The sequence below is a fragment of the Vicia villosa genome, linkage group LG5, assembly GCF_029867415.1.
Source record: "Vicia villosa cultivar HV-30 ecotype Madison, WI linkage group LG5, Vvil1.0, whole genome shotgun sequence".
NCBI lineage: Eukaryota > Viridiplantae > Streptophyta > Magnoliopsida > Fabales > Fabaceae > Vicia > Vicia villosa.
The window spans coordinates 173,507,534-173,560,521 of record NC_081184.1 but is presented as its reverse complement, the minus strand read 5'-3'; the positions used below and the strand labels follow the sequence as shown (position 1 = coordinate 173,560,521).

The following is a 52,988-nucleotide window of genomic DNA, read 5'->3' as shown; positions in this document are numbered from 1 at the left end:
AACAGGAAAACTACCAAGTTAAACTCCATTATGATCACGAAATAAACCACCACAAGTTGCCAGATTTGCCTACGAGACCATGTCAGAGTTACCTTTAAACCAAAGTCTAAATGGAGGACTCCAAATGACCTTTTTAACCACCCTCGATCTAGGAGGCACAATATTGTGACGAAGACCCTTAAGCAACTAGAAATCCTCCATACTATTAACCGAATAGTACTTGAGAGCATTACTGGTAAGCACCACTTGAGAAAACACTCTAGAAGCCGAGAGCTCCCATCTAATCCATGATGTCATTAAATATGAAATTATTCCTAGCCTTCCAAATGACAACTAATTAACATATTAGAGATCCAGTTAATCCATAATTTAATTTTCTTTGCATAAACATGGCAGAGTAGTTGCATCTAATATTTTTTAAAGAGCTTGGCAATTATGGTATATTTTATTGGGGTACACATGAGAATTATTAGAAAAAGGTGAGATGTTATTATTAATACTTATCATATGCAAAAACATTGAAAAATTAATTAATTAATTAAAAGCAGCTATATACAGTGCATCACTATTATTATCACTCTCTAGCTGATAGAATAGAGTAGGAGCTGAGCCTGAGAGGGTATGGATATGTATAATGTATGTATGTGGACACAACAACGTACGTGTTCTTTCGGAGTGAAGCCGTGTCGACTAATACTTTGTTACTACCTCAACCTCATCATCATAAACCATAGTTAATTACTGTAGTTTTAATTATTTAATTTAATCTTGACTATAGTCTTTTATTTTAATTATTATATTATACATATTATATTCCGTGTGAAGAAACGCGACAATAACGCGGTTGATATGTATTAAGTTTTCTGTATATATCTCTTCTATCCTTTGTATCCACTCTTCATTCTTAATCATATATATCTTCATTCTTTTCCTTCTTATATATCAACGTAACGTATCCTCTTCGGTACTAAAAACACACTTCATCATCTTTTTGAAACATGGTTTGTTTAATATCTCGAACGGGAAGGGAGTTGCAGAGATACAACAATATGGGTGGCAGACAAGTTGTAGGGTGAGTATATATATTCATTTCATTTTATCACGTTTCAGTAAAATTTGGTAGGTGAAATATATATAATATTCATTCAAAATAATTATATTTTTTTTAGACTAATTATAGTAATGTTTTTGCAGATGCATACCTTATAGATATAAACAAGACATAAATGGTAACAGAAGCAACGAATTGGAAGTACTAATGGTTAGTTCACAGAAAACTCAAAGACTAATGTTTCCTAAGGGAGGATGGGAACTTGATGAATCTCTACAAGAAGCAGCTTCTAGGGAATCTCTTGAAGAAGCAGGTGTTATAGGATTAGTTGAGGTATATTAATTGATTGAATATATTTAATTAAGAAAATATTTGGTTAATTAATTTATAATAAAACTGAAATTAATAAAATTTTCTTTTTATATGACAGTGTGAATTGGGACAGTGGAATTTCATTAGCAAAAGATATGGAATATACTATGAAGGGTACATGTTCCCTTTGTTTGTGAAAGAGCAACTTGATTATTGGCCTGAGAAAAATCTTAGGAGAAGAGTATGGGTATGTTTATACTCAATGATTTATTAAATTTGCATGTTATATAACTAACTTATTTTAAAATATGCACATGTGAAAATATAACTAATTTTTTCTTTATTTTTTGTCTTAATTAGATGACTGTTGGTCAAGCTAGAGAAGTTTGTCAACATTGGTGGATGAAGGAAGCATTGGATATATTGCTCCAAAGACTCATTTCTTCAAAGCAACAACAATAAAAGATGTAGCATTGATGATTGTTTATTTTTTGAAAAATAATATGAAATTTACAATTTCAATCTGAAATCAAGAATCAGTCAATATTTTATTTTTTTAGTTGAAGATTATAGAAAGGAGGGAGAGAAACAAAATTGTAGAGAAAAAGTTCACATTCTTTTATACACAATCAAAAATTTAAATAATAAAAAAATATCGATTTTATGAAGATTGTAATTGAACATTTTGACTTGAATAAAACAAAATAATTTATGAGATAAAGTTTGAGTTTAGCGTTAAGTGGAGGAGTTGGATTAGAGCTTGTGTGTTATTTGGTAATCTTGCGGTCTTAGTTAATGGTTGCCCGACCCAATAGATTAGTATTCAGAGGGGTTTGAAACAAGATGACCCCCTGCCTCTTTGAGCTCTATCCTGGGTGGGAGAGTCGGCCACCTTAGATCGACCTCGTCTTAGCTGAGAGGAGTTTCCGTTCTAGTATCTAGAGTTGATGATTCTACAGACCGGTTCTGGGATGGTCTCTCTTTGAAGTCGGTTCTAGTCTTCTTACTTCCTTCTAGGAGGATATCTAGGTAGGGGACTTCACCCTTCTCCATAAGTTCCCTAACCTTTTTCTTATTTCTGATCAAATCTCTAATTCTATTGGGGAGGTCGATAGATGGGAAATGGATAGTTAGATATGGAATCTCAAGTGGAGGCGACATTTTCTTTTTAATTATAAGTTGAATTATTTTCGCGATCTTCAGTCTTTAATTAGAGGTTTCACCCCATCAGTTGAGAGTAATTAGTGTAGGTGGTGTGACTCGAGTGACGGTGTTCATTCTGTGTGTTCTTCCCACTCTTATCTTTTGGCCGAAATTTCCCCCCAGGTCGTCATCCCTCTCTTGTTGAGTTAGTTCTTTCAGAAATTTATAGTTGGGCCCCCTCTAAAGTTATAGTTTTCTCTTGGAAACTTCTTCAGAATCATATCCCAACTAGAGAAAACTTACTTAAGAGGGGAGTCCCCTTGACCTCTTTGACTCTCTCTTGTCCTTTCTGCTTGCTGCACCTTGAGTTCTCCTCCCATCTCTTTGTGATCAGTGAGGTTGTATCCTTTGTTTGGTATAGGATCTTTAGGTGGTTAGGGTGGGTTTGTTGTTTTGCATAGTGATACTTTAGCCCCTTTTCAGATATTTCTCCCTTCACCTAGGAATGCTAGATCTAAGGGGGGATGGGGATGATTTGACATGCCGTTGTTTGGTCAATTTGGAAAAGTCGTATGATTTAGTTTTTTGTGGGTTTTCAGTAACACCAAAAGATGTGGAAGACATGAGCATCTTTTTGGCTTGGAAATGGTATCTTGGTAGGTTCTTCAATAACTCTTGTGGTTACGCGGCCTGGCGAGAAAATCCTATCCTGTTTCTAAGCCAATATAGGGGTGCGTATCTTCGACCCCCATCAGGTGTGTTCTTGTTTTCGTCTTTTGAGGTTTTGTTGCTCCTTTATGGTGTTCTCAGAGGGGAAATCTCTAGCTTCACCTGATGCTGGTTTTTTCTTATTATTTTCGTGGTTGTTTTTGTTGGTTGTTTTTTCTTCTTGGTGGCTGGTCTTGTTGTATTTGATAGTTGGTTTTTGTTTTTTTTTACTTTGATCCTGAGATTGTTACTTCTTGGCCTTTCCCTAGGTTTTTTGTCCAGTGTCGTAAAAATATTGAAGCTAGAAAACTAAGCTTTTAAAAACATGGTTTTCTGTCGTGATTTGACTAACACGATGCTTTTCAAAACATATATTAAACCTTGTGGTGTTTGTTAACAACATGGAAATATGTAATAAGTAACTAAATTTTTTATGTCTAAGCATCAAGTAGTATCATTATATTTCAAGTATTAAGTTTCCTTATCTGTATCCTCTACTTACCATTCTCTTTTGGCTTCTTCAAATCCCTCCATTCCTAGTTATTTTCCTCTTCCCCACCTTTGGAGTAGCTGGAATCCCTCTAAGGTGATTGTGTTCTTTAGGCAGCTTCTCCTGTATATGTTCCATTATTGAGAGAATTTATTCAATAGAAAGGTGATTGTGGATTCAGTCTTACTTCATGTACTTTCTGCGACGGTTATATCCAATTGGCTTCTCATTTGTCTGTCACGTATGACTTAGCTAATTTCTTTTCCTTCTCAACGATAAAAAAGTAGTTTATGAACTACTCATCAGATAAACCATCAGTAGAACAACGATAAGAAGTTGATCTTTTCCAAGCTTATTACTTCAGATCAAAAGTACATCATTTGAAGATAAGATCAAGAAACTTTCTCAAGAAGATTCCAGTAGAACGTTATACTTGAACAAATTCACTGTTACCAAGACGTTCATACTATTTAAAAGTTGTCTTCCATGTTAAAGCTGCAGGCTACAGGAAAAGGAAGTAACATGTTGTACTATCCAACATCTACATTTGACACTATCCGTTGGAAAGTAACTATTATCTTTTAGAAAGGACTATATCCTCACAACGTCTCTTTCTATGAAGACTATAAAAGAAGATCAAGACTTCATAAGAAAAGTTGCTGGTTGCTGCTACAATAGCCAAAGTCGAAGCTCAAGTATTCAAAGCAAGCACAAGATAATACAAGAAGCTGAAGCCAAGCCAAATAAAAAGAGAAAAAGGAAATATGAAAAGAGGATAAATCATGAAGAAAAAGAAAAGAAAGAAGAGAAAGAAGATTACTACAACATGCTACCCAAACACTTATCAAATACATCTTTGTAGAATAATGTAAAAGCAAGAAGATGTTCATATCTTGTGTAACACTTTTGTGTTATCTTTGTACTTAAACATTTGTGTAATCAGTTTGATAGAAACAATCTTGTAAACACAAACATTAAGCAACTATTAGTTGTTTATTCCTTGAGTGACTAGTCTTAGCCTGTATACTCAAAAAGACTTTGACAGTTTGTCATCATGGAGAAATCTCCTTTAGGAAACCAGTTGGGTCAAAATTTTTAAAGGAGTCATTGATCGTATATATCTTAGGAGACCAATTGGGTCAGAATTCTTAAGAGATCACTAACAATTTGATCAATGCTTTGGTTGTTAGTCACCCGCGCGCAGTTGGCCTGTGCAATTGTTATCATTTTGATGATTAGTGGATTAAGTCCCTTTCTAAGGAAAAATCACATTGACGGGTGGACAGGACTAACCTTTTCTAAGGGGAACCTGGATAACTGAATGTGTCATTTTTATCTTAATTGCACTCTAAATTGTTTATCATTTTGAATGCATAGTATGTCAAAGAGAAAAGTTTTGAAAACCCAATTCAAATTCCTCTTTCTTGTGTTTTTCTTAATCTTCAATTTGTATCAGAGCTCGAATTTGTTATTGATTTTTTAATTGAACAATTAATCATACAGAGAGATCCAGTTTGAGAAAAAACTTTGGCTGTTATAAACTCAAAAGACAGAAATGATTCCTGTTCTAAATCATTAGATCTTCACTAGAAAAAGAATTCAAGTCAAGAACTAGAACTTGAAATATGAAGATAATGCTTGTCATGCAAAAGGAGTTTTTAGGAAGCAAGGAATCTTGTTTGCAGAAAGTTAATTCTTTATGAGTATGGGATGTTTTCAATAAACAGACTCTGTTTACCGTTGACTTTCTCAATATTTCACAATAGGAACTCTTTCGTGTAAAGAAGAATAAATACTCATTTCCTAAGGCCATGCATGAATGGTTTGGAGTCAATCAAAAGAAAAGATCTTAGTTCAGAACGTTCAAACATTGAAATATTTACTGTGTGAATAGATCTTTAAGTAGTCAAAGATATATACACTATTCAGCTAGATTCAGAAGTCAGAATCCGAGAAGATGTCATCCAAAAAAAGGAATGCATAATTAGAACTAGAATCAACATACAAGATTTTCTGATCCCTTCTCTCAAGCTCATTGGAATTTTACAATATGTTGTATGCTGAAATACTTTGGGAAAATTCTCAACGCCTCTTAAGACCAGATGATGTATTTTGGACTTCCATGGGAAGATCCTTGTCGCCTCTTAAGACAATATGATGTATTTTGGACTTTCTTGGGAAGATCTTTGTCGTCTCTTAAGGTAATATGTTGTATGTTTGACTTCCTCGGAAAGATCCTTGTCGTCTCTTAAGGAAATATGATGTTTAATGGTCTTCCTTGGGAAGATACTTATCGCCTCTTAAGAAAATATGATGTATGCTTGACTTCTTTGGGAAGATTCTTATCGCTTCTTAAGGAAATATGTTTAACATTCACATATATTGTCAAATCTTAAGGTTATCGTATTGGTTAACCAGCTAAGAAACTGTCTATTATATATTACGATTGATTTTACGTTGTTGTTTAAACATAAGCAACAAACACACAACGATGGATGATAATATTAATCGACGGCTAAGAATATACATAATTAATCAAGAAAATACATGAGGTTATGATAATGATTCTAACCCCAACAATCTCAATTCTATTTGTTAAACTCTTATTTTTATTTGTCGTTACTTTTAATTTAGTTACCAAACCAATCTAACTTTTCAAACGTTTGTACTTAGAATTATAGAAATTATTGAACGATTTTCGATATTCATAACAATCCTTGTGGAGAAGATACAAACAATACTTACTTTTGTTGCTGCAATAATGATCTCACGATTTGCAAAGCAAGTTGGAAGAATGAAACAAGCATTCATTACTTCAAGAGTATCGAAAAAACTCAAGAAAACCCTATAAAATAATTGGAGGTGGAGTTAACAATACAACAACTTCTTTTCACGATGGGTCGAGTCCAGCTTATAAAAAAATGACAAATAAAAATCTCAAAAGATATTATATTTAGTGACGATCGAATGGTAGTACTCTTTTCTGTTGGATTTTGCACTTGACTCTTGGCCAATAATCATACACCATGTCGTCTAGATTATGAGGAGCAGCATTGACACACGTACTGTTGTTATAATCTTCAGCATTATAACATGTGTTGATTGGAATGCGACAAATAACGCGTTTGGTGTGTGTTAAGTTTTCTCTATATATATCTTCTCACTTGGCCACTCTTTATATCCACCTTTCATTCCTAATCATATTCTAAATATATATATATTTCTATATTCTTAACTCTTTTGAAAGATGATTTGTTTGGTATCTCGAACCGGAAGAGAGTTGCAGAGATATAACAACATGGGTGGCAGACAAGTTGTAGGGTGAGTACTATATATATTCACTTCATTTTATCACGTTTCAATAAAAGTTGGTAGGTCAAATATATATGAGAAATGATATGTGTACACCTCTTTTGTACACCAACACCGTATAACTATACACACAATGCATAAATTTTTCTTTTAAAATAATATTTCCTGTCTTGATATCTGTGCAATAGTATTTTGCTTTGTAAATATTGATGGTGTAAGATACGGTGTATAAAAAGCAGTGTATAAATAGCATACCTCAATATATATACAATATTAATTCAAAATAAGTATATTTATTATTGACTAACTATTATAATAATGTTTTTGCAGATGCATACCTTATAGATATAAACAAGACATAGATGGTAATAGAAGCAACGAATTGGAAGTACTAATGGTTAGTTCACAGAAAACTCAAAGACTAATGTTTCCAAAGGGAGGATGGGAACTTGATGAATCTCTACAAGAAGCTGCTTCTAGGGAATCCCTTGAAGAAGCAGGAGTCATAGGATTAGTTGAGGTATAATAATTAATTGGATATTAATTTACTTGTTAATTGTGAAAATATTTGGTTGATTAATTTATAATGAAACTGAGATAGAATTTTCATTTTATATGACAGTGTGAATTGGGACAGTGGAATTTCATTAGCAAAAGATATGGAATATACTATGAAGGCTATATGTTCCCTTTGTTTGTCAAGGAGCAACTTGATCAATGGCCTGAGAAAAATCTTAGGACAAGAGTATGGGTATGTTTATTCTCAATTATTTGATTTTGCATTTTATATAAAAAAATATTTTTAAAATATGTATTTTTGAAAAAAAATTCTAATAGGTTTTTTTTTTGTGTTAATTAGATGAGTGTTGGTGAAGCTAGAGAAGTTTGTCAACATTGGTGGATGAAGGAAGCATTAGATATATTGCTTCAAAGGCTCATTTCTTCAAAGCAACAAAAGCATTAGACATAAGTGAATTTCTTTCTGTTGGAGTAATTTGAGATTAATGGCATAAGGCAAAAGGAAGAATTGAATTTCTTGTACATTAATTTAGTGCTTTTAATAAATAAAGAATGAACAAAGATGGAGAATATCCGTATTGTTGTCAAAGTGGAATGTCATTTCATGATTAACGTTATTGTATACAAATCACTTCTTAACCAATCTGATACTCACATAACATAACCTAAATTATGTAACTAATATTTAATTGAACAGAGGAATATGATGAAGGCAAAACCATGCGTTTTTAAAGCAAAACCATGCGTTTTTACTCACTGAGTAAATATTTTTTTAAATTAAACAATTTAATTAATCAAATATTTTTAAATATTTTTTAGATTAAACAATTTAATTAATCAAATATTTTTAAATATTTTTTAGATTAAACAATTTAATTAATCAAATATTTTTAAATATTATTTTTGTCTGTAAAATGATTAAAAATCACATATAAATGAAAAATTTTCTTGGACCAAAACCCTAAATCACTATGATCATCACATATTATTTATTTTTGAAAAAATCGACGATTGACAAGGAGAAAGCTGAAATAATGTCTATTCAAGATTATTTGCTTCAAATTCGCACGATTGTTGATGCTCTTGCTTCGATTGGGGATCATATTCCTGTTTCACATCACATTGATGTTATTTTTGAAGGCTTACCTGCTGAGTATGCGCCAGTTGTTTCTGTTGTTGAGAGCAAGTTTGGTATCATGGATCTTGATGAAGTGGAGATACTTCTTGTTGCTCATGAATTACGCCTCAACAAGTTCAAGAAAACTCCTGTGCGTGAAGTTGTGTCTCTCAACCTTACAAGCCCACATATTTAAATATTATTTTTGTTTGTAAAATGATTAAAAATCATATAATGCTTTACTTAGAAGTTACGGCATTACCCTCAATTTTGGAGGCAAAATTGTGAAGTGACTTAACAACTTTAATATATAAGATAGGAGTATGCTTTACTTTAGAAATATGACCATTAATTAAATAAGTGAATCGACCAATCTATGAAAGATATAAACATTTCAAAACCTATACATCAGTCAATACGATATGTACAAAATTTTATAGCACTAAAGACGAAATCTAATTACAATTACAATGTGACAAAAGTTTGCGCCTATCACATATTTAAAAAAGAATTTTTTTAATATATATATATATATATATATATATATATATATATATATATATATATATATATATATATATATATATATATATATATATATATAGTCCGGGCACCCATGCTATGCACGGGTTTATTTGAGTAAATAATACTAATATCATATAAATCATATTAGAAACATAAAAATGATGAAATAATACTAATATATTCTTAATATAATTTTAAAACTTAAAAGTATAATATAATAAATTCTGTAAAGTTTTTAATTGGATATCTTGAAAATGTAAGTTTTTTTAAATAAATAAAATTAGTCATAAAAATTTGAAAAATAAGAAAATCACTACTGAGGTCCAAATTTAAAAAATGAGTACTTCAGTAGGGATTCTAGAAACCTTACATTAACTATATTGTCAGGACATGCATTCAATTTTTGCTCATACGGTGTAATATTAAAATTCACTTTTCCACTGAAAGTCTCCCGTTAACATTAGTTATTGTAATATCTTGTTTATTACCACCTATTTTTCCTCTGCAGTCACGTTTAATATACCATCACCATCTATAAGAAAGAAGAGGGTGAAGTTTGGTTTTAAAGGAACATCATTAGGATCTTTTTTCTTTTTTGCACTTAGAGTTAAGTATATTAGTAATACTGCACTTAGAGCATCAATATCGGTGTTTTTTCACAGTTTCTACACTGGTCCTAAAGTTTCAATGTCAGGGTTTTATGGGTAATTCAAACTTAAAGCACGTTATCAAATTCGCAACCGTTCTTTACTGCAACAACGATTCCTTTCAATAGAGTTGGATTAAAAATATAAACATAGCTAACTTGTGAGGAAAAGTAAGTTTAATGGTACTCATTTTAAAGTTTTTGATAGATTATATGGATATTTTGAAAATGTAGATTAGTTGTTTAAATAATTGTAAAGTGTAAAATAATATAAAAAATTAAATGAGACCCTTTTAAAGAATTCAAATGGGCTTGATGGATAATGATGCTCTTAGGATCTTTTTTAATTCTTAGAGTGTTGATACACTACTTTTTATATCAGTCTTCCAATCTCTCAAACGATACACCTTTTCTTCTCAGAAAGCTCATCCTTCGTCCTCTCTTGTTCTTCCCTCACAATCCACAAAAACCTCCTCCTCCGTTCTTCTGTCTCTCTCTGGTCGGAATCTCCACTCCTCCTCTCTCTTCATCATAGATGCTCTTATGGTATGTTACATTTTTATATCTCCAACTTTTCAATCAATTTACTTTATGTTAAACTGGTTCTCTACTTATTACTACTTATTACTGTTTCATTATTTTTCTAGATGGATGCCTTTATGGTGGAAATCATCTTGGGGGCATGTCTCAGTCTATGTCACATGCTAAAGGCTTGCAGGGAGATCCTTCCACCCCCACCGGCCACCACTGCATTATTCGAGCAGCAGCCTCCGTTCTCGGTGGACATACAGCTGCCGCCTCCAACACCTCCACCGGACACCACTTTATTAGCATTATTCAAGAAGTAATCTCCATTCTCAGTGGAGATACAGCTGCCGCCTCCACCACCCCCACCTATATCTTCATCACCTAATAACGACTTGGTGGAAGAGCTGCCATCACCACCCTTGTCGGCTTATGAAAAGCTGCCACCACCTCCCACGCTGTTATCACCACCCACACTGCCATAACCATCCACGTCGGTTCCATGGCGCCGACAACTATCTCGTGTTGGTGGTCTATTTCCTCCTGTTGGTTGGTACACCCAGAAGCAATTGGAAAAAAATTTAGGTATTAACCTGCCAATGCATTAGATATTTTTTTAATGTTTTTGTTTAATATTTTGTTGGTGTTCAATTTTGATGCATAGACTTGGAACTTTGACATCAAATTGACCATCATTTTTTTTGTATGTTGTGTAAATTTGTTAAGTGGCCTGTGATATAGGGTGAAAGACTTGCCTTATCAAACAATGCATAAACATCATTGGACCAATATTTTGTAGTTTGTTTCAAACAATGCTTGTGTGACAAATCTTATTTTGAAGCCATTTTTGTAATGTTATTTTGAACATCTTATTTTGAACTTTGAAGTGTAATGTTATGTACTTATTTTTAACATCTTATTTTGAACATTTAAATGCAACATTATTATATTAAAAGTGAATGTAATTTAAGAAATATTGGAATTCTGATTTTTTTTTTAAATTCAATTATTTCGGGTGGACCGGGTATCCATCCGATTTAAATCGGTCCGGTCTCGGTTTCACATAACTTTATTCCAATAATTCGGTCCGGTTTAGGTTTACCCGATCCGACCGGTCCGATTTTGGTTCTCTTTTTTGGACCATCACTGTTATGGTCCGGTCCCGGTCCACCCTATAACGAATTCGGCCTGTCTCTCGGGACTATGAATATCCGAACGGGTCCAGACCGATAACAGCCCTAATTATACCATTTCAGAAATATATATTTTAGGCTTACCTTATTATTTATACTTATTTATTATTATCCTAATACACACATGTTTAATAAATATTCAAATAAAATATAATAGAAAAACAAAAAGAAACAGAAGAAGCTATAGGGGATGGCTATGTATTGTTTTTTTATTTTTCAATAACCACGTTTCTTTTTCATTTATAGTTTTTTTAATCTTTTTATTTTTATCCTAATAACAATAGGTGAGGCATGTGGAAGCTTGTGGTGGTGATGGCAGCTCTTCATAAGCCGATAAGGGTGGTGATGACAGCTCTTCCACCAAGTCGTTATCAAGTGATGAAGATAGATGTGGAGGTGGTGGAGGCGGCAGCTGTATCTCCACTAAGAATGTAAACTGCTGCTTGAATAATGCTAATAAAGTGGTGTCCGGTGGAGGTGGCAGCTGTATGTCCACCGAGAGCAGAGGCTGCTTCTCGAATAATGCAGTGGTGGCCGATAGGGGTGAAAGGATCTTCCTGCAGGCCTTTAGCATGTGACATAAACTGAGACATGCCCCCAAGATGATTCCCACCATAAAGGCAGCCATCTAGAAAAATAATGAAATAGTAATAAGTAGTAATAAGTAGTAATAAGTAGAGAACCCGTTTAACATAAAGTAAATTGATTGAGAAGTTGGAGATATAAAAATGTAACATACCATAAGAGCATCCATGATGAAGAGAGAAAAAAAACAAAGAAGTTAAGAGGGAAAAAGGAGAGAAAATAAAGAAGTTAGAAGTTATGAGAGAAAAAAATAAAAAATGAAGAATATATAAGGGGAGAGAAAAAAATTATTTAAAAAGGAAAAACAATATGGGAATACGTGAGAGGGCGAGGGTGAGGCTGTAACAGAGGGTGGTGAGGGTGTAGCAGTAGCAGTAGGTTCAAAAAGTCTAAGTCTTAAAAGGTCAAATCAAGTCAATCAACAGTTTAAAAGTATAAATATAATGAAAAAGTAAGAAGATTTTAATCTAGAAAATGGTGGACAAATTCGATAGTTTAATATTTTAATTAGGGTGTGATTGTTTGTAAAGAGAAAGTAAAAAGAGAGAACTAAGTAAGGGAGAGTGTGATAAAGAGAGATATTTGAGAAATAAAGAAAATTTGAGGTATTGTTTGGTATATGAGATAAAGAAAAGAAATGGGGAAGTGAGAAATATTGATTATTTTTTAGAAGGGGCACAAATGAAAATTTAGTAAACAAATAGCATTTCTCCTCTCTTTCTTCCCTATTTCGAAGAGATTGTAAAATATGGTGTCTCTTTCTCACACACTCTTGGTTTTGAGAACAAAATTCACAATATAGATTCACCACATATACCACAGAAAGTTGGTAAAATCTTAAACCCTCCTAACAACTTTTTAAAAACTTCATTAGTAAAAGACCATATCTTCTGAATGACAGAATACAAACATAACACACCTGGAGAGTTTTGCGCTCCATTATGAGAAACACCAGCTTTTTCTGAGTCGCTATTTTTTTTAAACTTTTGCCGTCGATCCAATTGTATCGTTTCATTTCTTTCCTGGTAGGGAGAAAAAGTATGCTCATAATAAGATAAAAGTGTGAGTAACTCAAAAGAGGTAAAATAGCCTATGTTTTCCACAACTTAAAAATTATTCGGGCATAATTGGATTTTGAGCAAATAAAAACCCATGATTATATAGCCTGTGGGAAGAAGAAAGGAATTATTGCATACTGCATGATTCGTAAAACTTTCAGAATAGGTCAACAAATCACACACTAAAAGAATGAGGACCCTATAACTTTCTGCTATTATTAATTTTTGTACTGCGGTAGATAGGTAGGAATGGCAGATAAATTCCCAGGAATCCCTACCAAAAAAATTATGATTTGAGAAATCAACCAAATAAGTGATAAATAAATACCCCAGGCATAATAGTTCAACTCAATTTGAATATTGTACCCTCTCAGCTGCCATCATGTTTGTCAACAGGACATAGCGTTCTTGCACTGACGGCACAAAAAGATGCAACAATTAAAATCGGCATAGGGCCATATAGATCCAATTGAAGTTACATATTAGTTGCACACATATTTGGAAGGCTCATCTAAAGATAGAGCCTAGTAATTCAACTTAATAAAATTTCATTTTTGAACTTGTTTTGAAAGAACCAAACAGAAATCAAGACATTTCGTAAGATTTAAAAGATTCACATAATATAAGGAGGAGGATCTAACCATCTACAAGAGAACACTTTATACTTTTGAATTCATTAAAGGGTGGTGATGGCGGCTCTTCCACCAAGTCGGTATCAGGTGATGAAGATAAAGGTGGAGGCGGCAGCTGTATCTCCACTGAGAATGGAGACTGCTGCTTGAATAATGCTAATAAAGTGGTGTCCGGTGGAGGTGGTGGAGGCGAAAGCTGTATGTCCACCGAGAACAGAGGTTGCTGCTCGAATAATGCAATGGTGGCCGGTGGGGGTGGAATGATCTTCCTGCAGGCCTTTAGCATGTGACATAGACTGAGACATGCCCCCAAGATGATTCCCACCATAAAGGCAGCCATCTAGAAAAATAATGAAACAGTAATAAGTAGTAATAAGTAGAGAAGCAGTTTAACATAAAGTAAATTGATTGAAAAGTTGGAGATATAAAAATGTAACATACCATAAGAGCATCCATGATGAAGAGAGAAAAAAAAAAGAAGTTAAGAGGGATAACGGAGAGAAAACAAAGAAGTTAGAAGTTATGAGAGAAAAAAATAAGAAAGGAAGAATATATAAGGGGAGAGAGAAAAATTATTTAAAAAGGAAAAACAATATGTGAATACGTGAGAGGGTGAGGGTGAGGCTGTAACAGAGGGTGGTGAGGGTGTAGCAGTAGCAGTAGGTTCAAAAAGTCTAAGTCTTAACAGGTCAAATCAAGTCAATCAACAGTTTAAAAGTATAAATATAATGAAAAAGTAAGAATATTTTATTCTAGAAAATGGTGGACAAATTCGATAGTTTAATATTTTAATTAGGGTGTGATTGTTTGTAAAGAGAAAGTAAAAAGAGAGAACTAAGTAAGGGAGAGTGTGATAAAAAGAGAGATTTGAGAAATAAAGAAAATTTGAGGCATTGTTTGGTATTGCATTGAAAGCATTAACTCATATGGTAATGGAGTAATGTGTTTAAAACGTGTGATCAGATGATGCTTTAACATACTTTCTATAATATAGGTTACTTAGAATTTCAATAGCTTTTCTAAACATGTAACATGCAATAGAGAGTACAATTATTCTCCTACATCTAATTTTCATTAAAATTAAAATTAAAAGTCATTGTTCTTCAAACTAATTTTGGTTCAACAATCTCTTCATTTTTTATGATGACTATGTACTTTAATTAAATAAAAAATTTACTTTTAAACAATAATGAATCACATACAATCATGCTAAGAAATTCTCCCGATACTATACCAAAATTTAATGTATAAATCATATGTGTAAATAACATTTTTCAATAAGAATAAAAGATAATATCCTAATATAGACTAGTTAAAATATTTTAACATTGTTAACTATTACCACGGTAAAGTATTTCCCTTTAAATCAAATATTTTTCTTCTTTAGTCATTAAACAAAAATAATGGTAAAAATATTTTAAAATTTTAAGTTAATAAATTGTTAAAACACAGAAAAAGAAAAAAAAAACACGTAGTGAATGAAAAAATTATGTCAAGAACATACATGGTTTTGAGCTAAAAGGCCAAGAAGAAAATGTGTTAGAATTTTAAAAGGATTTATATGGATTGAAGCTTATCCCTAGAGTCCGAAACAAAATAATTGACACATTCTACATTAAGTTAGGCTTCATAAAATGTACAAAACATGGATTTCGGATAAGAAAAGCAAGTAACAATGAGTTGTTGATATTGTGCCTATACGTTGATGATCTGACAATCACTAGAGAAAAAGAAAATAAGCCATAAGCTTTCAAGATAGATATAATGTATGATTTTTTGACGCCTCGTCTTGGAAATATATCATATTTTTTTGGCATGTATTATATGAAAACAAGTAGAGGTAAAAACAAGTAGAGAATGTAATGCATTTGAATCAACTATGGCAAGAGATAAGATCAAGATGCTAGAGGAAAATACTCTACACCATAGTACACATGCTTGTCTACCTACTGCGAAGGACAAATGTAAGACACTGCCGCCTGAATGTTCGCACCATTAACCTGTCATAATACACTTTGTCTCCCACATACAGATAATACATGCCTCTACATTGGTACAAAAAGGAAGAATATGAGGGAAATATATTAATTCCTTTGGGACAGAATTTACAAATATCCAAAAGCTCATGATCCAAGACAACACAAAAACCCTATTTGAGAGTGACTATAAATGGGCATCTTAGAGGAAATACAGAGAAGTTCAAATTTTTAGAGAAAGAAACACTTAGTAAAAATCAGTGAAGAGAGTGAGCTGAACATAGTGAAGATCTTCTTCTTCTCATCATCTCTAGAGTGAACTCTTAGCACTAAACAATAAGTAGTGTATAAAATTAATTTCTAAGAGAGTGAGTAGGAGAAAAGAATATAAAATCAGATTTTGTACTTAGAAGAGTTCACGAGAACTCCTTTATATAGGAGAAAACATTTTGACAAGAAAGAAAATTACATGGGTTGAGTACACCCTCTAATTGATTATCCTATAACACTAATCGATTAGACCTATAAATTTGTAAACAAACTATCCAGATTCGGAGCCTAATCGATTAGTTTGGTTTCTAATCAATTAGGCGACGAGTTCACTCCTTAATTGATTAGATACAAGTTATAATTGATAAGAGAGTGAGACTTTACTATCCTAATTAGTTAGGACGCTTCATAATCGATTAGTTAGTGGCCATGATTTATTTGATGATAATTTGTTTGATGATGCTCATGATTATTTTAGTTTTATTCCTTTGTCATCATTAAAAGCATATACAATAATATGATAATATGCACATATCATAAAAGCACGGAAATTACTTGAGTGAGTGTGATATGGGAGGTACAATGGTAATTGCAAAAAGAAATGTATATGCTCACAATTTCCCTTGGCCTATGAAGTGTATTTGTTCACAATTTCCCTTAGATTGTTGGAAGGGAAATTTTTTAAGTTGGAACAAGATGTGCATTCTAAAACTTGATGATGTTGTGAGGAGGAACACCAGGTTTGCAATTAACAGTCAAGCGGTGTCAGAAATAATTAGAATTGTGTTTTTGAGGATGAAAGATGGCCACAATTCAATCATCAATGATGTGTTGTATGTTTTGTCCATGAAAACAAATATGATAAGTCTAGGTCAATTTCGTGAGAAGAACTACTCTATAATGCTAGTATGATACATATGCAAATAGACCTTGAAGGCTCATTTATCAAGTAATAAGACCTTCAAGATTGATATCGATATGATTGACCATAAATATTTTCTCAACAACAAGTTGAACTATGAATAAGATGACATAAGATACATGGTCATTTGAACTTCAAAAGTATGAATATGCTCAATATGAAGAGAATATTGTATAGCTTTCCCTAGATTAAATAAAAAATGGAGTTTGTGGAGAATGTTGTACATCAAAGCAAATAGGAGGTCATTTAGAGGTTACTTACCAATGAAATTAGCGCACAAACTAAATATGACATGCTTTGATGTTTGTAATATTTTTTAAACAAAATCCATGGGAGTAACAACTATTTCAAGAATTTTATAGACGAGTAAATTAGACACATATGTAGCTCTATCTAATTGAGAAGAAACACTTTGTGTTTACAATTTTAGAGAAATTTAAGCTACATATTGAGAAGCAAATCTAACTTAAAGAGATTAAGCAAAAATGATGCATGTGAATAAATTTCTATGGAATTTGCACAACTTTATTGGAAAATAGAGGAAAGAATGAAGTCACAACACCATATGCACCATAACCTAATGGTATAACATGTAAATATAATAAAAGCATAATGGATATGAATATAAGCATGTTAAAAGAGGAAAAAATGTCTCATAGATCTAGGGGTGACGAAATTTCAACAACTATGCTTATAATAAATAGAAGTCCATACAAGAAGTTGATTGAAAATACACTACATAAACCTTGAACATTTTAAAAACCCAGTGTTGGTATTTTCTATAGTTTTAGCTAACTATGTTTTAGACATGTTCTAGAGAAAATAAGAAGGAAATATGATAACAAAATATAATAAATGGTCCTCATAGGTTATTATTCTACTTGTGCATATAAATTGTATGTTCGAAAAGAAAAAAGAAGTAATTATAAAGGATATGATATTTGATGAAAACATAGGTAGTAACTAGCAAATAGGTACATAAGGAAAATATTCTATCAATTAAGATAAAAGTGAGTAAAGTACAAGAGTTATATCACAAGACGATGAACTTACCATTGAGGTTCTTAAACAAAATATGAGAAGATCATGGTTAAAACTCGATCATCTAGATGGTTATAATGTGTTTCCAAGTCAACTCATTTGCAAATGACGGTGGCTTAGTTAATGAATTCATGATTGCACAGTTGGACCTAAACAACTTGGATCAAGCTCTAAATAGTTCAAATTAGGTAGTAGCCATGAAAAGAGCTCAACTAAATTGAGAAGAAAAACTTGAGAGTTGATGCATAAGCCTGTTAACAAATGACCAATTGATGTCACATGATTTTATAAGAGAAAATGAGTCTAAATGGTGAAATTGGTAAGTATAAAACTAGGTTAGTGGCAACATGTTTTCAATAGAAACATGGCCTTGATTTTAATGAAGTCTCTACACCACTTGCAAAACTTGAAATAATAAGAATAAATGTTGCAGTAGCAGTTTATAGAGGTTAGTGTATTCATCAACTAGATGTAAAATATTTTTTTTCCCTAAATAGATATTTAGAAGAAAAAATTATGTCAAGAACACACATGGTTTTGAGCTAAAAGGTCAAGAAGAAAATATGTTATAATTTTAAAAGGCTTTATATGGTTTGAAGCAGATCCTTAGAGCCCAGAATAAAATAATTGACACATTTTACATCAAGCTAGGCTTCATAAAATATACATTGGAACATGGATTTTCGGTAAGAAAAACAAGTAACAATGAGTTGTTGATATTATGCCTATATGTTGATGATCTTCCAATCACTAGAGAAAATAAAAATAAGCTAGAAGCTTTCAAGGTAGATATAATGCATGAGTTTTTGACGCCTCATCTTGAAAACATATCATATTTTCTTGGCATATAGTTTACTAATACAAGTAGAGAATGGAATGCATTTGAATCAAATATGCAAAGAGATAAGATCAAGACGCTAGAGGAAAAAACTTCGCACCATAGTACACCTACTACAGCGTCATGCTTCTCTACCTGCTGCAAAGGACAAATGCAAGACACCGCCGCCTGAATGTCTGCGCCACTAACCTGCCACAATACACTTTGTCTCCCACATGTTGATTGTACATGCCTCTGCATTGGTACAAAAAGGAAGAATATGAGGGAAATGTATTGATTCCCTTAGGCCAAATTTACAAATATCCAAATGCCCATGATCCAAGACAACACAAAAATCCTAGTTGGGAGTGACTATAAAATAGCTTCTTAGAGGAAATACAGAGAAGTTCAACATTTTTTGAGAAAGAAACACTTGGTGAAAATCAGTGTAAAGAGTGAGCTGAATATAATGGAGATCTTCTTCTTCTCATCATCTCTAGTGCATGCTACTAGTAACTGGCGTGACTGAGGCCGTCTCTTGGTGATTAAAGATTGCAAGAAGACGAATAAGTTACTCTTAGGTTTACGTTTCTTTTATATTATGTGTTTAAGAATGTTTAGGCCAGGATCCATTATTGATGTACGTGAAGTTAATATGAAATAGTCGTTTGTGTTAAATAATGTGTTGTTAGTGCTTTATTTTATCATGTGTTAAACTATCATAAATTTGCTTTTTTTTAACGGTCAACTTAGGAAAAGATACAAACTTGTTGTTGTGAGAGATCCATCAACAAGTGAATTTCATGATAAAAGTTATTGAAAACAGTATGATGTAGATATTCACTAGAATAAATACTTTAGAGATAAAGAGTTACAATCATAGAGGATTGTCATACCCCAAAATTTGTCCACCATATTCAAATATTCAAATTATTTCAAAATTGGATTTTTTATAAAATTTCGAGGTCATTCACATTGACGTCTTGAATTTTATAAATATTCGATTTTAAGTCTATTTTAAAATATAATAGTTTACTCTTAAATTATTTATATTTTAGTAAATAGCAAAATATTTTTCCATGCTTCATACACTTTCAATAAGGCTTGCAAGTACAAAGTCTTGGGTTCGAATCCCACTTCTAACACTTTTTTCTTTTATTTGTTTCTAACTATAGTTTTAATTTTATTTTCATTTATATTAAAAAATCATTTTTTATCATTTTATTTTTAATTTTCGTATTAATTAAATAAAAAAATTTTAAAATAAGCAATTTTAACTTTTTATGCATTTTTAGTCAAAAAATCACCAAAATTTTTAACTTTTTATGCATTTTTAGTCAAAAAATCACCAAAAATCATAAAATATTCAAAAAAATTCAAAAAAAAAGTTTTTAATCTTATTTGTCCTATTTTTAGCACTTTTTATAACTTAGGGAACAAGTCAATCTTATTAAATTAGTTTGATTTAATTTTTTATTAGAATTAAAACAAATTGATTTTTGGGCTTTGATTTGGTCCATAGTTTTACTATAATTATTTTTCTTCTAACCTAATTCATGATGATAAATAGGACTAATAATTCTAACCCTTACTCCCACTCTCTCTCTTCTCACAAACACAAAAAATATTTTCTCCTACTTCTCCTTCTTCAGGGTTGCAATTCCGGTTGCAACACAGTAATAAATTTTCCAACTTGTCAGTCGAATTCTGAAACTACTGTTTCGATTTCCTTCGAATTTTTTCCAGAAGTTCAGAATCGCAAATTCCTCTTTTTTTCTATTTTATTTGATTTAATTTCGATTTTCATATTTTCAAAAAAATCTAAAAAAAAAATTGTAGTTTCGTGTTCTTATTTTATTTGATTTATAATCAGGATTTTATATTTTTTGATTTTATTTTAATCACTTTTCTATTTTTTCATTTGTTTCTTAACCGTAACACTGCGTTGGTTTATGAACAGGTTTTCTATGGATTGACCAAGTGGATAGTACCCCAATTGCTTTTTTGGCCAAAAACCTTTTGGTATTTGGCCAAAACAAGGTTATTCATATTTGGCCAAAAACCTTTAGGTATTTGGCCAAATCAAGGTTATTCATATTTGGCCAAAAACCTTTTAGTATTTGGCCAAATCAAGGTTACTTGTAATTTTGTCCATAATTTAATTTGCTAAACCCCAATTCTTTTCTTGTGTTATTATTATTACTATTACTAATATTCTTATTCTTATTATTTTTTTATTTTTGCAGGTACCTCCTTTGGCCAAAGGGGAGGAGGTGTCAATTCTTTCTTACACTTATTTGTTTGCTTCATTCCCCTTGAAAACCTTGGTACCTCCTTTGGCCAAAGGGGAGCAGGTGTCAATTCTTCCTTACACTTATTTGTTTGCTTCATTGCCCTTGAAAACCTTGGTAAAATCTCTTTTTTAACCATTAACCCTAAAATATATATATATATATATATATATATATATATATATATATATATATATATATATAATAGGTAGATGTTGTACATTTTCATGAATTAGGGTTAGGATTTTATCACATTCTTTATTTTTAGGCTAATAATTATTTTTAGGCTAATTAATTTATTTTTAGGCTAATAATTATTTTAGGCTAATTTATTTATTTTTAGGCTAATAATTATTTTTAGGCTAATTAATTTAATTTTAGGTTTGTTAGCCTTGTTTTCAAAAAACATTTTTGTTGCCTTTTCGCTCTCCTTTCAATTTTATCCTGCTTTTATTTTCGCGCCCAATTCTTCCTCTATATTGTAACTGCCCAAAGCTTTGTAATAGCTTGGGGTTTCTATTATTTTGCTTCTATTCATCTGCAGGTCTTTATTGTAATAGATTTAGGTTTTTACTTTCCGCCTTTACTTTCTTGCCTTTATTTTTCAGCCCTACAGGTGTTTATTGTAATAGCGTAGGAACTTTTAATTCCGTCTTTATTTTTTTATTTTTAACTGCGTGGTTAGTAATCCTAGGGAGTGCAAGCCTTGTTAAAATTAACCTAGTATCACTCTAATTACAAGATAAAATATCTGAACTTAACCACCTGATTGTGCCACACACACACCTTTAGGGTAACCTCTTTTGTTGCCTATTTCCTGTTGCCTTTCAATATTAAAATAGTCAAGTCCCTCGAATTCGAGGATACCTAAAGCAAATGTTACTCTCAATTCATCATCATAAGATCATAGTCCCTTCGAAGTTGCCTACGATAAAAAGTGATCTGGTCCGTCAATGTTGCCTGGGTAAATGATGATTTGTCCCAATTGCTAAGGTATCCTCGCTGGTTGCCTAAAGAATAATGACTATTCTATCCTTCCCTAAAGGCTACCTACCCTCTATATGGTAGGGACAGTTTTATGGCGAATGATGCTTCATCGATGACCCTTTACATCCAATGAAAGGACTTCCTACCCTCCTATGGTATGGATAGCCCTGAAAAGCTAAAAGAACAAATTTTAAAACTTAGGGTAGTTGCTACTAATTGCTTGTTCAAAATTCAAAATCTTTTCCCACTTCTTTTCAAAGAATCTTTTCAAAAAGACTACGCTTATTTACAAGCTAAAGTTCTTATTCAAACATTTTCTTATTCACACACTACAAACATTTTTGAAAACAATGTGAACTTAGCAATTAAGAGCCCATGGATAACCATGGATACAAAGGGTGCTTACACCTTCCCTTTGTATAACTTACCCCCCGAACTCAAAGTCTTTTTAAAATGTCTTTTTCTGTTCTTTTAGCCTTTCTATAAATTGGATAAAATAAATGTCGGTGGCGACTCTTGCTATCCGCACATTTCAAAAAGTCAGTTCTCCCACCGTATGACAAGGATATTCAAAATAAAACCAAACATGCATTAAAGCTACAAGCAAAAATAGTATGATGTAAATATTCACTAGTGTGAGATATTGGATCGAACTCTAGTATGGTCGAAGGGTAGCTTCTTGGTTCGACAAGATTAAGCATGAAGTCGAAGGTTGTTCACATGCTTGTGTCGAAGATGCTAGGGTTTTTAGCATGTTAAATTAGGTTTTAGTGTTTAAACCCTAATTTGTTAAGTTAACTTGTTTATTAACTTGGCTTGTGTAATGGGCCTTGTGGAAAAAGCCCATTAGTTAGTATGTTAGGTTTTATTATAAATAGCATACAAGTCTCTCATCATTGTACACAGAAAATCCTAATTTAGGGTGAGAGAGGTTATTTGTTATTCTTGTAAACTTGTAATCTTGTTTTCCAAGAGAAAGAAAAAGAATATCAGTTATAACCAATTCTTGTGTTCTTCTTCTTCCTTGTTCTTTTTCATCCCTTGTTTTATACTTTGTTCTTGGCATTAAATTCACAACAAATTGGTGTGGTGAGCATGGAGAAGATGCCTTCAATAAAGTATGAGATTGAAAAGTTCACCGGAGTGAATGATTTTGGTCTGTGGCGCTTGAAGATGAAAGCCCTACTGGTTCAGCAAGGTTGCTTGGAAGCGTTTAAGGGAGAGGCAGCCATGAATGTTGCATTAACGGCAGCGGAGAAGACGACTATGATCGAGAAAGCACGCAACGCAATTTTGTTGAGCCTTGGTGATAAGGTTCTCCAGAAGGTATCAAAGGAGACAACGGCATCAGGATTATGGGTGAAACTAGAAAGTTTTTACATGACCAATTCGCTGCTAAATAGACTCTACCTAAAGTAAGCTTTGTATTCATTCAAGATGATTGAAGACAAAGTGTTGGCTGAGCAGTTGGATCTGTTCAACAAGATGATTCTTGATCTTGAAAATATTGATGTGAAGATCGATGATAAAGATCAAGCGCTGTTACTATTGTGAGCTTTGCCTCGAACACATGCTCACTTCAAAGAAACTCTCCTGTATGGAAGGGAGTCTCTGACCTTTGAAGAAGTTCAATCAGCCCTGTATTCTAAGGACTTGAACAAACAAAAGGAGCATAAACCTTCGACCGTTGGTGAAGGTTTGGACGTTAAAGGAAAATTCTTACGAAAGGAGGGTAAGTTCGACAAGAAGAAAGACAAAAGCCAGTCGAAGTCTTACAGTGGTGAAGCATCTGGCATTCGATGCTATCATTGTAAGAAGGAGGGTCACACAAGAAAGGTGTGCCCTGAACGACTAAAATATCATGGAGGTAAGGATAATGGCAATGCAGCCATTGTTCAAGATGATTTCGAATCATCTGACGTCCTTGTGGTTTCAAGCAGTGACTCTAGGAAGGAGTGGATTATGGATTCAGATTGCACTTGGCAGATGACTCCAAACAAAGACTTGTTCGAGGAATTATATGATCAAGATGGTGGATCAGTAATGCTGGGAAACAACAAAGCTTGCAAGATTGCAGGTGTTGGATTTATGAGATTCAGGCTCCATGATGAGTCAATAAGGTTGTTGACTGAAGTCAGGTATGTTCTTGATTTGAAGAGAAATTTGCTTTCTCTTGGTGAATTCGACAAGAAAGGATATGTTTTCCAAGGAGAGAAAAGTATTCTAAAAGTCATGAAAGAGTTGAAGGAAGTCTTGAGAGGCGTGAAGAAACAAGGCTTGTATACCCTTGAGACTGAAGTTGTAAGTGGTTCGACAAATGTTGCATCCACGAAACCATTGTCGAAGACATAAATCTGGAACATGAGATTGGGCCATGTCAGTGAAAAGGGTCTGGTCGAATTAGGGAAACAAAATCTGCTTGGTGGAGACAACGTCGAAAAGCTGAAGTTTTGTGAACCCTGTGTACTTGGAAAATCTTGCTGAGTGAAGTTCAACAAAGTCAAACAAAGAACACATGGATCCCTTGGTTACATCCATGCTGATCTTTGGGGGCCTGCAAGTTGTCCATCACATTCAGGAGCAAGATATTTTCTATCCATAGTTGATGATTATTCCAGGAAGTTATGGGTATTCATCCAGAAGACTAAGGATGAAACTTTTGAGAATTTCAAAAGTTGGAAGACTCTGGTCGAAAATCAGACTGGCAGGAAGGTTAAGAGGTTGAGAACCGATAATGGCCTTGAATTTTGCAATGAGGCGTTCGATAGTTTTTGTGCTGCCTCTGGTATTGCAAGGCATAGAACTACTGCATGTACTCCACAGCAAAATGGTTTGGCTGAAAGGTTTGACTAGTGTTGATAAACAGATGTCCTTCGACAGCGTTAAATATGAAGACACCTAAAGAAGTTTGGTCGGGACATCCACCAGATCTCGATAAACTGAGAGTATTTGGCTGCGCATCCTATGCTCACATTAGGTAAGACAAGGTCGAACCTAGAGCTCTTAAATGCATGTTCCTGGGATACCCTGAAGGAGTCAAAGCAGACTATGGTGCCTAGAGCCAGGTCACACGAGGTGTATCACCAGTCGTGATGTAGTTTTCAATGAAGCTGAGATGGCTTTCAAGAAAATTGGTGCAGATGATGGTCGAAGTGCAGAAGAGCTGGAACAGGTAGAGATTATTGTTGAGGTGGAGCAAGTTGATGCTGAATTGCATATTCTAGATGAAGACGAAGCAGAAGATGCTGAGGAAGTTGAGGAAACTGTCAATGACTACCTATTGTCGAGAGATAGATCAAGAAGAATCATCAAGCCATCTCAGAGACTTGGATATGCAGATCTTATAGCTTATGCCTTAATCTCTGCAAGTGAGGTTCTAGACGAAGAACCTAGAGACTATAAGGAAGTTATGAGGAGTCGGAATAAGACTGAGTGACTGAATACCATGAATGATGAGATGAAATCTCTTCATGATAATCACACTTGGGAACTGATCAAGAAACCTGCTGGGGCAAGGTTAGTCAGCTATAAATGGATTTTCAAAGTTAAGGAAGGAATTGAGGGAGTGACGTCGAAAAGATACAAGGCAAGGTTAGTTGCAAGGGGTTTCACTCAGAAAGAAGGTGTCGACTTTAATGATGTACTTTAGAGATGAAAAACTACAATCATAGATGATATTCAGAATAATATCAAACATGCATTAAAGTTACAAGCGAGGCTTAGAGATTTATCCCCTTGCTTTATTGTATATGTTTATGATGTTGTAAAGATAAATCATAAGATCACTTTCTGACCTCTTATTGAGCAACATAACACATCATGTACACACAATTGACAAGTTATATTAACGAATCATTGTCCAACATGTTCTCCATTATTGAACTCATTTACTCTTTTTAACCTGTCTATAACATTATTTACTGTCAAACTGAACATGTGACAACCATCAATTATTTTTATTCTTGCTCACGCTCATTTACAAAAGATATAGTTTTACAAAATCAACCTAAACTATTTTCTACTCTCAGTGGATTCAACATCCTTACTTTTCGATCACTTGTTAATTTAAACATACATGTATATTTACATGTGACAGTAATTTAGATGAGGTCCCGCTAAACTCCTCAAAATTGGAAGGAGAAGAATTAGAAGCAAATAGATTCAATGGGACATAAAATCAAGTTCTTCCAAGAGCACCTAATTCTTCGTATGATACTGCCACCATCTATCACAATTCAAAGAGAGAGTTGTTGTTGTCGTTCCATGAATGACAGAATCAAGGTTGGCTACCAACTCCAGCTCATGAACAAAGAAACATATCTTCCATCTTAGATCCCAAATGAGAACATCATCAACCCATAAACCAACCTTATCCAGTGAGTGAAATGAGTCTTTGAACCAATATATCTTTTATTGTTGCTGTGAAGAAATGAGTCTTTGAACCAATATATCTAATGCTTCTTTCATCCACCAATGTTGACAAACTTCTCTAGCTTCACCAACACTCATCTGATAACACAAAAAATTAAAAAGAGGGAATTAGAGAAAATTTAATAACATGCAAAATTTTCAATTTATTAATTATACAACATGCAAATTAAAAAATTAAATGTAAACGTACCCATACTCTTGTCCTAAGATTTTTCTCAGGCCAATGATCAAGTTGCTCCTTGACAAACAAAGGGAACATATAGCCTTCATAGTATATTCCATATCTTTTGCTAATGAAATTCCACTGTCCCAATTCACACTGTCATATAAAAAGAAATTTCTATCTCAGTTTCATTATAAATTAATTAGCTAAATATTTTCATAATTAACAAGTATATAAATATTCAATTAATTAATATACCTCAACTAATCCTATAACACCTGCTTCTTCAAGAGACTCCCTAGAAGCTGCTTCTTGTAGAGATTCATCAAGTTCCCATCCTCCCTTAGGAAACATTAGTCTTTGAGTTTTCTGTGAACTAACCATTAGTACTTCCAATTCGTTGCTTCTGTTACCATTTATGTCTTGTTTATATCTATAAGGTATGCATCTGCAAAAACATTATTATAATAGTTAGTCAATAAATATACTTATTTTGAATTAATATTGTATATATATTTCACCTACCGAATACTATTGAAACGTGAAAAATGAAGTGAACGTAATATATTATAGAATATAAACTCACCCTACAACTTGTCTGCCACCCATGGTATTGTATCTCTGCAACTCCCTTCCAGATCGTGATACCATACAAATCATCTTTCAAAGAGTTAAGAATATAGAAAAAAAGATGATGAAGTAGGTTTTTAGTAGTGAGGATTGAAATATATATAAGAAGATAGAGTGAAGATATATATTTTGGAATATGATTAAGAAATGAAGGGTGGATAGAAAGAGTGGCCAAGAGAGAAGACATATATAGAGAAAACTTAATACATACCAAACCGCGTAATTGTCGCGTTCCAATGACAAGAGTATAAACATGTTATTATATTATATGTGGAATATATAATCTATCTACTAGTATTTAATAATGAAAAGATGTTTAGATTGAGGCTTCTTTGTCGTTTCGTCGATATAGTACAAAATACTTTAATATATAATTGGTGTTGAGAATTGCATTGGCATGGCACTATGTCAAGTCGATATCAATAATTGAAATTACAGTAAGTAGCTATTGTTTGTGGAGTATAGGATCAGATTTTGATGATGAGATAGTAACAAAGTATTAGTCGACAGTCGACATGGCTTCATTCCGAAAGAACACGTACATTATTGTGCCCATATACCCACTTGCATCAGCTATAGTGGTAGAGAGCTGAGCTACTACTATATACAACTGTTTTTATATATATATATATATATATATATATATATATATATATATATATATATATATATATATATATATATATATATATATATATATATATATATATATATATATATATATATATAATTTTGAACTGTTCAAACTGAAGTTAAAATAATTAAACTATTGTTAATGGTTAGTGAAAAAAAAAATTATATTCAATTAATGGTTCAAGAATCGAATTGTTAAGAATTAATCAATCTTTAATTAACTTCGAAATCTTTAATTAACTCCGAACTAAACCGTTTGTTATTTTAGTTTCTAAATTGAATTTCTCTTTAAAAAATAATTAAAAACTTTAATTTTTTAAATTAAAAAAATTATTTTTTCAAAATTTTAAAAAACCAATTTTTATGAAAAATAGCGAATTGATTTTTTCGAAAATAAAAAAATCAAGTTTTTACAAAAAATAGCAAATCGATTTTTTCGAAAATAAAAAAAAACCATTTTAAAAAAAAAATAGCGAAGTCGATTTTCTCGAAAATAAAAACATCGACTTTTTTCAAAAAAAACTAGAAAAGTCTTTTTTTTTTTAAAACAAAAAATTGATTTTTCCCAACAAAATAAAAAGTCGATGTTTTACGAAAAATAAAGAAGTCGATTTCTCCGAAAATAAAAACGCCGATTTTTTTTTTGAGAAATTAAAAAGTGATTTTTTTTAAAATAACAAAAATTGAATTAGTCGAAGAAAAGAAAATTGATATATTTTTTAAAATAAAAAGGTCGATTTTTTAATAAAAATAAAAACGTTTCCAAAAAATTATAAAAGTTGATTTTTTGAAAATAAAAAAAAATTGATTTTTCCGAAGTATATAAAACCGATATTTTTCAAAAATAAAAAAGTCAATTTTTTTACAAAAAATAAAGATGTCAATTTTTTCCAAAAAATTAAAAAAGTCGTTTTTTTTCAAAAGTAACAATAAATTAATTTTTTCTGTAAATTAGAAAAGTCGAATTTTTTCGAAAATAAAAAATTTGATTTTTCCCAAAAATTAGAAAAGTCAATTTTTTTCAAAAATAAAAAAGTTGATTTTTTTTGAAAATACAAAAAGTCGATTTTTTTCAAAAAGAAAAAAGAAATCGATTATTTCTGTGAATTAGAAAAGTCAAATTTTTTTCAAAAATATAAAATGGGTTAAACACCATTTTACTCCATCCCATTTGGAGCGAATCCCAAAAACAACCGAATAAAAAAAACACAAATTTTATCTAATATATCTAATAAAAATGCATAACACTTTGACATTGCCCCACCAAACTATACGCTCCTTAATTAACCACTTTTTATTATAAATCTCTCGCATCAACGAGAAATACTTATGAATAACTAATGAGAAAATATGAATAAAATAAAGCCAACACCACCATGGAAGCCTATACCACATAGGGGTGCTCAAAACCAAACCAACCCAATAAAAAACCGCAAACCAAACCAAACTGAAACCGCAAAAAACCGCATTTTGTTCGGATTAGTTTGGGTCATTTTTTAACAAAACCGCACGGTTCGGTTCGGTTTGCGGTTTGTATTTTGTAAACCGAATCAAACCGCATTATGTTACAACCTAAATTTTACTTAACTCACATCCAACCAAAATTAAATCTATTATACATTAGCCTTATGATTACGAATAATTTTCTCATCCTTACACATATAATTTCAGTCCCGATCTTCTCAAATCTCTAATAACATTATTTCACCTTCTTTGCCACATACATCTTCCCTCTTCTTTCATAATCTTTACTCTCCTATATTCTTTCTTTTTCACCTTCTCATTTTTATGTAAATGTTCCGTATTTCAGTTTTATTTTTATCGCACATCTTCTTCTCTAATCTCTCAACACTTTTTTTTTTCTTTTTCACCTTCACTAATCTTTCGTGTCTTCTATTTTTTTGTTTCATTATAATAATTTTTATATTGTTTTATGCTATTATTTTATGTTTAATATTCCACTTTTGTCTAATTTAATTTTTACATATTAAATGGAAAATCGTTGTCAAAATATGACGAGTTTTGTTGTTATTTGTTAGTGTATGAATGTCTAAATATAAAATTGTGTTGTCATATATATGTGTATGTATGGCTCAATAAAATATTTGTAAAAAATCGAACCAACCGAACCGAACCAAACCGCATTAGTTTGGTTTGGTTTGGTTCGGATTTTTTATAAAAGTCAACCGAACCAAACCAAACCGCACTATTTTTTCTCTTGCGATTCGGATGATTTTTTTCGTCAAAACCGCCCAAACCGCACCGCGAGCACCCCTAATACCACATGGGTGGAAGTCAGCACCACTATGAGTGGAGGCCAACGCCACCGTCGATAATTACAAAGAAAAACCCAGATGCGTGAAACTTACAATTCTCGAACACATGAAAATGGAGAAAGATGGACTTATATAAAGAACATCAACACTAAAATTGAGTGTCACAAATGAAAATCTCACAGTCTAAGAAAGGAATTAATGAAAACCAACAAAGGAAACAAACCAGGAAGAGTGAGGCATTAGGAAAACTTGAGCTAGCTCACACATTGCAGAAGGCAATGGAAGTGGAAAAACATAAAATTGTGATATAGTTTTTACTTATCAGAAGATTCTGGTAGTGAAACTACTCGCGAAAGGCCACATAAAGTTAATTAGAATCATTACAACTACATTTTCTCACGCCGCAATTATCACTCCTAGATATAGAGGTAAGAACCATTAATTTCTCTCATACCTATAACCTCTAAATACAATCCTATAAACACATGTACACCCTCCGATCACATTTATAAGCAACAAAAATGCTTTGAATCTTAGTCACTCTTATAAGCAAAATTCAATTAATAATAAATTATTAATGTTGTAATTTCTAATATACCTTATTATTTCATTTTGCAACATTTTATTAAATTTAATAGAGAACATTATAATAAATTTAATCAATATTTTTGTAGAATGTTTAAAAAGTTAACTACACTTAATTGAATTGAATTTCTTAATAATCGTGAAAACAATTTTTGTTGCTTATAAGTGTGATCTAAGGGTGTAAGAATAAAGGAAGATATTAGGAGTTAAGAAAATATTAACTCAAAAATAATCCTAACCAATGTGGAAATTCCTACACCACATATACTTAAAGGAACCGAGCAAAAAGTACTAAGGACATCAAATCATCAAGGCCAAAGAAGACAGCTTGTAACGAGAATAAAGGATTAGCAAAGTCAAGATCGTATTGATCAAGAGCTATCAGATCTATATCCATATATCATTTTTCCAAAGATACACACGTAAACCTCGAATCATTTTCACTAAGCCATATCCCATCCGTATCAAATTATAAATAAATTTTACATTATAAATTTATTGAATAATTGATGTATTTAGTTTATATATATAAATCAAATACATTAACTATTTAATCAATAAAAAAATAAAATTTGCTTATAATTTATTACTAGATTATGAGTCGGAGGACAACTTTTTAGTTTTGGACACAAAGCCCCTGAATAATCATGGCCCTGCCTAATAAGAAAGCCCCTAATGGCTTTAATCTTCCAGAAAGACAACAAATTGTCTGAGTAAGGAAGTTTCTATAACATGAAATTGCCCTTGAAGAGTACACGATCAAAATAAATAATTGAAGCATAGAATAGTCTTTCCAAACTGCCTCTTTTTGATTAGTTTTCTTTTCTGTATAGAATGTTCTAAAGTCTTCAAAATCTTATAACCTTACTACAAAAACATCAGTTTCATTATTACATGGTTTAATTGTTTAATCGCAGGTGAACACTTTGGTACCTTTGAATTTGATTGGGTACCGGTACCTTCCTCCAATCAAACGAAAATATTCAATGTCACATCATTTTTTAATATTATTTTATTTTTAAAAAATTAAAATTTTAAATCAATAACATTAAGAGTATCAGTACTCAACTCAAACTAAAGGGTACCAAAGAATTTACCTTAATGGTAATGGTATTGAAATGATATATTTTTTTGACAAAAAATGATATATTATTTTATTTTAATTATTTTTGTATTTTACTTGTATGAGCGTGTGCCTAAATTTTGTGGTCAAGCAAATCCTAAAAGATCAGTTTCATTAATATATTATTCATAATACGTAGTGTTATACTATATTCCACACAATGACATATTTGCATTATTATTTTTATATATATTCCATTCCATGTGAAGGGACGCGACAATAACGCGTTTGGTATGTATTAAGTTTTCTCTATTTATATCTTCTCTCTTGCCCACTCTTTCTATCCACCTTTCATTTCTTAATCATATTCCAAAAATATATATCTTCACTCTATCTTCATATATACCAATCCTCAGTTCTAAAATACCTACTTCATCTCTTTTTTATTCTTAACTTATTGGCTTTTAACTTGTGCTAATCAACTCTTTGAAAGATGGTTTGTATGGTATCTCGATCAGGAAGGGAGTTGCAAAGATACAACACCATGGGTGGCAGACAAGTTGTAGGGTGAGTTTATATTATTTTATTCACTTCATTATATCACGTTGGATTAAAATTTGGTAGGTGAAATATATAAACAATATTCATTCAAAATAAGTATATTTATTGACTAATTATTATAATAATGTTTTTGCAGATGCATACCTTATAGATATAAACAAGACATAGATGGTAATAGAAGCAACGAGTTGGAAGTACTAATGGTTAGTTCACAGAAAACACAAAGACTAATGTTTCCTAAGGGAGGATGGGAACTTGATGAATCTCTACAAGAAGCAGCTTCTAGGGAATCCATTGAAGAAGCAGGTGTCATAGGATTAGTTGAGGTATATTAATTAATTGGATATTTATATACTTATTAATTAATTGTGAATATTATTATTTATAATGAAACTAAAATAGAAATTGCTTTTTATATGACAGTGTGAATTGGGACAGTGGAATTTCATTAGCAAAAGATATGGAATATACTATGAAGGCTATATGTTCCCTTTGTTTGTCAAGGAGCAACTTGATCATTGGCCTGAGAAAAATCTTAGGACAAGAGTATGGGTATGTTTATTTATACTCAATTTTTTATTAAATTTGCATGTTGTATAATTAATAAATTGAAAATATGCATATTTGAAGATATCTCTAATTTTTTTCTTTATATATTTTTGTGTTAATTAGATGAGTGTTGGTGAAGCTAGAGAAGTTTGTCAGCATTGGTGGATGAAGGAAGCATTAGATATATTGCTTCAAAGACTCATTTCTTCACAGCAACAACAAAAATAGATGTAGCATTGATGATTTTTTTAGTTTTTGATAACCAATATGAAGTTTAAATTTCAATCTAAAATTAGGAAATGTCAATATTTTTATTTTTTAAGTTGAAGAGAGGATTAACTAGGGAGAGAAACAAAACTGTAGAGAAAGAGTATTGTCGTTATTTTATTCATTCATTCATCAATCTTATATAGGAACCATGAGTAGACATTCAAGTTAATTTGTAGTTTTATACAATTTAATTAGCAATAAGATATTGATTATCAATTAATTAATATGAAATTCACGAGAAGCTGTTGGCACTATAATGTTATCACCACATATAGTGGCAACAGCCATGGGAGTGCTCGCAATGGTGCTGCCAATAGTAAAATGGATGTGAGATTTAACAATTTGGACTGCGTAAGTCACTCTCATAACTAAAGGCTCCATCATGAGAAAATAATGATGGACAATATCTATACTTTACCAAGTGTTAGTTGAATATCTTGACACAATATGTATGTTTTAACAAAGTTAAGTAATACTAATAAAAGTTATAAGGGAAAGAGATAATTACTTTTTATCTGGAATATTTTCATAAACGATAAGAAAATAGTTAAAGGTCATGATCACCATACTAGTATTTAGTTCGTTTATTCTTTTTGAATCTAGATAAAAAATATAGTACAAAAAAAACTGCTTTTTTTTATTAGATGGATTTATTTCTTCATTACTCATCTCTCGGAGATATAAAGAGATATAAAAAATAAGTGGAAGACGTATCTTTATAATTTATCTCACCAAACAGTAGCAGACTCGGCATTAGAGAAGAGGATCAGAATTATAATGATTATCGTTGGATTCAAAAAACACAAGGTAAAGGAAGCGTTGAAAAGAATGAGTAATAGTAAGAGGGTTGGGCTAGACAATATACCTATTGAAGTGTGAAAAATTCTTGAAGATAGAGGTATTGAGTGGCTCACCAAACTCTTTAATGAAATTATGAGGTCAAAGCGCATGTCGGGTGAATGGAGAATAAGCAATTTAGTTCCAAACTATAAGAATAAGGGGGATATACAAAATTATTCAAATTATAGGAGGATTAAACTTATGATCAGTCATACTATGAAGTTATGAGAAATAGTGATTGAACTGAGTATAAGAAAAAAGACTCAAGTTATAACACCTCGGTTTTTATCCTCGTACGTTTAATTGAGTTTTAGATCGTCTTTTAGTCAGTTAGTTATTATTAGGTTGGATTAAGGGGAATTGAGAGATTTAATTTTAATTATTTAATCATAATAATTAGAATAATAATAATTTGATAGATGTAATTATATTTATATATTAGAATTATTAGAGAATGTGAGAGGAGGAGATTTGAGTGATAAAATAGAATTTAGGGAAATATGGGAAAGGAATAGAATGAGTGGAGACTTGTGAGGAGTTCGTGAAATTATTAAAAATAAAATAGAACTAGGTTTTTATTTTATATAGAAGAAAAGGAGAGAATATTGTCAGTACGTGAAAATTTGGTGAAAGACAAGAGGACGAGAAAACTGAGGCAGCTCTAGCATATAAGAGAAAGAGGAAAGCTTTCATTGTTAAAGCTTCAAGCTTTTCAGCATAATCGAGGTAAGAGAAATTTATTTTACAAAGGATATATTGGTTGTAAGGTAGTGGGCTAGACCATGAATCCCGGTATCTATCTGTCTTTATGGGGTAATCTCATAACATAGAGTTTTGACTATAAATCCCTAAGGCAATGGAATGAGGATTATATTGTTATTATTTATACAAACTAATTATTTGGGCAATGTTTTTTAAAAAAATTATTTGGTCAATGTTTATGTTTTTCAATTGATCATGATATTATTGATTGTCGGGTATCCCTTAACCCCTTTTTGAATTGTTTGATTTTTGGCATGTAAAATCCATGATGATTGTGATGATTTGTCTTGATATGTGTTGTTTCAATGTGGTATTCAAGTATGTGATGAACTGATGTAAATGGAATGTTGAGCTAATGAAGAAGGGGTCTTAGGGCTGAAAATCACAAGAAATGTAGAAAATCACATATAGACATAGAAAGGGATTGACCGCCTTATTTCATGTGTAACTTGAGTTTCGTAAGTTTGTTTGAGGTGCGTTTAGTTGTGCTAGAAAGCTAACGCAGTAATCTTTTTTTGAAGTGGAGAAATTCATTCTAGGAGCACTACAACAACAACAATTATCTGTTTTTACACCAGAAGCATAGTCAAATTTTAGTCTTGCGTTGGTTGTATTGTTTCACACATAACTTGAGTTTTGTAAGTCCTTTAAGAGTAAATATTATATCATAAGAAAATAAACATTCTAAGTTTTCCAAAAGATGTTCATTTACTTGATTCCGGTTCTGTTTGATATTTTAAAAAGAAAATCTTTGAACTTGGGGTATGACTAGTAGAAAACATTGTGCGGTGTCTGCACCAGTTTCTATTGCTCGATTAAACTGTACTAATTGGGATCTCAAGACCAAAAATAAAAATCATATTTTTAGAATAGACACTAAATATTTCCTAAACATATGCATTTATTTGATTATGAATTTGTTTGATATTTTAAATAATTATTCGAATCTAAGGTATGACTAGCACGAAACATGATTTTGGGGTTGTTTTGATAAGATGTTATATGAATTAAGTTGTTAATATTTTAGGATACGAGCCTAATGTTTTTATGATATATTTGTGTGAGATAAGATGTGGATATGTTTATAGTTATTTGATATGTTTAGAGTTGAGTTTGAGTCATCTGATATGTTCAAAGTTGAGTTGAGAAGTAATTAAATGATTTGAGTTTGAGTCATCTGATATGTTCAGATTTGAGTTCAGAAGTAATTGAGTTAAGATTAGGACATGCCTTGTAATTCTTAACCTTTGAATAAATAGTGGTAGAGTTAATTGTGAGTAGGGGTGGGAATAGGTCAGGTCGGTCTACAGGAGTTTATAGCCTAGCCTATTTAAGGCTAGACCAAGTTAAGCCTATTTAATAAAAAAGTCAGGCTTAGGCTTTTTTAAAAGTCTATTTTATTAAATAGGTCAAGCTTAGGTTATTCAAAAAGCCTATGAAGTCTTATATGCCGGCCTATATTTTCATATATGTTAAAGATATATTAAATAGGCTGGCATATGTATGCATATATATCATAACAAAGGCTAAATAGGTTGGTTTATATATGCATATATAGAACGGTCTATAAGGTTTCTTAATTAATATGAATTAATTGAAAACTTTAATGAGACACAAACTTTTAAATAGGCTTTCAGGTCAGGCAAGGCTTTTAAAAAGGTCAGGTCAGGCCAAAAAAGAGAGTCTGTGATAGGCCATAGGAGACTCAGGTCTTTTAAGTTTATCGTAGGTCATGCTCAAGCCTTCTAAAGCCTAGTCTAATCTAGCATATTTTCACCCCTAATTATGAGTTTATGCTGAGATGTTTTGTTTAAAGAGGATCCATTATTGTGGCCGTATTGGTGGTGTTCATACGAGTTTCGAGTTCAGAGAGAAACTAGTGACGAGTATTTTAGTTGGAGGTTTGAGATGAATATTGTATTTGTTTATGACATTACAAAGCAAAGCAAAAAATACGATATATACTAAATTCAAATTGGACCAAAGCTAAAAAAATTTATTTAAAACAACTAAACACTCTAAATCTGAATGTGTAATTATAGATGTTAAATTGAGTAGTATGAATCATGATTATGGCTCACTACTCCCTCCGTTTTTTTTATAAGTCGTTTTGGAAAAAAAAAAGTATTTTAATATAAGTCGCTTTACAATTCCAATGAATAATTAATGTTATTTTTCCTATTATATCCTTAAATATTTATTATTTTCTCTTCTTTCAATTATATAAATTTATCTTCCACATGTCATTAATGAAGGATAATTTTGTAAAAACCTTCAGAATTTCTTATTTTCATGCAACAATTATTATTTTTCTTAATCTGTGTGAAAAGTCTAAAACGACTTATAACAAAAAACGGAGGGAGTATTTACTAGTGACCGAATTTCATAAATTTATTTATATATAGGTCAACTGCATTTATCTTTAACCGATTCATAAGTATTTTCAAAGTTCTTTAATTGACCAGCCTCCTAAATATACCTTTCACAACGTGTATGAATCTCACAATTTATAAATAAATTCCACTAAATTGCAAAGTGGAAATTGAAGTATACATATTATAAATAAAATATATATAATTATTTGATCACATATGGTCAATTTCCATTGGCTCACGTGGCTTCTTTTGTTGTCGTTTTGATAACGTGGCCATGGATGAAGATGGTAAAGAAAATTTTGATTTAAAGCTTTCTAAGATGGTGGAAACAATGGATAAAAGTTTTGAAAGGAATTGACGGAAATACCCTTGATAATGTAAATTTAATGGGTTTCTTCCACGTGTTTGATCACTAATAATTCTCAAACTTTATTGATTGATCCACTGATATGATATTTTTTTATTTAGTCTTTTTTTTATGAATTATCATGCCATTTTAGTAGATGTCGTGAATCGTGATATTGAATAATGAATAGAATGAGATCATTCTTTTCTTTATGGAATAAAATGACATCAATATTACGTCAATTTTTAAAAATAATGCCGCTTGAAAGAAATAATAATGATTATTTGATTATAAAAGTACTTGTTCCGTATTAAAATATATATTTTAAGAAATTAAAAAATATACTAAAAGAGCATTTTAACACATATAAAATGAAATCTTTTAGGGGTGTGAAAAATATCCGGTTGTGCTGGCTAAATCCATAATCAAATATAAATCACTTTTAAATATGTCCGAATATAATTGAATGATTATTAACCAGTTTAGTTATTAATAGTTTAATTATTCATAAATTCGAATATAATTAAATAAATATTAATCGGTTAAATTATTTTAGATTCCGTTATTATCCAAATCTAAATATTTTAATTCTCAAAATGAATTATTTAAAAAAAAAATCGGAAAAAATAATTTTCAAAACTGAATTTTTTTTAAAAACCGTTAAATAATCATAACTAAATTTATAACCGATTTTATAATTATTTTTTATTAAAATATGGTTATGGTTATAAATTTAAACCATTTAAATAATTTTAAAATAATTATGGTTTGATTTTTGAAAATAAACAATCAACCATAATAACCCCTAGAATCTTTCTATACAAAAACTTGAAAAATTCATCAAAATTTTAATGAAAAAATTAATACTTAAACTATTTAATTAAAAAAATAAAATAGAGACCCATATATTTTTTATCACAACAATTTTGTGAAAATCAAGATATTTTAATGAAATAATATAAAAATTAATTGATATGTAAAAATACGCAACATGTTAAAAATCTCACATCAACAATACATGGGATTCGATTCAAAAGAAAAAGTATTATAAATTTAATTTTTTATTATTAAAAAATTACTTTTACTATTTATAGTAAGAATTCATCATGGAATTATATTAATATTTTAATATTAGATTGACCAAAAAAATTTGTATAATTTGTTTAATTAAAAAAATAATTGAATGTGTCGTATAAATATTTTGTGAACTTTATTTTTAATTAATGTGAGATTTATTGGTTTTTCTAATACATTTTGTGTCCTAATATTTTTGGACTTTATGTCTATATATAAATGATGCATCATCTAAATGAATAGTAGATTCATAATATGAATTAAAACTTAATATTTTGATCTAATTCATTTTTATAAAATCAAATTATAAGATAAGAAAAATCACTTTATATAATTTCTTTATAAACCGTATCTTTTATCAACATGGAAATTAGACTTTTTATTAATAATAAAAATATAAGTAATTATTTTTACTCTTTTATATAGAATGAATCCATCGAGAATAAAAAAGAATGAATCCATCTCGAATTATGTCTATTAAATAATATGACTGGATAATAACAAAATCGTGGTGTGACTTTGCCTTTGAACCAAAATTGCACGAGTGAAAAGAACAATAATTATTTATTTATTTATTTATAGGTGCGATATTGGTAAGAAATCATATAGTAGCACACGTGGAGTCAAATATCAGCTTCAAATTTAAGAATAAAAAAATAAAAGTTTATTTTCCCTTATTTCCTTTCCGAATAAATATATTTGATTTGACCTGATTTAATAAATTAATTATTTATTTCTCTTCCAAGACATTATATATATACACCGTATCTTCAATAGGTTATTCCAAATTCCATATTCCAAAGGCAAAAACAATTTCAGAGTTTGCCAAAAGATGGATTCTCAGAAGACCATGAAGAGAAGTGATGAAGATGTTTATGTTGGTCTTGCTGTTCATAGCCAAGTGATAAAAATAAAACAGGAAATTGAGAAAATCAAACAACCATCATTGGAGGCTGATTTATATATGACAAGACTCAAAGATGTTAAACGTCTTCGATCTCGTTCACCTCTTGGATTATCAGAAAGAACTATCCTCCTAACTCACTCTTAGCGAGAGATTAATTAGAATCATATATGTTAGAATATATGAATTAGTTTATGTTTTTTTAATTTCAGTAGTTTATGTTTCTCTCATAACTCTCTTGTACATGGTTTTGCTCCTAATAGTTATAACATAACTAGTATGGTTTCTTTTCAACTTTTTCTTTTTATGATTCATCTTGCGTTCTATCTTCTGCAAACAACTGCAGAGACTTTTTGATCTAAATTTAATTTTGTATGAACATGAACATGAATCTGACGAAGATGAATTCCTGTTTGAGGGGAAGAGGTTTGATTAGTTCTTCTAAGACGGAACGGAAGTTGTTTATGGATCAACACGTGATGTGAATTTCAACTACCACGTGTATATATGTGTATATATGGTTGATGTTTATGTGACAAATAGAATTAAGAAATAAATCATGTATATCTAATTGTCTATTTATTTATTTTTACAGGTCGAGTGTACGTAATAAATATTATATATGAACGGTGACATTTAATTTGGCGTGTATTATACTAGTATTTTATTAGAGAATAAGTTACAAGTAATAATCAGGGATTCTAAATATGAAAGGAAATTTTTCTGATATTGTGTATCTTTTATTTTATTTTATTGGATATGTGTATCTTTTCATATATGTTAAATGTCATATATTTAATATATTTAATATAATTGCTTTTTCATCTTATATACATTCTCTTACAATTATAAATCATCATTGTAAAAATTTTAGAAAAGCTTATACTATTATTTTAAGATGGTTTAAAAAATAGGTCTATTTAGCATAATTTAATTGAACGCAAGCATAAATATTAATCTCTATTTTATTTAACCTTAAGATATTTTATTGAGATTAATTGTTATGTATATATTAGTATATATAACTTTTTTTTACAAAATCAGAGTATCACGTCAGAATCATTCAAAAGTGATAGCTTTAATGTGATTAAACTCAAAATAATAGTTTAAATATGATTAGAAAAAGGATGATAGTGTAATGCATCTCCAATAAACTCATATAATTAAAGTAGAAAATTATACATTGATAAAAATCAAATGGCTTTGATTAATTAATAGAATATAATATAAAATATCATAATTAAAATATTTTTTAGTTTACTAAAAACAAATTGTGCCTATTTTTGTAATAAAAAAACTAGTTATATCAATTACTAAAATATTATAATTGATTAAATTGTGAAATAAACTAAGAATCAATAAACAATAATATCCCATAGTAAAAAATAATATTACCTCGGTTCCTATTTATAAAGACAACTCACTTTTAGGTTCATTGAATAATCATAGTATTGATAGTCTGATTCAAAAAATATTTATTACTACCTCTATTCCTTGATATTTATTACTACCTCTATTTCTTTTTTTAAGAGACAAGTCATTTTTTAAGTTTATTGAATAATATATCTAATCTATACATAGACTAAATATTAGATTCAATGAATCTAAAAAGTGACTTGTGAAACTCAGTATTAATAAATATTTTTTGGGACACTTTTTCAGTCTTCATATCTTGACTTCCATGGAAAATTAACTATGTTAGTATCAAATACTATGATTGCAATAAAACAATGTAGAAGTAAAATGCAGTCATTATTTGTACGTAACATCAAATTCAAATTCAATAGATAAATAATGATATTATTAGAGTAGACATCGAATCTAGGACTTCATAGTTGACCATCTTGAGACAAGAAAAAATAATACAGTTAGAATCTTAAAAGAATAAAAATCACATGACAAGACAAGACAGAAGATTCGAGATGAGAATCGTGCCAGAAACTGTGTTGAATCTTAGCCTTCAGCAGTAACTTTCTCATTTGATGAAAGAACCTTTACCTTCCTAGCAAGATTTTTCATAACATCTATAATTATAGATTTCTTCTGGATTCTGAACTGAATGGCTAACTCTGTTGAACCTGAAGCACCCTGCTTCAATAAAGATTCATCATCCATTAATTTGGTGGGAAAGTGTCCCAGTGCAACGACACAGAGCGCGATCAAGGTACGAAATACAGCAATTTCATTTGCAACACCCAGAGGAGCCTCAGCATCTAAAGACTTGAGTGTGTTGAGGTCATACTTCCGTACAGTTTCTTTATCAGTTGCGAGGAGTACTCTCAGTGCAGCCAATAAACGGCCTTCGATTATTTCTTGACCACCTATGCTCACCTGTAACAAATAAATCAAATTGTGACATTATGGTTCTAGTGCTAAGGTTAATTATTAACAGACATAGAATTTTGTGGAACGACCTTGAGATCAGGAGCTTCTCCAGCAAGATTTAGCTGTGATAAAATAAGTTCCTGCCATGGAGCAGGTGTCGAGAAGTTTGGTGAAGAAACTCCAGCTGCCATGCTTGCAGCCTCCAAAAGAGCACCGTCATATCTGAGCTCGATACAGTCATAAGGGTTTGATTGTATCACGAATCCGTAATCAAGAAGGAAAAGATCGTTGTTTAAACATCCATAGCAGAGTAATAAAGGATCATCTTCCTTGATTACTTTCTCAGCCACAACCTAATGCAAAGATTGGATTAGTCAGCAAAGAATAAATCAAAATTTGTTTCCAAAAAGCAGAATTTGATTTGTGCGAGTAAAAAGAAACATGCCTTCACCCGCATGTTAGTGCTACCACTTTCTTGTTCCTGAACAATTCTAGCATTTGGATTGAAACTATGATTACACATGTCAATTAGAGGAAGCATCATTGGTATATCAAAGTTTATCCCATTTGAATTTTTGTTACCATGTAACTTGAATGCTCTAGATGAAACTGCTGACATCGCCCACCCCAGAGATGAAGCATCCACTTCTTGACCATCAAAAGGATGCTTATCTGGTTTAACACCAACTAACGCACGCTTGACTTGTTGCTCAAAATCAAGAAGAAATCGGCATCTTTTGTTGACCTGTCTCACGAATTCGACAAAAATTAGCTCCATATTGCCGGAGGGCAAAGGCCATGAAACATTAATACTATTTCATATATGATTCACGATTCAGTCCTCGATTAATAACAGGATAGTACCTGGTGAAGAACAGGAGCATACTGCAAATTCTTGATGTCTTCCCCAGGAAAAAAGATAGGAAGAGAGAATGTTTCTGGGAGATTACTGATGTATGGCCACCAAAAAGATCCAAGTTTTGCCCTTTCATGAAGAAGCTTCAAACCCAGTTTCATTGCCCATAGTTCATCTGTCAAATGCTACCACATTGTCCAACTTATTCAACATTGAGAACTCAATACTTTATACTATCCTACGAAACACTAACATTCGGAACACAACACCGACACTGATACTGATACAGAGACACTATCTATATCCAAGTTATTGCTTTCAAGGCATCTGTTTGAATCACCAGCTTAATTAAACATTAATAGCATAAGTGCTTATCATATGATAAGCACTTACATATAAGCAATTCATATAACAATATACACAAACAGTTAAATTAACTTACCAGGAACATGTGAGCTCAATTGAAGTAGCAGAGAGTTCTCATCATTCTTCTGATCCTGCTGAAAAGACGTAAAGTGCAAAGGAAGATGTTGAGGAAGAACAATTAAATCAGCACCAATCGGAATTTCTTCCTTAGCCACTAACCCTAATCCATAACCACCAGAATCGAGTTGCGCTATCTTCACCGCACGGTGCACGAAACCACCTTCTCTCGTCACCCATTTCACAAGGTCGTGTGGTTGCGACACTAATCGCGATGACGACGCGCATGTTAGCGGTCGCGCGTGACTCAACGACGACGACACTAACATCGCCGCCTTCAAACCACCGCTAAATCCCATTTCACTACCCTCTGAAGTCTGAACTGAACTCTCTTCAAGGTTCAACAAATTCTTATATATTTATTTTTGAAAATTACATTTACCTCCCTCTAATTTATCTAAATAACACTTTCACCCCATTTTCGAAAAACAACGTAGCTTAATTTTCAGTTTTCGTTTTCTGCAACTGTTGTTTATTCTGCCATGAACTACAAATTCGGAACTAGTTTCCACAGAATAACCGTTGCATTGAAACAACGAAGTTTCTACACAACAACCAGTTGCAATTATGTCCTATCAAAATCACGTTTATTGGAAGAATCTTTTACTGCACAATTGGAATCTATGTTTCGGGCTAGTTCGAATTCGGATGCATCAGTGGTTAAACAAGTTAGGCAAATTCATGCTCAGGTTGTTGTTGGTGGAATGGGTAATAGTCTTACATTGGGTTCAAGGATTCTGGGAATTTATGTTCTTTGTGGAAAGTTCAATGATGCTGGAAATTTGTTTTATAGGGTAGAGTTATGTTATAGTCTTCCTTGGAATTGGTTAATAAGAGGTTTTTCTATGATGGGTTGTTTTGATTTTGCTTTGATGTTTTTCTTTAGGATGTTAGGGAGTAATGTTGCACCTGATAAGTATACATTTCCTTATGTGATTAAAGCTTGTGGTGGTTTGAATAATGTGAAGTTGTGTAAGATGGTTCATGGTTTGGCTGGGTCGATGGGGTTTCATATGGATTTGTTTATCGGTAGTTCGTTGATTAAGTTGTATACGGATAATGGTTGTGTTCATGATGCTAGGTGTCTGTTTGATGAATTGCCTGTGAGAGACTGTATTTTGTGGAATGTTATGTTTAATGGATATGTGAAAAATGGGGATTTTGATTCAGCGTTGGGAACTTTTCAGGAAATGAGGAACTCTTACGTTAAGGCTAATTCGGTTACGTTTGTTTGTCTTTTGTCGGTGTGTGCTACGAGAGGGATACTTGGTGCTGGTGTTCAGCTTCATGGTCTTGTTATTAGGAGTGGGTTTGAGTCTGATCCTCAGTTGGCAAATACGCTTATTACAATGTACTCTAAATGTGGGAGCCTTTTTGATGCGAGAAAGATTTTTGATACGATGCCACAGACTGATACAGTTACTTGGAATGGTTTGATTGCTGGATATGTACAGAATGGATTAACAGACGAGGCTGCGCCTTTGTTAAAAGCAATGATAGCTAGTGGAGTCAAACTAGATTCGATTACATTTGCAAGTTTCCTTCCTTCAATTCTTGAATCTGGGAGTCTCAAACATTGTAAGGAAGTTCATAGTTATATAGTGCGGCATGGGGTGCCTTTTGATGTCTATTTGAAGAGCGCTCTCGTTGACATATACTTCAAGGGAGGAGATGTGGAGATGGCATGCAAGACTTTCCAGCAGAATACTTTAGTTGATGTTGCAGTTTGCACGGCTATGATATCGGGCTATGTACTTAACGGGCTGAATATTGAAGCTATAAACATTTTTAGGTGGTTAGTTCAAGAGGGAATGATCCCTAATTGCCTGACTATGGCTAGTGTTTTGCCAGCGTGTGCTGCTTTAGCATCTCTGAAAGTAGGGAAGGAATTGCACTGTGACATTTTGAAAAAAGGACTGGAGAATGTGTGTCAAGTGGGATCTTCTATCACATATATGTATGCAAAGTGTGGAAGATTGGATCTTGCCTATCAATTTTTCAGAAGAATGCCTGAAAAAGATAGTGTATGCTGGAACTTAATGATTGTAAGTTTCTCACAGAATGGGAAGCCAGAAATGGCCGTCGACCTTTTTCGTCAAATGGGAATGAGTGGAACAAAGTTTGACGCAGTGAGCTTATCAGCTACTCTCTCTGCTTGTGCAAATTTACCAGCACTCTATAACGGGAAAGAGTTGCATTGCTTTGTGGTAAGAAACTCATTTATCTCTGACACTTTTGTTGCAAGTGCACTAATCGACATGTATTCTAAATGCGGAAAACTAGCTTTGGCTCGGTGTGTGTTTGACATGATGGATTGCAAGAATGAAGTTTCATGGAATAGCATCATTGCTGCCTATGGAAACCACGGTCGCCCAAGAGAGTGCCTGGATCTATTCCATGAGATGTTAGAAGCCGGGATTCAACCTGATCATGTTACTTTTCTCGTTATACTATCGGCATGTGGTCATGCAGGCCTAGTTGATGAAGGGGTATACTACTTCCGTTGCATGACCGAGGAATACGGGATATGTGCTAGGATGGAACACTTTGCATGCATGGTAGATTTGTATGGTCGTGCTGGTCGTTTGCACGAAGCATTTGATACCATAAAGAGCATGCCATTCACCCCTGATGCAGGTACTTGGGGTTCACTTCTTGGTGCTTGTCGGATTCATGGAAATGTTGAACTGGCTAAACTTGCTTCAAGACATCTTGTTGAACTAGACCCAACAAATTCTGGATACTATGTTTTGCTTTCAAATGTACATGCTGGAGCCGGTGAGTGGGAAAGTGTTCTTAAGGTTAGAAGTTTAATGAGGGAAAAAGGAGTTCAAAAGATACCTGGATACAGCTGGATTGATGTTAATGGTGGAACTCATATGTTTTCTGCTGCTGATGGAAGTCACTCACAATCTGTTGAGATCTATTTGATTCTTAAATGTCTTCTTCTTGAGTTGAGAAAAGAGGGTTATGTTCCTCAACCTTATCTTCCGCTGCACCCACAAATTATGAGCAATAATTGTTTGGAGAATCATTGATTTAATTCATATTCTCATTTCTCACCATCAGTGATCACAGATATTAGTTGATGCGACTCTTCTTATTACAAAAATACTAACCAAACTTATTTATAGGTTTGATTTCAGTCATCCCCTATGCTGCTAATTCTCAAGTTGTAATTATTCATCATTGTATGAACTTTGTAGCACTAACATATTATTCAAAGTGATACTTGAAATAACATTACTTGAATGCAATAATTACTTAAGAATTGGTCCTCCCTTGATTTAAGAGACTCATGTATTTTTGAAACCGTATTGGTCATTCTTGCAACTTCCATGTTTCTTCTTTATTATCAAGTTCCTCTTCTGATCTGGTACACTCATTGATTATTTCTAGAACAATATACTATTTTACTTTTTTCTTTTTCAACTATTATTTTTGCTATTTTGGTGAACTTGTACACTCTATCTATACTTTATTAAACAGCGAGTAGAATTTGTTGAGATAAAAGCACCTTGATCCACATGTAAGACTTCCTAATTTCATTTCCCTACATTTGATTGTTGTTAGTTCTTGTCGTCTGAATTGTGTTTAAGTCTTTTTATGCTCTCCATATGAAAAATTGAGCATTTGAAGCAATATGTTGAAGCCTTTGCTTTTCGCTTTCCTAAATTTTTTAACAGATGTACTATTTTTTTGGTCCTAAAGAACTAAAGAGAAATTTTATTTCCATGCTTAATTTCTTTGAAATTTTGATGCTAATGATGCATATTGCAAACCTCATGGTTTGTTTCAAATGGATATCATTCACTCTCATTAAGTTATGCTCTTCCTTTGGTTTTTCAAGTATAATTTTTTTGTCCGTGCATATTTCTTGTAGATATATTCAGTACTTCCTGTCAACAAGGTTCTTTGACTATAGGTAGAGGGTTTTGTTTTTTGAAAAGTCGGTACGTGACCCAATGACCGACTAATCCAAGGGAACCAATCCAACCGTCCATTAGCGGGTCAAAACGAAGCTCTGTATGGATTGACCCAACACAGAAATTCTTAGGTCCCAATTCTTCACTACCAAGTCCAACCCCTAAGGTTTTATAGATAGGTTAATGCAAAAAATAAAATATTCACTGCCTATATTTAAAGAAAAAAAGATGAACTTATTTTTTGTCTTGATGTGATGCTTAATTGTCTCCTCGTCATATATCTATGTTTAGGAGGTGAGTCAAATTACAATGGCAGAGTTGTTAGTGTTCTTCATTGGCTCTCCAAATATGTGTGGTTACTTTCTACCTCCTTCAGCAACTTCCTATTGCAAGTGCTCGGTAAAATTGAGTTGGAGATTTTGCTTTAGAAGCTCGCGAACTGGTGTCCCGATTACTATTTGCCGGTGTCTTTTGTCACTGCTTTAGTTAAGACAGCTAGTATAGAAATTGAGTGCTGAGTTATTCTTATCAAATCATGGGTCAATCGGATTGCGTTTTGTCGTTTCACAGTAAAGTGATTATAATCCTCAGGTTTCAAAATTGTATTGTACATAACATATTGTATTGTACATAACATGTTTTATCCGAAAAAGTGCTCTTTTTAGTAGCCAAATTGTGTATATTTTGTTTTGGAGAAAAAGGTTTATCATGGGATTTTAGCAAAGACCCAAACCGGTTTGTGGGAAAACAAAGCAGACCAGTTTTTCAGAACGGAACCTTAAAATGGAATACTTCTTGGATCAGTTAATTGAAACATGCTAAGCCAAAGAAAACTATGATTGTTACACTTCATTTTTTTCAGTGCTAAGAGCTTAGGTTTTTGACTCGGTGAAAATAGGTGTGACCCAACCAATTCACAAATATAACTAGTGAACCGATGGATTTCTTCACCAGTGAATTGATCGTTTTATGTTTATTTTTTTAACTCGTCAAAACGACGTCGTTTTGGTAAGAAATAAAAAAAATCTTAAAATTAAAAAAAAAAAAAAAAAAACAAGGAAATAGTGTTTTTTCACTCTCACATTTAAAAAACCTTTTAAAACTTATTATATTGTATTGATTTAACTTATTTGAATTTGTGTTATTGTTGACTAAGTTTAGAACCTACTTTATTTATTAATTGTGTTACATTTTGATTTCCAAAAATATTTGGAACTTGCTAGGTTTGGACGTAAAAACTTTATGTAAGATTGTTATTCAACTTATTTCTACGAAAATTTTCATAGCTTTTTTTTTAGATTTTATAGTTATGGAATTTACGCAAAAAATTTATTTCATGAATATTATTTATTTTTAATTTGTATAAATCAGGTTAACGGTCTTGCGATCCGACCAATAACTCAGTGACCTAATAGCTTGGTAGGATTGATGATTGGTTTGAATTTCAAAATATTGTAATCATTCATAAAATACAACTAACCATAAAAAATTTCAAATTATTTACAAAATACAAATAAAATTGGAACTACTCTAGCACCAGACGCTCATTGTAGTCCACAAATATTGCATTGACATCTCTGCAGAAGACATTGGCAAGAGCAACAATTGTGGAGTCCTTGAGTATATCCTACAAATATCCAAATTGTCGCAATACTCGCTCAGGTGAATGTGGGTACATAAATCGAGACCCATCAGTTACCCATCTAGAGTACCAAGATATAGCTTCCAACAACCATGTCTAATGGTGTTTAGCGTACGTCATGAAATAGATATCATCTTCCAAGATGCATTCAAGAGCAAACACGTACGACTCAATCTCCAAATTACCCTTGAGTGGGATAATTCGGCACGCATGTGAAAAATCCTCAATGTAGTCGTCAACGCACTCCTAATTGAAGATACTTGGAAAACACTTCAGGATCTATGCTTGAAAATGGTTTGATGAAATATCAGTATTGTATTAGTAAGGCTGTAAATAAATTACCTAAATAGACAATTGTTTCATGTCATTTGTTTGTTCTTCCATAAACTACCTTCAGGTTACTTAGAGTAGAGGTAAACATAACAAGATGTCCTCATTTGTACTCGTAAATCCTCTCCAACTCCGTGAAGTACTTAATGTAGACAACGTCAACATAGGCCCCACTTTTGTCCTCAAAAATACCAGTGTTAACCAAGATCATGAAGTATGTCATCAATGCAAATACATTTTTATAGAAAATTTATGTCTTACCACCTGCAACATCCACATTATCATAAGGTGGTTATTATAATTTTCCAATAGGAATGAGAATCTAGTGTGACATCCCCTAGAGTCTTTTATCTCTTCTTGGGCTTTAACCAGATCATCGCCTAATTGTGTCACCACTAGGTTGAGTAATTTTGGAGTGGCTCACAATCTTCTTGTAATCAGAAGATGTATGAGGCATGATATATCATCTAAGGTGATAGTCATCTCTCGGCCAGAAGATGAAATGAGGATGCCATTGTGTGCCATCTCTCAACAAATGTTGTCAATAAACCTTGATCAATATAACCACATACAGTCCTAATGAAATTTTATGTAAGAATCAACTTTGTCTTGTGGAAATATCAAGTCAAAGATGTTTTGATATAATTAGGATTACACAAGGCGTTGAAAGGAAACATTTCCAACAATGACAGCGAGAAGTGGAAGAAACTAGATTTAAGAGCTTCTAATACAATTCACATGTCTTTGGCTAAGCATATTCTTGTGAATGTTCTTGGTACGTCTTCAGGCAACGAGATTTGAGAGAAAGTTGAAGGTCTATATCAAGGAAAGGACATATTAAATCGGGTGTTGTTGAAGGAGTAGTTTCATAACTTGCGTATGGATGAACATACGAAAGTATTTGATCATATAAGTGTTCTCAATGGAGTTGTTTCTGAATCAGAAACTATTGGAGCAAGGTTTATGATGAAGATAAAACTTTGAGATTCATATGGTCTCTTCCATCTTTCTATGAGCATATTAAATCTATTTTGATATATGGGAAGGAAACTATGAGTTTTGAAGAAGTTGCTAGTAAAATTATTTATGAAGAATATTGAAGGGTGATGATAATCATTCATCAAACTCGGTGTTGGTTGCTAAAGGAATGCCTTATATGAAAAAGAAAAAAAATAAAACGGGTGTGAGATGTTAGAAATGTGAAAAGATTGGGCCTGTAAAGTATAAGTGTCCTGATAGGACAACATCATAGAAGTACTCTGAGTCAAATGCTAGCAATGCCTCTCTTATTGTAGGAAATGATGATTTTCTCTAACTACACATTTTACGATGGATTATGATTGTTGGTGAAGTCAAAGAAAACTAGTGTATTATTTTCAATTAATGTAGATTGTTGGGGTTGGTTGAAAACATACATGTTGGAGAAGTCCCACATCGCTTTGTTTCGTAAAAGAAAAGAGTTTCAAGGCTATATAAAATATTCAAGTTCTTCATTAAAAACTGCATCAGTCAAAAGTACTTTAAGTTTGTATTTAACTTCTTATATTTTCTTGTATACTCTTGTGTTAGAGTGTTGTGATGGGTAATTAAATATTTATTTTGAAGAGTGTGAGTGTATTTGAGCATTGGGGTGGCTGAGGGTAATCTATGTGTAGTTATAATTTTCACATAATGTTATTATCTAGTTGTCATTTGACAACAGTCGTGATCTCTTCTCCGATTTTTGAGTTTTCACGTTAAATTTTTGTGTTGTTATTGTGTTCATCTTTTTCTCTAAACATTTATTTTTCCTAACAGAATGTCTATATGTGAATATTAGCCCGGATTTACTTTGAATTTAATGGAAAAAATCTATTTTGACTAAGTTTAAAGTTGGGTGTAAATTTTTTTCGATTTTAAGAGATGAAGGCAGAATGAGTATGGAGACTATATTATCTACCTTTGGATCTGTCTCAAACATGCTCTATTGATAATTTAGATTATTTGATTTTGATGATTTAAAATATTCGTTATTTAGTTGACGCATTGATACTTTAATTTATAATTTATTATTTAAAATATTTTAAAAAATTACTTTATTATTTTTAATGTTTGTTGGTTGAGGAAAGAGAAGATAATTTTTTATCATAGATTTGAGACTTATGGGCGGGGAAAGTAAATACCGTCTCGTTTGTTTTCATGCTATCACCACATAACCATGAATATATTACCATGATTCATAATTAAAACAGTACTGTAAAAATCATTTTTAGAAAATCTAAACAAACAAACCTTTCATTTGCTCCTTTAAGTTATGGATATTGCCGAATGAAGTTAGGTCTTTGCTATGGAATGCACGGATTATACCAAAACAATTCCAAAGTGATATCAAGAAAGGGACTAGTAAACGCTATAAATGCATACATTGCCAAACCAAAGAAGCTCCTGCCTAAAACAGGTATTACTACTAATAAGTCAAGGCCTAAAATCAAACAAGTATTTATACCTAAAACAAACCTGTGATACATTTCAAACAATTCACAATTCTGAATTTGAAATATCTATATTTCATTTATATAAAAAAATAAGGGAAAAGCTAACATGTGCCTTAAGGGCACAAGTTAAATAAATATTTATAGAATTTTTTCTTGAAACGTGTGCACGCAATGTATCGAAACTTAAATATAATTTTATTGCATTTAATTATATTTAACTTTTTTTTATTTATAGTACCCTTATGGCACTTGTTAGCATGACCCAAAAAATAATTATTTAAGTGTTTTTCAATAATAAAAAATTGTTGATTTATAAATACGAACAAATTATTTAGATTAATATTTAAAATATAAATGTATGATGGTCTCAGATATTAAGCCTCTAAATTATCATGATACACTCATTTAACTTAACTATTACATGTCAATTTCATTCACTCTAAATAAAATTGAGTAAAATTGCTTCCAATTCTATTTAATTTTAGAAAGTTTATTTTGTGGTAACTCACATAGAATCATGTTCAACTCCAATTTTACTCCGATTCGATTTTACAAACAATTTAACTTGAAATTTATATCTAAGAATATGAAATCAATGATGTTAATTAAACCATGATTTTAATAATATGAGAAAAATAAAAAAATGATTTATCTCATATGATTATGTCAAACTTTATTTTCATGGTCTGAACATTTGTACTAAACATGGCACTCGTCTAAAGATGTTGGACTTTAGGGAGGGTGATATCCTTACTAATAAAATTGTTAAGGTTGAAATCTGGAATCTTACATCTAAGATTATTCAAAACTCTATCAAAATCAAATTTTATATCATATATCTCATTGTGTCTCCATATATGATCTTGTAGTGCTCAAATTTAAGGTTCTGGAAGCCACAAAAGTGTATAAGACAACCTCTATTGCCGAGTACAAACTCATCCTTCAACTCTAATAGGTAAAAAAGAGTTCAACAAAGGTGTCTTCAACCACCCTTTGCAACTATAGTTTTTCCTCCATGTGAATCAAATGACACATTCTTAAGCACAAAAAAATTGACAATACCCATGCTTGATCGAAGTAGAAGAATCTCACTATGTGGATCCCTTATTGTGGATGAAGATGCATTAGCTCAATAGCACTAACACTCTCTTCATGGACAATCCCGCGATAAAAACTCCATCTCGACTAAAAACACATCCAAGCAGCTTCATCTTCAACATCAACCTCCCAACGTCCTAGGAATTTACCTTTGACGAAGTTTACAGGCATCACATGAAGGCCAAAATATCTTTTTCTTACGAATAATCAATTCAAGTTCTAATCCTGGACCTACCTCTCAAATGATGTCAAGGTATTTAAAAATTCCCATA

At 31.8% G+C, this 52,988-nt stretch overlaps 7 protein-coding genes across 8 annotated transcripts; 5 read left to right on the top strand and 2 right to left on the bottom strand.

The window, feature by feature from the left end:
* The first annotated feature begins 908 nt into the window (after nt 1–908).
* LOC131608256 (nudix hydrolase 18, mitochondrial-like) lies at nt 909–1,907 on the top strand. Its single transcript, XM_058880170.1, has 4 exons — nt 909–1,072; nt 1,195–1,384; nt 1,482–1,610; nt 1,724–1,907. The coding sequence occupies exons 1-4, from the start codon at nt 999–1,001 to the stop codon at nt 1,823–1,825; spliced, it is 495 nt and encodes a 164-aa protein (XP_058736153.1). The 5' UTR covers nt 909–998; the 3' UTR covers nt 1,826–1,907.
* Nucleotides 1,908–6,895: 4,988 nt separating this feature from the next.
* Nucleotides 6,896–8,124, top strand: LOC131608255 (nudix hydrolase 18, mitochondrial-like). Its single transcript, XM_058880169.1, has 4 exons — nt 6,896–7,025; nt 7,347–7,536; nt 7,639–7,767; nt 7,876–8,124. Exons 1-4 carry the CDS (start codon nt 6,952–6,954, stop codon nt 7,978–7,980), a joined length of 498 nt encoding a protein of 165 aa, XP_058736152.1. The 5' UTR covers nt 6,896–6,951; the 3' UTR covers nt 7,981–8,124.
* Nucleotides 8,125–26,521: 18,397 nt separating this feature from the next.
* Nucleotides 26,522–27,535, bottom strand: LOC131608254 (nudix hydrolase 18, mitochondrial-like). The gene is made up of 4 exons (XM_058880168.1): nt 27,301–27,535; nt 26,973–27,162; nt 26,742–26,870; nt 26,522–26,629 (listed from the first exon to the last, which is right to left on the bottom strand). The coding sequence occupies exons 1-4, from the start codon at nt 27,372–27,374 to the stop codon at nt 26,531–26,533; spliced, it is 492 nt and encodes a 163-aa protein (XP_058736151.1). The 5' UTR covers nt 27,375–27,535; the 3' UTR covers nt 26,522–26,530.
* A 4,692-nt stretch (nt 27,536–32,227) lies between these two features.
* Nucleotides 32,228–34,301, top strand: LOC131604038 (nudix hydrolase 18, mitochondrial-like). Its single transcript, XM_058876528.1, has 4 exons — nt 32,228–32,468; nt 32,599–32,788; nt 32,886–33,014; nt 33,135–34,301. Exons 1-4 carry the CDS (start codon nt 32,395–32,397, stop codon nt 33,237–33,239), a joined length of 498 nt encoding a protein of 165 aa, XP_058732511.1. The 5' UTR covers nt 32,228–32,394; the 3' UTR covers nt 33,240–34,301.
* A 5,124-nt stretch (nt 34,302–39,425) lies between these two features.
* Nucleotides 39,426–39,876, top strand: LOC131604040 (uncharacterized). The gene has a single exon (XM_058876529.1). The coding sequence runs from the start codon at nt 39,511–39,513 to the stop codon at nt 39,727–39,729; it is 219 nt and encodes a 72-aa protein (XP_058732512.1). The 5' UTR covers nt 39,426–39,510; the 3' UTR covers nt 39,730–39,876.
* Nucleotides 39,877–41,334: 1,458 nt separating this feature from the next.
* On the bottom strand, nt 41,335–43,588 carry LOC131604037 (uncharacterized). Of its 2 annotated transcripts, none has more exons than XM_058876526.1 (5): nt 43,206–43,588; nt 42,772–42,938; nt 42,353–42,652; nt 41,997–42,260; nt 41,335–41,913 (listed from the first exon to the last, which is right to left on the bottom strand). In XM_058876526.1, exons 1-5 carry the CDS (start codon nt 43,543–43,545, stop codon nt 41,536–41,538), a joined length of 1,449 nt encoding a protein of 482 aa, XP_058732509.1. In that variant the 5' UTR covers nt 43,546–43,588; the 3' UTR covers nt 41,335–41,535. The 2 variants fall into 2 exon arrangements, with proteins under 2 accessions (XP_058732509.1, XP_058732510.1); XM_058876527.1 differs by having other exon boundaries at nt 42,772–42,948; nt 43,206–43,344.
* A 112-nt stretch (nt 43,589–43,700) lies between these two features.
* Nucleotides 43,701–46,446, top strand: LOC131604036 (pentatricopeptide repeat-containing protein At4g21300-like). The gene has a single exon (XM_058876525.1). The coding sequence runs from the start codon at nt 43,729–43,731 to the stop codon at nt 46,282–46,284; it is 2,556 nt and encodes an 851-aa protein (XP_058732508.1). The 5' UTR covers nt 43,701–43,728; the 3' UTR covers nt 46,285–46,446.
* The last annotated feature ends 6,542 nt before the right edge of the window (nt 46,447–52,988 follow it).

What these genes read in the sequence shown, in the direction of transcription:
- LOC131608256 (XM_058880170.1), top strand. Translation starts at nt 999, where the DNA reads ATGGTTTGTTTAATATCTCGAACGGGAAGGGAGTTGCAGAGATACAAC. An exon ending in GGTGGCAGACAAGTTGTAGG is followed by an intron (nt 1,073 to 1,194) that starts GTGAGTATATAT and finishes ATGTTTTTGCAG; the next exon opens with ATGCATACCTTATAGATATA. An exon ending in GTGTTATAGGATTAGTTGAG is followed by an intron (nt 1,385 to 1,481) that starts GTATATTAATTG and finishes TTTATATGACAG; the next exon opens with TGTGAATTGGGACAGTGGAA.
- LOC131608255 (XM_058880169.1), top strand. Translation starts at nt 6,952, where the DNA reads ATGATTTGTTTGGTATCTCGAACCGGAAGAGAGTTGCAGAGATATAAC. An exon ending in GGTGGCAGACAAGTTGTAGG is followed by an intron (nt 7,026 to 7,346) that starts GTGAGTACTATA and finishes ATGTTTTTGCAG; the next exon opens with ATGCATACCTTATAGATATA. An exon ending in GAGTCATAGGATTAGTTGAG is followed by an intron (nt 7,537 to 7,638) that starts GTATAATAATTA and finishes TTTATATGACAG; the next exon opens with TGTGAATTGGGACAGTGGAA.
- LOC131608254 (XM_058880168.1), bottom strand. Translation starts at nt 27,374, where the DNA reads ATGATTTGTATGGTATCACGATCTGGAAGGGAGTTGCAGAGATACAAT. An exon ending in GTGTTATAGGATTAGTTGAG is followed by an intron (nt 26,871 to 26,972) that starts GTATATTAATTA and finishes TTTATATGACAG; the next exon opens with TGTGAATTGGGACAGTGGAA. An exon ending in ATCTTAGGACAAGAGTATGG is followed by an intron (nt 26,630 to 26,741) that starts GTACGTTTACAT and finishes TTGTGTTATCAG; the next exon opens with ATGAGTGTTGGTGAAGCTAG.
- LOC131604038 (XM_058876528.1), top strand. Translation starts at nt 32,395, where the DNA reads ATGGTTTGTATGGTATCTCGATCAGGAAGGGAGTTGCAAAGATACAAC. An exon ending in GTGTCATAGGATTAGTTGAG is followed by an intron (nt 32,789 to 32,885) that starts GTATATTAATTA and finishes TTTATATGACAG; the next exon opens with TGTGAATTGGGACAGTGGAA. An exon ending in ATCTTAGGACAAGAGTATGG is followed by an intron (nt 33,015 to 33,134) that starts GTATGTTTATTT and finishes TGTGTTAATTAG; the next exon opens with ATGAGTGTTGGTGAAGCTAG.
- LOC131604040 (XM_058876529.1), top strand. Translation starts at nt 39,511, where the DNA reads ATGGATTCTCAGAAGACCATGAAGAGAAGTGATGAAGATGTTTATGTT.
- LOC131604037 (XM_058876526.1), bottom strand. Translation starts at nt 43,545, where the DNA reads ATGGGATTTAGCGGTGGTTTGAAGGCGGCGATGTTAGTGTCGTCGTCG. An exon ending in ATTGAGCTCACATGTTCCTG is followed by an intron (nt 42,939 to 43,205) that starts GTAAGTTAATTT and finishes AGCATTTGACAG; the next exon opens with ATGAACTATGGGCAATGAAA. An exon ending in GAGAAGCTCCTGATCTCAAG is followed by an intron (nt 41,914 to 41,996) that starts GTCGTTCCACAA and finishes TATTTGTTACAG; the next exon opens with GTGAGCATAGGTGGTCAAGA.
- LOC131604036 (XM_058876525.1), top strand. Translation starts at nt 43,729, where the DNA reads ATGAACTACAAATTCGGAACTAGTTTCCACAGAATAACCGTTGCATTG.